This window comes from Trichomycterus rosablanca, chromosome 12 (assembly GCF_030014385.1).
Source record: "Trichomycterus rosablanca isolate fTriRos1 chromosome 12, fTriRos1.hap1, whole genome shotgun sequence".
NCBI classification, from domain to species: domain Eukaryota; kingdom Metazoa; phylum Chordata; class Actinopteri; order Siluriformes; family Trichomycteridae; genus Trichomycterus; species Trichomycterus rosablanca.
The window spans coordinates 10,730,259-10,783,464 of NC_085999.1; the positions used below are offsets into that span (position 1 = coordinate 10,730,259).

A 53,206-nucleotide genomic window follows, 5' to 3' on the forward strand; every position below is an offset into this window, starting at 1 on the left:
CCAAAATATGATATACAATTATTATTATTATTATTATTATTTGTTCTTGTTTTTTTAGGGTTTATCATTTATTTAAGCATGTTTATTGCTTTTTATTGGCCTATTTATCACATAAGATTAGATTAGATTAGATTCAACTTTATTGTCATTACACATGTACAAGTACAATGCAACGAAATGCAGTTTAGCATCTAACCAGAAGTGCAATAAGCAGAAAGTGCAGAATAAACAGTATTTATGATATACATTATTTACAGTGGGTAAATAGCAGTGGTATAAACAGGATCTATAAACTATACTATAAACAAGATATGTAGCTGAAAAACAATATACATATTAAGGTGCAGATTAATATTAAGGTGCTATGCAGGTTAAAGTGATTAAGGTGCTATGGACACGATCAAGCAATGAGTATGTAAAAACATAACATAACATAATAAACAGATGTATACAGTATATATGAGATTTATGTACAAATGAAATATGTACCATTGAAATACAAAGCGGAAAAAGGATAAAAATGATAATGTTTGTAGTGCGGGGGGTGGGGGGTTAACGGGGGACAGAGTTCAATATGGAGACAGCTCTGGGGAAAAAGCTGTTCCTCAATCTGGTAGTCCTTGTCCGGAGGCTCCTGAAGCGCCTGCCAGAGGGCAGAAGGGCAAATAGTCTGTGTGCAGGGTGGGAGGAGTCCTTAAGAATGCTGCGAGCTCGACGCAGACAGCGTTTCCTCTGGACGTCCTCAATGGATGGAAGTGGAGTCCCTGTGATGCGCTGGGCCGTTTTCACCACTCGTTGCAGTGCCTTGCGGTTCGCAACAGTGCAGTTCCCATACCAGACTGTGATACTGCTGGTCAGGATACTTCCTATTGCACAGTGGTAAAAGTTCACCAGGATGGCCGAGGATAGGTGGTGTTTCCTGAGTGTCCTCAGGAAGAAGAGGCGCTGGTGAGCCTTCTTGGCCAAGCTGGAGGTGTTGGTGGTCCAGGACAGGTCCTCCGAAATGTGGGTCCCCAAAAACTTGAAGCTGGAGACACGTTCAACAGCTATTCCGTCTATGTGGATGGGGTCGTGCGTGCCTCCTCCTTCCCTCCTGAAGTCCACGATGAGCTCTTTGGTTTTGTTGTTGTTGAAGAGCAGGTTGTTGTCCTCACACCATGTGGCCAGGTGCTGTACCTCCTCCCTGTAGGCTGTCTCATCGTTGTTACTGATGAGTCCAATCACCGTGGTGTCGTCAGCAAACTTAATGATGGAGTTGGATCCATGCACAGGCCTGCAGTCATGGGTGAAAAGGGAGTAGAGGAATGGGCTCAGCACACAGCCCTGTGGTACGCCTGTATTGAGTGAGATGGTGATGGAGTAGGTGTGTCCTGACCTAACATGCTGAGGTCTGTCGGTAAGAAAGTCCATAATCCAGTGGCAAAGGAAGGTGTTAATACCCAGATCTCCAAGTTTTGTGACTAACTTGGAGGGGATTACGGTATTAAATGCTGAGCTGAAGTCAACAAACAGCATTCGTGCGTATGTGTTGCTATTGTCCAGATGTGTAAGCACAGAGTGCAGCGCCATGGAGACTGCGTCCTCTGTACACCTATTGCTGCGGTATGCAAACTGATGTGGGTCCAGTGTGGGTGGGAGACAGTTCTTCAGGTGTGCCAGGACCAGTCGCTCGAAGCACTTCATAACAATGGGTGTGAGTGCTACAGGGCGGTAGTCATTCAGGCACGTCGGGCTGGAGTGTTTCGGCACTGGTACGATGGAGGTGGATTTGAAGCATGTAGGTACAGTTGCCTGGGTGAGGGACAGGTTGAAAATGTCTGTAAAAATTCCAGTCAGCTGCTCCGCACATGCTCTCAGCGCTCGCCCGGGAATGCCGTCTGGACCAGCAGCTTTGCGTGCGTTGATCTGGCTCAGTGCAGTGTAGACGTCTGTGGAGGAGAGTGAGAGGGGCTGGTGGTCTGCAGAGAGTCTGGTCTGGGTAGCCGTCTCCCTGTTGTCTCGGTCAAAGCGAGCATAAAAGTCATTTAGCTCGTTCAGGAAGGAGACATCTGTAGTTACCGGGATGGAGTTGCTGGGCTTGTAGTTGCTGATGACCTGGATGCCCTGCCACATGCGTCGGGGGTCGGAGTTGAAGTGTTCCTCAACCTTTAGCTTGTAGCAGTGCTTGGCCTTTTTGATGCCCCTCCTCAGGTTTGCCCTGGATGTGCTGTAGGCCTGTGCGTCACCTGTTCTGAAGGCGATGTTGCGGGCTTTCAGCAGAAGACGCACCTCCTTATTCATCCATGGCTTCTGATTTGGGTACGTGGTGATCTGTTTCTGTGTGGTAACACTGTCAGTGGTGGTTTTGATATAATCCAGCACAGAGGAGGTGTACGTGTCGATATCCGTGTGAGAGCCACAAGTAGCCTGTGAAGCAAACATACTCCAGTCCGTGTGTTGAAACCTGTCCTGAAGTACAGCGTCTGTCCCCGCTGGCCACACCTTGATGGTTGATGTTGATGGCTTCACACGTTGGATAAGTGTAGAGTACTTAGGAATGAGAAACAAAGAAAGATGGTCTGACTGTCCCAGGTGGGGGAGGGGGGTCGCAGTGTAAGCTCCAGAAATGTTTGTATAAACATGATCCAAAGTTTTGTTTCCTCTTGTATTGCAGGAAACATGCTGGTGAAATTTTGGCAGCGCTGTCTTTAAGTTTGAGTGATTAAAATCACCTGCAACTATAAATGTAGCCTCTGGGTGCGCAGTCTGCTGTTTGCTGATGGCTGAATAAAGTTCGTTTATAGCAAGCTTGGCATTAGCATCCGGGGGGATATAGGCTGCGGTTATAATAGTAGAAGTAAACTCCCTAGGCAGATAGAAAGGTCTACACTTAACCATGAGAAATTCTATGTTAGCCGAGCAGTGTTTCCCAACAGTGACAAAGTTCGTGCACCAAGCTTTGTTAATATAAATGCACAGTCATATCTATAAGTCACATAGGTATATAGGTGTTTATAAACATGCTATTATAAAACTGTTTTGTTTCAGATTTCATATATCTAAATTATTCTTTTACATGTTTACATTGACTGTAAGAATTTTTAAATGGTTGCAACCTGAAAGTACTTGACTTTGCGTAATAGAAAGTGCTTTATATTAATTGAGATATTGCAAAATATTGTTATATTTAAAATAATGTCAAAGGATGGCCAAAACCCCACGCTGGATTGGCATCCTGTCCAGGGTGTGTTACTGCCTCACACCCAGAAATTCTGTGAAAACAGGACTTATCACAAACCTGATCAGGGTATAAATGGTGCAAAAACATGAAAATGGAAGAAAATGGAATAACGACTTTATATATGAAATTACAGTTTTTTTTATATAATTTTTGTATTTTATTTATTTAATTGTCAGTACCACTTTCCACATTGGCCTCTCTGAGCTGCAGACAGTCGCCAGCCACATTTTTTTACCTGCCCGCAATGGAGTCTCTGAGAGAGCTGTATCGCCTTCGTCATCTCTGGACAGAAATATGCTAAGCTGTCCGGTTCATCCACTGATAGTGGTCGATAGCACATATGTTGTTATTATTAATGAAGTCTAGCTTAAATAATTAAATTATAAATTAAGACAATTAGGAATTATTTGCCTCAGCAAATCTTTGCACTGCAATATTACTGGTCCCTGGTTATACATAATGGAAATGTAGATGAGATTTATTTACAGCTGCTGGATAAAATGAGGAAGGCTTTTCAGTCTGCCATCACTGCACTAAACAAATTTCTTCCTGATCTTGTTGCTTAGCTACCAACTATTCCCTTATGTTTTTACTCTCTGTTGGGGGAAAAGCCTCAAAATATAAGGACAAAAACTCGTTTTTTTTACTAGCTAATACATACGTATTTTTACTTGTATTTTAAATGTGGGTTTCTTATTAAGGCTACATTTATAAATATTTATAAAGTAAGTAACAGAAAAAATATAATAATACTCTTACTAAAGAGAATGGAGTACTAAATCATCACATAACACTGAATGCAATAACCAACATTCAGCAGAGATGTACAGCCTAAATATGTCATCATTAACACTGTTGTTATAGTAATTAGTAATTAGGTCCAAACAACATAAAAATATCTCATCTCTGTAAATAAAATATAAGTGTCACATGCTGAAACAACTATCTATCTATCTATCTATCTATCTATCTATCTATCTATCTATCTATCTATCTATCTATCTATCTATCTATCTATCTATCTATCTTTCTATCTATCTATCTATCTATCTATCTATCTATCTATCTATCTATCTATCTATCTTTCTAGCTATCTATCTAGCTATCTATCTTTTAACGCCGTGTTTATTTTTGTGAGTTATATTCATGGCAGGATGTTGAAACAACTAATAAATTAAAATACTATATCTTAAGTAATATAGCACTTCTGAAATATGCTCAACTCAAAGTATGTTACATATAATATGAATACATGAGAGGAGAGATGTAAATTCTTGATTTTAGATTTTGTATACATTTTTAATGAGGGTCATAACCCCAGATGTGATTAAATGCATCAGTCCAATACATATGTATTATAAAAAAGTATTGAATTACAGGGGGTCTGAATACTGGTCACGGTGGCTTGGTGGGTAGCACTGTCGCCTCAGAGCAAGAAGGTCCTGGGTTCGATCCCCAAGCGGGGCGGTCGTTTTTTTTACTAGCTAATACATACGTATTTTTACTTGTATTTTAAATGTGGGTTTCTTATTAAGGCTACATTTATAAATATTTATAAAGTAAGTAACAGAAAAAATATAATAATACTCTTACTAAAGAGAATGGAGTACTAAATCATCACATAACACTGAATGCAATAACCAACATTCAGCAGAGATGTACAGCCTAAATATGTCATCATTAACACTGTTGTTATAGTAATTAGTAATTAGGTCCAAACAACATAAAAATATCTCATCTCTGTAAATAAAATATAAGTGTCACATGCTGAAACAACTATCTATCTATCTATCTATCTATCTATCTATCTATCTATCTATCTATCTATCTATCTATCTATCTATCTATCTATCTATCTTTCTATCTATCTATCTATCTATCTATCTATCTATCTATCTATCTATCTATCTATCTATCTATCTATCTATCTATCTATCTTTCTAGCTATCTATCTAGCTATCTATCTAGCTATCTATCTTTTAACGCCGTGTTTATTTTTGTGAGTTATATTCATGGCAGGATGTTGAAACAACTAATAAATTAAAATACTATATCTTAAGTAATATAGCACTTCTGAAATATGCTCAACTCAAAGTATGTTACATATAATATGAATACATGAGAGGAGAGATGTAAATTCTTGATTTTAGATTTTGTATACATTTTTAATGAGGGTCATAACCCCAGATGTGATTAAATGCATCAGTCCAATACATATGTATTATAAAAAAGTATTGAATTACAGGGGGTCTGAATACTGGTCACGGTGGCTTGGTGGGTAGCACTGTCGCCTCAGAGCAAGAAGGTCCTGGGTTCGATCCCCAAGCGGGGCGGTCCAGGTCCTTTCTGTGTGGAGTTTGCATGTTCTCCCCGTGTCTGCGTGGGTTTCCTCCCGGGGCTCCGGTTTCCTTCCACAGTCCAGAAAACATGCAGTCAGGTTAATTGGAGACACTGAATTGCCCTATAGGTGAATGGGTGTGTGTATGTGTGTGTGTGTGTGTGTGTGTGTGTGTGTGTGTGTCTGTATGTGTGTCTGCCCTGCGATGGACTGGCGCCCCGTCCAGGGTGTTACTGTGTGCCTTGCGCCCATTGAAAAGCTGGGATAGGCTCCAGCTACCCGCAATCTTGATTGGATAAGCGGTTAAGAAAGTGTGCGTGAGTGAGTGATATAGCACAAATATGTACATTCTTATTTTTCTTTACATGATTTTACATTTGTATACATCTTTTAATGAGTGTCATAACCCCAGACATGATTAAATGCACCAGTTCAATCCATATGTATTATTAAAAAGTAATGGGGTGTCTAAATACTTTGGTGAATAAGCGATTTCAGTGTTTGGTTAATAAATAATTTTTTCTAAAACATGTTTCACTTAGACAATGTGGTTAATTAATTGTAGAATAAAGAGTAAAATGGATATTACATCTAACCTAAATCAAATTCTCAACACAGGGGTCTGAATAATTCCTGAATCCACTGCATATACCCACATGAAAATGATATATAAATTGTGGTAAAATTTAGAGAGTACATTTGAGTCAGTTTTATCAAAAAGCGTCAAGGTTATCAAGAAACAAGAAGTATTTAAACCCAAACTAATTTCACTGTTATAAATTCAGTGTCTGTGCTCATTTACTGCATCCCTAGGGAAGAGTGTAATGAAAATGGAAAAGAAATGAATGAGGCATTCCCCAGGCTGCATAAGTAACTACACCACCTTGATTATTATTGAACGCTGGTAAACAGAGGGCTTTAGGCATCAGGTTTAAAAGGATCCTCTGGGTGGAATTATAAACATAGTGTATATGTGGTATGGATTTTATCTGACTGAAAAGAGTTTGTCTATCAGAAAGCAAATATCATATCAATATTACCTTCTGTTACTACAATTTACAAACTCACTCAATATTGTTATAGGGTAATTTATTAAAGGAATGATATTATTTGAAATTTAATGGTTATCAAAATTATTAAAGGTGTTCTAAGCTAATATAAAAACAATGGTTGTTTATTCACCAAAAAAAACTTTATTTGTTTGATAGATTGCAATGCATCTATTTAATGTAGTAATACCTAATATAACCCTGCCTGCAGATAATCCGTATAAGCTGCACACAACCCAAACAGATTAAAACAACAAAATAAACATTTGGCAGTAATAAATTAAAAAACAAAATCATCTGGACACGAGAAACTGAACAGCAATGCCTGGCCTCCAGCCTAACTCTTCAATATGCTGCTACATACTGAATATGATGATGAAATTACCTTCATTGTCACTGATTTTCCTGTTTATGCATTGAAATCTGAGTCACTGATCCCTGCAGGCAGATGTTTTAGGAATTAAATGTACGGTGGGCTTGATATTCATCAGTACACTGAGCTCCACAATAGTTCATGTTTGCATAATTAATTTAGAAAGTAAAGCTGTGAGCTGCCATTTCCCTGGCAGAGGAGCTGGGGTCTGTTTTGCAGATGACATTTATCGTAGCTAAAGTCAATCAAGGGCCCACATGCTTAACATAAAGTAAAATGCTTTATAGCCATGTTTTAGCATTTAGTTTTATATCACTTTTATATAAAGAATATACAATAACAAATGACTTTATTTAAGGTGTAGGTTGTATAGGTGCCCTATGAAATATCTGAGTCTGAGTTTGTCTGGTAAAGCCTCATTTTTAAGTTATGATTTTAAAATGCCTTTAAACTGCATGGATATAGAAAAGGTAACAAAACATTTTGTAAAAAATGGGTTCTCATTAATTAAAAACATGACATTAATAGAGGAAATAGAGAAAACTTCTGCCAATTTCACTATGAGCAGGTAGAAGGCAAATGCCTGCAAAAATTTCTAAAACTTCTAGTCTCTATTTGTGTGCCTTTGAATGCAATAACCAACATTCAATAGCAATGTACAGCCCAAAAATGTACAAAGTAACAATTAGGTCAAAACAACATAGAAAAATCTCATTTCTTTAAAAAAAAAGTGTCAGGTGCTGAAACAACAAATTAATTTGAATATTATTTCTTCAGTAATATAGCACTGCTGAAATATGTTAAAATTATTGTAGTGTGTTACATACAATATGAATGCACAAGATATGTAAATTATAATTTTTTTCTTGATTTATTTTTTTTCTTCTTCACCTGATTTTACATTTTGTACATGTTTTTTAATGAGGGTAATAACCCCTGACATTATTAAATGCATTACATATATTATGCAAAATGACAGTTACATCCAATTATATGTGTATATTTATATATATACACACACACACATACACACACACACACACACACACACACACACACACATGTATATATATATATATATATATACTGTATATATATATATATATATATATATATATATATATATATATATATATATATATTTATATATATTTATATATATAATGCAAAATGACAGTTACATTCATTCTAAAGGTCAAGGGGTTTGAATGATCCAGTGCATATATACAAATGAAAATGAATTATAGATATAGATACAGTTTAAATTGTAATTTTTTCAAAAAACATCAAAATCATCACGGAACAGTATTCAAACCTAAACTTTTGTCATATAAAGATCACACCAAGAGCACAATATACAGTGCTACTTTTCAATGGGCACAAGGCACACAGTAACACCCTGGACTGCATGTTTTTGGACTGTGGGAAGAAACCAGACCTCCCGGAGGAATCCCACGCAGGCACGGGGAGAACATGCAAACTCCACACAGAAAGGACCCGGACCACCTCGCCTGGGGATCTTCTTGCTGGTGAGGCGACAGTGCTACCCACTGAGCCACAGTGCTGCCCTGAGCCCAAAACACACAGACTGACAAGATTTTGTTTTCAAAGGAAGAAATTGTTTAAACGAAAGCTTTGGCAGGTCTTGAGAAGGGCTGTCCATGCAGTCCCAGAAATATAAAAAAATGGGGTCATAACATTTTCAAATACAAGGATCCAAATACATTTAAATATTATTCAACTCATGGTCATGGTACTTAACTCTCACTTACATAGAGACTTATGGTTAGCATGCGGCTGAGGTTTATCCAATTGAGAAAGTAACAGTGGCGTTTTGCATCAGTTACACTGAGAGAACACAGTGCCCCTAATTAAAGTATATTTTAGTGTTTTTGGTATAAGCAGGATGTTTGTCTAGTGATTCCAAATGAGTTTTTGCTGTGTGTACACAATATATATGAATTTACTCTATAAGACACACACACACACACACACACACACATCCCAAAAGCATTAACCTGATTTGTACTGTATACATATATGTTTTTTGTGTTACATAGGTGTGATACCTGTGAGAAGGTGGGTGTTGCTGCTGTTCCCACTGGACATCTGGATAAAGAGCTGAGGTGTCACTGTGTCTGACCATAAGAGACGGCAGGATGGAACAGGTGCAGGTGGTGGGGGGCTCTGGGCCTCAGCTCATGCTCCCCAAACTAATTAAGATCAGGGGCTTTGTGCAGCCATGCTTGGTTAGTCTAGAAGGCTGTAAGAGCTCAGTGTGCAAGGATTTAGCCAAGCGACCTAATAAACATTGCCCTACTCTTCCGAATCATGGTTCTTTTGTTAATTTTCATGGGAAATGGTCTTGTTTGCTGCTGCCTTAATGTCAAATTTGAGGACGTATAAGTGTATTCATTCCATATTACATTAGTGCATGTCTGTTCCTCTTTACTTGTCTGTTTATAAAAACATGTCACATGTGAAGCTTATGTATTATTTTTAAGTGACCACACAACAGTGTCTGGCTGTGCTGAGACAAAGGGTGGAGTTCAACTCCAGGCTAAGTGACAGGCAACACTTTACCATATTAATTAGTATTTATGTTTAAATACAAAGTATAAGTAAATAGACTATACAGCCCATATGAATTTCTAAGACAATAAATATTACAGTCCATCTGACCTATTTATTTATTTATTAGGATGTTAACGTCATGTTTTACACACTTTTGGTTACATGACAGGACAGGTAATCACTGATTACACAAAATTCATCAGTCTTTAATGTCAAACACAGCCATGGACAATTTTGTATCTCTGATTCACCTCACTTGCATGTCTTTAGACTGTGGGAGCTCCCGGAGGAAATCACGGGGAGAACATGCAAACACCACATGGAAAGGACCTGGACCGCTCCACCTGGGAATCGAACCCAGGATCTTCTTGCTGTGAGGCAACAGTGCTACCCACTGAGCCACCGGGTCACCCTCCATCTGTCTAAACCATCAATGAAAATGTTTATAATTTTTGAATTTTCTTGAATTTAATAAGCTGTTCATTAAAAATTTTAAACCTAAAAATTCTGCAAAAACTACTTAAAGATCAGGAAATGTTGACTGGCATGGACCTCCTTTATTGTTGACCTAAATGCCATGGAGCAATTATGGGGCACTTACAGTGCCTTGCAAAAGTATTCAGCCCCCTTGAACTTTTCAACCTTTTGCCACATTTCAGGCTTCAAACATAACGATATGAAATTGTAATTTTTTGTGAAGAATCAACAACAAGTGGGACACAATCGTAAAGTGGAACGAAATTTATTGGATATTTTAAACTTTTTTTAGAAATAAAAAACTGAAAAGTGGGGCGTGCAATATTATTCAGCCCCCTTGCGTTAATACTTTGTAGCGCCACCTTTTGCTGCGATTACAGCTGCAAGTCGCTTGGGGTATGTCTCTATCAGTTTTGCACATCGAGAGACAGAAATTTTTGCCCATTCTTTCTTGCAAAACAGCTCGAGCTCAGTGAGGTTGGATGGAGAGCGTTTGTGAACAGCAGTTTTCAGCTCTTTCCACAGATTCTCGATGGGATTCAGGTCTGGACTTTGACTTGGCCATTCTAACACCTGGATACGTTTATTTGTGAACCATTCCATTGTAGATTTTGCTTTATGTTTTGGATCATTGTCTTGTTGGAAGATAAATCTCCGTCCCAGTCTCAGGTCTTTTGCAGACTGCAACAGGTTTTCTTCCAGAATGGTCCTGTATTTGGCTCCATCCATCTTCCCATCAATTTTAACCATCTTCCCTGTCCCTGCTGAAGAAAAGCAGGCCCAAACCATGATGCTGCCACCACCATGTTTGACAGTGGGGATGGTGTGTTCAGGGTGATGAGCTGTGTTGCTTTTACGCCAAACATAACGTTTTGCATTGTGGCCAAAAAGTTCGATTTTGGTTTCATCTGACCAGAGCACCTTCTTCCACATGTTTGGTGTGTCTCCCAGGTGACTTTTTATAGATATCTTTGAGAAATGGCTTTCTTCTTGCCACTCTTCCATAAAGGCCAGATTTGTGCAGTGTACAACTGATTGTGTCCAATGGACAGAGTCTCCCACCTCAGCTGTAGATCTCTGCAGTTCATTCAGAGTGATCATGGGCCTCTTGGCTGCATCTCTGATCAGTCTTCTGCTTGTTTGAGCTGAAAGTTTAGAGGGATGGCCGGGTCTTGGTAGATTTGCAGTGGTCTGATACTCCTTCCATTTCAATATGATCGCTTGCACAGTGCTCCTTGAGATGTTTAAAGCTTGGGAAATCTTTTTGTATCCAAATCCGGCTTTAAACTTCTCCACAACAGTATCTCGGACCTGCCTGGTGTGTTCCTTGGTCTTCATGATGCTCTCTGCGCTTTAAACAGAACTCTGAGACTGTCACAGAGCAGGTGCATTTATACGGAGACTTGATTACACACAGGTGGATTCTATTTATCACCATCAGTCATTTAGGTCAACATTGGATCATTCAGAGATCCTCACTGAACTTCTGGAGTGAGTTTGCTGCACTGAAAGTAAAGGGGCTGAATAATATTGCACGCCCCACTTTTTAGTTTTTTATTTCTAAAAAAAGTTTAAAATATCCAATAAATTTCGTTCTACTTCACGATTGTGTCCCACTTGTTGTTGATTCTTCACAAAAAATTACAATTTCATATCGTTATGTTTGAAGCCTGAAATGTGGCAAAAGGTTGAAAAGTTCAAGGGGGCTGAATACTTTTGCAAGGCACTGTAAAAGATGAAGAAAACCTCAGATTAAGCAACATCATAAGATGTTCTTTCGAAGTTTGTTCCATCATGAATGTGTGCTTGTACAGAGAATAACATTGATGCCTGTCTTCCTTGAGTTCTAAATGGTACAAAATGGGGTTTAATAAGTTCTCTAAGATAAATTGGAGCTGGTCCATTTTTGGCTTTGTAGGCAAGCAGAGTTTTACACTGAATGTAGACATTGAAGAAAAAAGCTAAAAATAATAATTTTCAGTAGTGGTATCCCTTTTACCCCCTACTGTGTGTATGTAAAACTATCAATAATAATATTGGGTAGGAAAACATTTTTATGTTTAATAAGTAAAAGTAGTTAAAAATAAGCCACATCACCTCACCTCTACTGCATATGTCACAATGACTGAAACCCCTGTATTTAATATTTCATACATGCTGCCTTTGCCAATAAAACATTAAGTCTTATCTTATTACAATAAATAATAAGCCTGGAGAATAAAGAGCAAGTTGTTCTCTCCTGTGAACTTTTCTTTTCAGCTCATCTCACAGCTTTTCAGTGAGGTTCAGGTCAGGGGATAACAGAAGCTTGATTCTGTGGACATTTAACAAGTTTTATGTGGATTTAAAAATATAAAAAGGAGTATTGGGAAAACATTTTTAGGTGTTACTAAACTGAAATCTATCATTCCCAAATGAAGACAACATGGGGGTTATGTCTTGCAAACAATTCATTACAAACTAATAACGACATAATAGACATGTTGTGTTTTGCCCAAATCCTAGCAGTGTATCTAATAATTCTTTTACAGCTATGTACATGGCTAATGATATATTATAGATAGTTTTTGGTTTATATACAATACATTTTACAGAACAACACAAAGACTCTGAAGAGCTACACTTCAACAACTGAGCAGTTATGATCTGTTGTGGGTGGCCATACATGTTGGGAAGCCAGTCACCTGCTCACTTAAGCACCGTGATTAAAATGATCACAGGTAGAACAAGTCAGGACATCACAACATTAGGACCACGTTTACTTAGGGCTTGTGCTTTTAACAATTACACAAATTGACTATCTCAATACCAGTCATCTAAAGGATAATCCTCACTTACCAGATGGCATGCTAAACACATAAAAAAAGCCTGGAGAAAACGTTTTTCAGTAATTGGTTACCTTTACTGCAGATAGATTATGTGTAGTTTTACTTGTGATAACAAGAAAAGAAAATTAACAGAAATTATAACATTGCAGGAAAAATGTTATGTGATTTGTAAAAAAACTGGACATACATGGTATACTTCATTATTAGTATTAGTAGGAGGAGGAGCAGTGCATTATTATTATTAATATTATTATTAGTAGTAGTAGTAGGAAAAGGAACTGCATTATTATTAATATTATTATTTGTAGTAGTAGTAGTAGTAGGAGCAGTACATTATTATTAGTAGTAGTAGGAGCAGTACATTATTATTATTAGTAGTAGTAGTACAGTAGTAGTACATCATTATTAGTAATAGTAGTAGTACATTATTAGTAGTAGTAGTAGTAACAGTAGTAGTACATTATTGTTGTTGTTGGTATCATTAGTAGTAGTAGTAGTAATAGTAGTAGTAGTAGTAGCAGTAGTAGTAGTAGTAGTAGTACATTATTATTATTAGTAGTAGTAGTAGCAGCAGCAGTAGTAGTAGTAGTACATTATTATTTGTAGTAGCAATAGTAGTAGTAGTACATTATTATTATTAGTAGTAGTAGTAGTAGTAGCAGCAGCAGTAGTAGTAGCAGTAGTAGTAGTAGTAGTAGTACATTATTAGTAGCAGTAGCAGTAGTAGTAGTAGTAGTAGTAGTAAAAGTAGCAGTAGTAGTAGCAGTAGTAGTAGTAGTAGTAGTAGTAGTAGTAGTACATTATTATTATTATTAGTAGTAGTAGTAGTAGTAGTAGTAATACATTATTATTAGTAGTAGTAATAGTAGCAGTAGTAGTAGCAGCAGTAGTAGTAGCAGTAGTAGTAGTAGTAGTAGTACATTATTATTATTATTGGTAGTAGTAGTAATAATACATTATTATTAGTAGTAGTAATAGTAGCAGTAGTAGTAGCAGCAGTAGTTGTAGCAGTTGTAGTAGTAGTAGTAGTACATTATTATTATTATTATTAGTAGTAGTAGTAGTAGTAGTAGTAATACATTATTAGTAGTAGTAGTAATAGTAGCAGTAGTAGCAGCAGCAGCAGCAGTAGTAGTAATAGTAGTACATTATTATTAGTAGTAGTAATAGTAGCAGTAGTAGTAGCAGTAGTAATAGTAGTAGTACATTATTAGTAGTAGTAGTAATAGTAGTAGTAGTAGTAGCAGCAGCAGTAGTGGTAGCAGTAGTACTAATAATAGTTGTGTTGTTGTTGAAGAACAGTGAACATAGTAGAAAAAGAAGAAAAGTAATACTTGTACATTAGTAGTAGTAGGAGCAGTACATTATTATTAGTAGTAGTAGGAGCAGTACATTATTATAAGTAGTTGTAGTAGTAGTAGTAGTACATTATTATTAGTAATAGTAGTAGTACATTATTATTATTAGTAGTAGTAATAGTAGTAGTCAATAATTATTTTTATTATTAGTAGTAGTAGTACATTATTATTATTATTATTAGTAGTAGTAGTAGTAGTAATACATTATTATTAGTAGTAGTAATAGTAGCAGTAGTAGTAGCAGCAGTAGTAGTAGCAGTAGTAGTAGTAGTAGTAGTACATTATTATTAGTAGTAGTAGTAGTAGTAGTTGTAGTAGTAATACATTATTAGTAGTAGTAGTAATAGTAGCAGTAGTAGTAGCAGCAGTAGTAGTAGCAGTAGTAGTAGTAGTAGTAGTAGTAGTACATTATTATTATTATTAGTAGTAGTAGTAGTAGTAGTAGTAGTAGTAATACATTATTAGCAGTAGTAGTATCAGCAGCAGCAGTAGTAGTAGTAGTAGTACATTATTATTAGTAGTAGTAATAGTAGCAGTAGTAGTAGCAGTAGTAATAGTATTAGTACATTATTAGTAGTAGTAGTAATAGTAGTAGTAGTAGTAGCAGCAGCAGTAGTAGTAGCAGTAGTACTAATAATAGTTGTGTTGTTGTTGAAGAACAGTGAACATAGTAGAAAAAGAAGAAAAGTAATACTTGTACATTAGTAGTAGTAGGAGCAGTACATTATTATTAGTAGTAGTAGGAGCAGTACATTATTATTATTATTATTAGTAGTAGTAGTACATCATTATTAGTAATAGTAGTAGTACATTATTATTATTAGTAGTAGTAATAGTAGTAGTACATTATTGTTGTTGTTGGTATCATTAGTAGTAGTAGTAGTAATAGTAGTAGTAGCAGTAGTAGTAGTAGTAGTAGTACATTATTAGTAGTAGTAGTAGTAGTAGCAGCAGCAGTAGTAGTAGTAGTAGTACATTATTATTATTAGTAGTAATAGTAGTAGTAGTAGTAGTAGTACATTATTATTGTTAGTAGTAGTAGTAGTAGCAGCAGCAGTAGTAGTAGCAGTAGTAGTAGTAGTAGTATATTATTAGTAGTAGTAGTAGTAGTAGCAGTAGCAGTAGTAGTAGTAGTGGTAGTAGTAGTAGTACATTATTATTATTAGTAGTAGCAAAAGTAGCAGTAGTAGTAGCAGTAGTAGTAGTAGTAGTAGTAGTAGTACATTATTATTATTATTATTAGTAGTAGTAGTAGTAGTAGTAATACATTATTAGTAGTAGTAGTAATAGTAGCAGTAGTAGTAGCAGCAGTAGTAGCAGTAGTAGTAGTAGTAGTACATTATTATTATTATTAGTAGTAGTAGTAGTAGTAATACATTATTAATAGTAGTAGTAGTAGTAATAGTAGCAGTAGTAGTAGCAGCAGCAGCAGTAGAAGTAGTAGTAGTAGTAGTAGTACATTATTAGTAGTAGTAGTAAAAGTAGCAGTAAAAGTAGCAGTAGTAGTAGCAGTAGTAGTAGTAGTAGTAGTAGTAGTAGTACATTATTATTATTAGTAGTAGTAGTAGTAGTAGTAGTAGTAGTAATACATTATTAGTAGTAGTAGTAATAGTAGCAGTAGTAGTAGCAGCAGTAGTAGTAGCAGTTGTAGTAGTAGTAGTAGTACATTATTATTATTAGTAGTAATAGTAGCAGTAGTAGTAGCAGCAGCAGCAGTAGTAGTAGTAGTAGTACATTATTATTAGTAGTAGTAATAGTAGCAGTAGTAGTAGCAGTAGTGATAGTAGTAGTACATTATTAGTAGTAGTAATAATAGTAGTAGTAGTATTAGCAGCTGCAGTAGTAGTAGCAGTAGTACTAATAATAGTTGTGTTGTTGTTGAAGAACAGTGAACATAGTAGGAAAAGAAGAAAAGTAATACTTGTAATAAAAGTTGCGGCAGGAATAGTAGGAGTAGTATTAGTAGTAATAGTAGCATTAGTAATAGTAGTAGTAGAACTAGAAGAGGCAGAAAAAGATGCTATTGTTGTAAAGTAATGCTAGTGGATAGTCATAGTTATAAAGAATTACTACTGCTGGTAGCAGTATTTGTATTAGTATTCATAGCAACAGAAGTAGTAGTAAGTAAAAGTAATGATAGTAGTGATAATAGTAGTAGATGTAGGCATTGTATCAGTAGTAGTAGTAGTTGTAGTGGTAAGTACAGTAGTAGTAGTAATAGTAATATTAGTACAGTAGTACAGTCATAGTAATAGTAATAATAGTACAGTCAAAATAATTTATTTATTTATTCTGTGATTGTAATATACTGGGTCTAAAATATATATAAAATGTAAATATACATACTAAAAATATATAAAATATACAGCTTGTTTTTATTATAATAATGTAGAAAGCTCTGTACTATTATTAAGCTTTTTGTTTTCTAATTCCAATGCCAGCAAATTTGTATTGATGCAATCCAATGTAATCCAACATCCACAAAAAACAGGTCAGCTATGCTGCTAGAACACTATCCACAGTCAACCACTTAGAAAATGACACTTAGTGTCTAGAATACGTTTTCTTTGTGCATGTGATTAGCTATAAACTTTAGTTTAATTGTGCTGATGTTGGAGTGGGTGTTCTTTTTGTGGATGAGCCAGTCTGAAGTTACTTGACTCTAGACAGTGTTACCCATGTTTTTTTTTTTTTGTTTTTTTTTTCGGATAAAAGTATTTGTTTTTGCCTTTACATACACACACAACTTTAAAAACATCTAAGACTTTGGCTAGTATTTTTAACTGACAGCTTTACACATCCAAAGTTTACCAACAATTACGGTGGATTTGTGTCGGCAGTAACAGGTATTAACTGAAACCCTAGTGAACGGTGAAAATGCAGGGTGTCGAGTTTCCCCTTTCTGCCTTAATTACCTTGCTTTTGCTTCAGGAAGCTGCTGAGGGCTGATATAGCCCTGGGAAAACAGGCATTAACATAGATGAGCAAGCCCGAAGGGGAGCTAGTATAAATACCTGCACGCGCCATACATGTGTCACACTTGTGACCTCATGAAGGCTTCACGGCGGAGGTGACCACAGAGACACAGCAACAAAGGGACAGAGACAAACACAGTAGGTCATGAGCTGCCAGGCCTTCGGGAGCACTGACTCATTTAGCAGTCTGAGCGGAGACTCAGCTGCTCTGCCTCTGCTCATGCACCACGCTGGAACTGCAGACTGCCTGCCCATCACCAACCACACCACCAACATGGTGCCTTCAGGTAACCCCTCAGCTTTCCAGCACAGTTAGTGTTGCTTATTATTCAACAAAGATACAGGGGCCAGTAACAAATAAAACTTTTAAACTAGATTTTGTTTTACAGTTATACAGTTACAACAAAAAAAATAACATATGCATTGTCATATTTGCAAATTATCATTTACTGTGGTAAACTAAGTGGCTTGATTACAAACATGAAATTTACTGGTGTCAGGTAATGCAACTACACATTGACAGATTATTACAAACACATTCTGGCATCTACATTGCATAACACAAATTAATACATACATTTTTCTATTTTTTAATTGCGTATTTTTTACACATGGCCAAACTGCATCAACTGTAGCATCTTGAGGTGTCTGACAAGGTAACCAGGCCTCAGATATAACTTTTGCTCATTCACAAATATGCACATTAATGGTCATGTGGGGGCCGTTTTTTACATTCTTTTCATAATTATAGAAAGTGGTGTAGTAGGTAGCACTGTCACCTCACAGCAAGAAGTGCCAGTGTTTGATTCCCTTGCCGGACGGACAGGGTCCTTTCTGTGTGGAGTTTGTATGTTCTCCTTGTGTTTGTGTGGGTTTTCTCCTGGTGCCCAAAAAATTACAAAAAGTGTGTTTGTATGTGTGCCTACCCTTTGTCCAATTAATTGAAGCCACTGCAACCCTGGACAGGATGAAGCAGTGGTAAAACTGACAATGATTGAATAGTTGTAAAGAATAATGTTTTTAAAAAACATTTTAAATTGGCCTGTTTTAATGTAATTTTAGGAAGCATTTAGTGCATTGTTGTGATAAGGTTGTGATAATCTTAAGTTATTTATGTAATTATTAAACAAAACAAAGATAATAACTGTTTTCTGCAAATTCATGGAGATATTTTTCTGGATCTTAATATAACTATATATAATTTTTTTTTGTTGTTTTTTTTTTTTTGGATAATGACATTTAATTTCATAAGTTGCTTTATCTTTAAGGGATAATTCTTTATCAGGGTCCCAGTGGGTCTGGTTCACCCAGAAACACTTGGCACAAGGCAGGAATACTCAGGACACAGCGCCAATCAGTTGCATGGCCTCTGAGTTTTGAGAGTTTCTTAAATTCCCTGATTATTTTTTGGATATTGAGATGTCAGGATTATAATGACATTTTTTATGACCAAATTACGATTTTTAACAGTTTTAACTGCACGAATGGTTAGATGGTCGTACAACCTTGTTAGACTTTGGGATGAAAAATACCTTCTTTATTGCATAAAATTTGTGCTTACTTAAAGAAGGTAATGAATCTCTTTCTAAACTAATAGATTTGAATGTGATTATCATTTTATTAATCCACAAGCAATGGATCTCTCTGACACATGCAATCCTTCACCATGGATTAATGACTGAAGGATTCAATTAGTAACACCGTTTTAGTTTGTGTGCTGTTGGCAGAGTGGTTGGCATTATACTTAACTGTAATCCACTTACTTATTGCTTAATGAATTGTAGCATTGTCACAGCACTCTTCCTCAGTGAGAGACCAGCTTCTGTGTCGTCCTACTGTAGATTTTAAAGCAGAAAAAATAGATAACTTTAGTTTTCCCAAAGGGCACATAGGACAGATAGAAAGTGGAAGATGTGACTGGGGCTTTGTGTGGGATATTACTGTTTCCCTATAGCTCTAATATATCCATTGTAACTGCTTACAGAATCTGTTCTCATGCTATTATCACTTTCATTCTCAATCTCACAAGTCATGACCTTTCTACTGACCACACATAGTTTGCTTATTTTTATAGTCTACTGTTTTATTATCCTACCATTCTTTCATTCGTTTACTGAACTTGTTTTAGGCCCACTGTGATGATGCTTAAACATAAGTGCATCATCTTAACAACTTAACAGCATCATTGATAAAATTCAATCTATACTTACGGAGAACTTTATTAGGTACATCTGCTATGTTCAGTATATTTATTAAACATTTTATAAGCTACTGTGGGTACAAAATTACTGAATGTTTGTACAAGGAGATTCACTCGAAAAAGGCCCCAAATATTCTGTTGTAACATCCCGTTACATCCCGTTAGGATGAAGCAATCTGAACCAAAAAAATATATACCTTAACGTATGTGTAATCGATTGCATTACATGCGATGTTGCAAGTGATCTCAATTTTCTGCCGGACACATTTCGACGCGGCGCTCCATGTTCCTGAATGTTTCCAGTTTCCGTACCATCTTCTGAATAAGAGAGTACATCACAAACAACATATTTCTTCCTAAATTCACTCTGACATCACTTAAACAAACTGGTGACTCAACAGGTTCGCACCATAAAGATGCGCGGCTAAATACTCTACACCACCATCCTGATGAGAAGTTGAGTGACTGAGTGAAGGGGTACGGGGTACAAGGAAGTTGCAAAGGGAGGTTAAACATCGCAACGGCTGTCTGGCTCCTACCTCATCGCTCCGACGCAAGGGCATCCCGGCTTGTTCAAAGCTCCATATACTGAGGAGCACATTGCATGTTGTTTCATTCAGATTGCTTTGTCGTAGCGAGAGTATTACAGAATATTCAGGGCCTCTTTTGAGTGAATCTCCCATGTCATTTAATTTAATAAAAGATGTAATAATGTGTTAGTGGGTGTTGTATTGTATGAGTGTACCAGATGCAGCAGTTTTGTTGTGATTTTGAAACACCTCATTGACAATGCTGGAAGGGGAATAGTGCTCCATCCAAAAATATATAGGCAGCAGTCCTGTTATGACACTAAAACACTGTGTTTCTGTTTCTGTGACAGGGTTGTCAATACATTGCATAGTAATGGAAATGCGTTTTTTTCTGTACCTTAGTTAGAATGGCAGTAATTTCATTATGCAGTAAACATTATGCAGATGTGTGTCCATTTAAACAGCTATTCTTTTTACTTATAGAACTGAATAAACTGTTTTAGAGCCAGACATGTTGTTGTTTTGACATGTTGATGGCTACATTGGCAATTCTTCTTTGAATCAGACTTACATGAGAGATGACCCGGATAAAACTTTCCCAAGAACCTCAGAATATGAAATGATGTTCCTCACCCTCTCATTGTTTATCATGATGAATCCCAGCACTTATGCACAATTGCTTAATTGTATAAAGCTTCTCATCTATCTCATCCCACACAAATTAAATGCTCACTTAACTCACTTTAAATTCAGGTAGGGTTCCCTGCACATGTTAAGGAGGGCTGCTTAGCTAATAATGTACTGATGCTGACTGTCATTCTGATAGCTCTGTGTCTACCTTTGGTGAGGAGATAAAAGGAATAAACAGTAGAACAGTAGACGGTAATGCTTTTTCTGATGATTACAGATGGTTGGCTAAAATAAACAGAATTCTATTCTGTCTGCATGTACGTTTTGTAATCAATTTCTTTGATCAAAATCGATGTATTGCACAAAAAATCCTCTAGTTAGTTTTAGATTAGTTTAACAAAATTAACTGGCTGCATATATTTAACCACTATGACTACAAATAAACACTTTCTATGCTTTGATAGAAGTATTGTAAATTTTTCTTGTACTTTGCTATCAAAAACAGTGTGATGGTGACTTTAAGCAAAAACACTGCTAGGTTTTAGATAGTTAGACATTATAGGTCTTGTAACAGCATTTTATTTCTTTCTTTCTTTTATTCATACAGGAAAATTTAAAGCAACGTCAAAATATGCCACATTTATACTGGCCTGGCTCAGTTAACAATGACAAAAACATTTAAACATAGAAAACAGTAAAAACACACAACAAATTGAGGGGGGGGGGGTAAAATTGGGTTAAAATCTGAATTTTAACTAGGCCTCTTCAAAACTTTGCTTGCTTGCATTTTATGGTAAGGTTCAAGATAAATATTTTATTGTACAAGGTTGGCTACAATTTGATTTGGATGTGTTCACTTAAATTGGCTCACCAATTATATATAAATGCAAGCTATGAGATGAACCCAAACTGCAGGACGCTTAACCAAGGCAAAATAATACTGTGGTTACAGAATCACAAAATAAAAGAGGATAGAAAATCTAATTATTATTAATTATAAGTAAAAAAGAAGCAAAAGAAAACCAAAACATGATCCAAAGCCTGAAGTGGAGAGAGATGATAGAAAAGAGTTTGGGGAAAGAACAGAATGCATCCTTGTCTAAGTCCTTTGCCAACATGAAACCAATCTGTTTGGCTATTTTCTGGCATGACTGTGGCTTGTTAATCAGTGTAGAGATTCCTCATTAGAATGATATGACATGCTCAGGTATTACTATCATCCTGAGGACATTCTAAAGGTTTCTGTGGTCGTCACAGTTGAATACTTTGCTACAATCAGTGAAGCACATCTTGACCTTCTTTTTAAATACGGCATACATTTGTGATAATATCATTTTTTCTCTGCTTTCTCTTCCAATGTATGACTCTAGTCTACATAATCTGTGTTGAATAATCTTCTGATGTGTGATATGAGGGAGCTTGTATGATAGTTTGCACACTCCTTCATGTCTCCCAACCTCCCCATTGAGTGGTTTTCAGATTTGTTGGCATAACTTGGTCATCACTGGCTTTTTTTAGTGGTGATTTCAAGGTTTGTCTGACTTTATTTTTAAGTACTGAAGAGTCGACAAAAAAATCTTGGCAACTGATGTCTTGTTTGTAGATTTGTATTTCTTCCATCATTGATTGATTATTGTTTGGACAGTTATGGCCTGTCTGTGGACATCCCTTAACGCAGTGGTCCCCAAACACCGGGCCATTGAATACCGGGCTGCACAGAAAGAATAAATAATTAGAGATTGCTACAAGAGCAATTACTTTTTCAAAACTCTTCTGGTGTTATTGTCCCCAATCACCACTAGGTGGAAGCAGCATCTCGTTGCAGATTCACACAGAGTTTCCATTCTGTAGTTCTTCTATTTTAAATCCTCTCGCCCCCGTCGGTCCGTGAAATTATATCTTATATCCGTGGTGCTAAAAAGTTTGGGGAGCGCTGCCTTAATGTATTAACTTAAATGTAAAATTTATTATTTGTTTTTATATTCAATGTTTTTACTGATGTTGTTGCAGTTCTAGTCCCTGTCCTTCCTTTCAGCTATCTAGAATTTACAGTTCAGTTCCCTAAAAATATATTTCTCTTTTTTAATTTTGGCCTCTCTTCTCTTTATTGCAGTCTTTACTGTATCATTGGTCATCCAATAAGACTTCTTTCTTCTTTTTATTCTTCCCAGATTTTTAGCTGATTCTTTTTGAATGCTATTTAATCTGCAGCATCTCTGGTTCTTTGTCAATAATATCTAGCACTAAAATTGGTTCCTGGTGTTTTATTTAAAGAGTCTAAGTCTGATTTTCTGAGAATTTCAGAAAATCACTCTAATTTTCTATTGCAATTTGTTTTTTTGCATGTCAATCTTAGCAAATCCAGACGGTTTTGACCTAGCTGCATAATACAAGCTGCACTCACAGGAATGCTCAGCTCTGTCTCAGTAACAAGTTCAGTGCCTTCTGACCTGAGTGTCCCATTTTCTGGCACAGTCGTTCTGTTATTCCTTTCCATTTGGCTTTCCTGATACAGAAGTGGTTTACCATTGCATTCCTCCGTGCAACTGAACTGATGGCACTGCCATTGCCATCTTTGTGATCTGAATCTTGTAGTCTGGCACCTTTTATAAAACCAGTCTGCCATGGGAGACTCTGAGAGGAGATACGATTACAGGCAGCATAGCTCTCTGCTTTCTTAAAGCATGCAAGCCTTCTCAGCAAGACCCCCTAGCTTGAAGGTTTGTTGAGTTTATTGAGTTAAGTAATTAATAATCTATACCAAAGGCTTTCTGGCATAAATTAAGCTTAAAATACTTAAATATTGATCTTATGCTATTGATAAATAATGAGTTTAATCATGTGTGTGCAAGAAGCTTGGGGTTTTGAACACCTTCAATGCAAATACATCAGTTAGGTGCAGTAGCGAACCGTCACTCCTAAAACTTTAGCCCTTTTACCTCAGTTCTCTTATTCTTTCAGATAAGCAGAACAGACTGTTAAAGTAATTCTCTTTGTCTACATTATATTTACTCAGTGAATATAAGAGCAGCCATAAAAACAGCCATAACTACAGGTCTGTGTGTCACTTCACTATACTGAAACTTCTGTACTGAAACAATCACTATTAACAGTTCTATAGTAAACCCGTGTCCGCACAGCGGGCGGAGCTTGTCGTAATGTCAGTGATAACAAAGCACGCCCATTTAAAGGGAACATTGGTTATTGGACAATTCTACTGTTATTTAAAATTGGTCTCTCATTAAACTGAATTGCTTTGGGGGCGGCACGGTGACTCAATGGGTAGCACTGTCGCCTCACAGCAAGACGGTCCGGGTCTTTTCTGTGCGGAGTTTGCATGTTCTCCCTGTGTCTGCGTGTCCGGTCTCCGTCCATAATCCAAAAACATGCAGTCAAGTTAAATGGAGACACTGAATTGCCCTATAGGTGAATGGGTGTGTGTGTGTGTGTCTGCCCTGTGATGGACTGGCACCCTGTCCAGGGTGTTACTGTGTGCCTTGCGCCCATTGAAAAGCTGGGATATGCTCCAGCACTCCCAACAACCCTATTTGGATAAGCGGTAAAGATAGTGAGTGAGTGAGTGAATTGCTTTGGCCCACTGAGAATAAACGGCTGACCTGATGTTTTTATAACTGCCAACAGAGGGCAGCCTTCTTTAATCTCTTCACATTCCGACACAAATTCAGTAGGCAGGTATGAAGAATTTACTTACTTAGATTTGTATTTAATTGTTAAATTATGAGTAGATAAAATAACATGATAAAACAACTGATACTGATTTAGGTATGATACACTCATACCTGAACAACACACACTACCTTGTCATTAAAACATTAGTGTCATTTCAGTGCTGGTCCACCACCCAAACCCCATTTGGTCAGGTTCTTCGGGGGTCCCTTTTGATTGATTAATGGGGTAAATAAGGCTGACAAAGTGTACAAAGCAACAGATCTACAGGCTATAGTTATATACCCAGAAAGTTTATCTGTATGGTAGGTGTATCATATAAAATCTTTAATGAATGTTCATAACCTAAAAGGAGTACCTAATAAAGTTCTGGAACGTATCTGTACTCTGTTTTGCTAGAGATTATTAAATCTAATTAAATGGCCTTTTAAGCCCAGGCAGAATTCCCAAAGCATATCTGGCTCTCTTCTTATCATCTTGTTCTGTGATAAAGCTGATAAAGAAAGAGCTGATGAGATTTACAAGCATGTCCTGTCCTCCTGTCTACAGTTCCGTCGGGTTTGCCTCTTGTCCAGTCATCCAAGCGACCTCACATGCATCTGTCCACTTCTGCCCTGAGCAACGCTTCAGCCGGCCTGCACTACTCCATGCCCCCGTGTCACTATAGCAACCAGCAGACCACCTACGGCATGATGGCAGGTGTGTGTTGGTCACCTTACTGCTCAGCAATGTCAGTGTGATATTCAAAAGTCCTTATGATTCATTACTTTAAATGTTATCTATCAGTGCTGCAGCGTGTGTGTGTGTGTGTGTGTGTGTGTGTGTGTGTGTGTGTGTGTGTGTGAGAGAGAGAGAGAAAGAGAGAGAGAGAGATGGTTTGATGATGACAACATACTTTTTTGTCCTCAGCACAGGAAATGCTCTCAGCCAGCATCTCTCAGACGCGCATCCTGCAGACCTGCACTATGCCACATAATATGGTCAATGGAGCCAACTCACTCCAAGGTACAGCTTACAGTGCCACACCTACATCAAGTTCTTATACATGCAAAGCTTTGTTTGAGCTGACCAAATAAACCTTTTTAGTGGCACAGGAGTGAATCAGGTCGTTTTGATGCCCCACAGCTTCCACCCAAGGAGGATGGGGTTCCCTGCTGAGTCTGATTCCTCTCAGGGTTTCTTCCTGTAATTTTAAGAGAGATTTTCCTTGCCACTGTCGTCCTGGGTTTGCTCAGCAGAGGTTTTTGGTCTGTCAGTGCTGGATTCTGTAAAACAGACAATTGTTAAAAGCGCTATACAAATACATTTAACTTAACTTGACTTGACAGCTTCAAGATCCCAGGTTCAAACTGTTACCTCCATTCACTGTTTGTTATATTATTACCATATCAGCTCAGGTTTCTTTAGCATTTCAACACATCCTGTTTTTCTCTTCTCACTTCTTTTTATTATAGCACTGTGTGTCACTTTATTTCACCTAAGTGCCCTCAAGTTGGCAGCACAAACAGCTATTTTTGTCCATGTTACTCTAAATGACCTATAAGTGTGACTAGGTATGAAATGTGTAACGAGCAAAGCAAACTACTGTACATAACAAAGGTCGAGCCCTGCATCTGTTGAATTTGAAGAATAAACCCAATTTCAGGATACCTAACCAAGGCGAAACAAGAAAGAGACACGGGAATGACTAGTAATAACAAAATACAAAATGGCCAAAAAAATAAAATAGCAATAGAAAACCGAAGCCATACTCTTTGTCAAAAGTGGACAAACAGTAGAAACCTTGATCAGCATAAAATAGTTACTAAATGGCTGACTGTATAAATGTATAAATAATATTTAGAGATTTAGATTGAGCATGTACATAGACTTCCCCCCTATTGTCTGTGTAGAGAAATTAAAACAATACTCAAGTAGGTATTCATTCATAAATTAATTCATTCATTTATTTATTTATCATCATTCTAATTAAGATCACAGTCTCTCAGGCCTAAAAACACCTAACGCCAATCAGAAATACCCCCAGGATAAAATACCAGTTTATTGCAGGGCATCGCATACTCATTCCTTTCACCTACAACTAGTGGCAATTTAGAGTAGCCAAGCCACCTTTTTCATGTCTTTATAATCAGACCCATGTGAATACAGTGTCCTGAGTCCCTGGGCCCAATCCCATCTCAGCAAGTGTGCTGTGAGCAGATGAGTCCATGTTCCATGTTTCAGAGGAAATTAAGGCCACATTCACATTATATTATATAACATTACTATACTATTACTATTATTATTATAACACACTACTACAGCAACAGAACCTGAGGGTACATATAGAGGTGTTATTTCAGTTAACATTGTAAGGCTGGTATAGATTATAAGTAACAGCTGTAAAATATAAATTAGTAAAGTAAATTATGAAGTGAATTATAAAGTGAACCACAGTGCAAATATAAGAAAATGTAAGGAAATAGAAGAAAATGTGCAGATTAATGTGCATCACTGCTTATGTGTGAAGGTACCACTGTCACAAAGGTGTATATTGATTTTTTGAAAAACACATGCTGTCATCATTGTGATGTCTTTTTTCCTGGGAACTCCATGATTATTTAAGCAAGACAACAAGAGTGCCTGTGATTGACTGGCCTGCTTGCAGTCCAATTTTGTAACCTATTGAAAATGTATGGCACATCATGAACAGACGATCTCTGTTGAGCATTTGAAGTCTTGTATCAAGCAAGAATGGGCAAAAAATTCACATGCAAAACTGCAACCATCAGTATCCTCAGTCCCCAGATGTATAAAAAAGTGTAATTATTTGGAAATGTAATGTAACAGTGAGCATGTTGCAGGCATAAAATTCTAAATTAGCTTACATTTGCCATATATAATTAAGTTGGTGAGTGAAAACCAACTGAAAATCAGTAATTTTGGAAATCTTTGTAAGATTTAACAAATGAGAGATTAGTGCTTTTATTTTATTGCACATAATGTCCCAACTTTTCCAGAAGTGTTGTATGTACGAAATTAAATGTAGAAGGTAAGAAATTAAATATATTACATTATTATAGTACATGGTTATTAATTTATCAGTAATTGACTGTTTATAGTCAACGCTTTCTGTTTATTTAGCAAGGGTAGAAGAAAAGTTGATGTTATGCTTGTGTCCTGTGTTAAAAGCTTGAAAACTTGAGGTTATCTTTTTTAATTCAATATTAAATAAATATAATATACATATAGCTTATTCATATAGCTTAAACATAAACATAACCTAATCATTTAAGACAATAAACGTGTTCATACTGTGTAATATTGGTTCACAACCTTCCACATACTGTACTAACATTTGGGATTTTTCTTTAAAATTGAATCTGTAAAAAAGTAAATGAAGTCCCACGTGATGCTTTAACCTATTTGCCAAGGTTTTGTTTTCTTTTGGTACTGAAAGTTTTATCAAAAATGCCTAATTATTTTCCCACAGGTATTAATTGGATGAATTTTATTGTAAACTGCAGTATACGCATTCAGCCACAAGGAGGAGACACAATCCTTTCCTTTTGTTCTAACTTGAAGTAATTCCTTTAAGTGATCTCACATTTGCAATAGATTGACTGTGGCGTTATATTCAATCATGTTAAGCATCACTTACCAACCTAATTTTCTCATCAGATGTTAGATGATGCATCATACTCATAATACTATTTTTAATAGCTCTTTTAACTTTTCTTTTGTCTCTGATTTTTAACTCCACAGGTGCCTTGGCTCCATGTTTATACAAGTTTCCTGAGCATGGTCTGGCTGGAGGCTCATGCACTCTATCTCACAGTTTCCCTACACTGCCTCAAGCCTTGTTCACAGATGAGCCCATACTGGGGGATATCAAACAGGAGCTGCGCAGAAAGAGCCGGGCCCCAGAAGAGCCGCCTGACACAGACTCACCTCAGATCCGGGAGCTGGAGAAATTTGCCAATGACTTTAAGCTGAGAAGAATCAAACTGGGTTTGTATGAACATTTTAATGCTAGAGATGTTAAATTAGGTACTGGTAAAGACTAAGTTGTAATCTATGATAATTACAAAAATCCTATGATGTTTAAAGACAAAATTCTTCTTCTTCCTCTGGCTTTATCCCGTTTGGTTGCGGGGTCGGGTCTCGGCGCATCATGATCCGCATTGATTTGGCAAAATGTTTACGCCGGATGCCCTTCCTGACACAACCCCTACCTATTTATCCAGGCTTGGGACTACAATGCACTGGTTTGTGCATCTAGCGGCTAGGTATCTATAGGACAATTCAGTGTTTCCAGTTAGCCTGGTGGCATGTTTTTGGACTGTGGGAGGAAAACGGAGCACCCGAAGGAAACCCACGTGGACACGGGGAGAACATGCAAACTCCGCACAGAAAGGACCCGGACCGAGCACCTGGGGATCGAACCCAGGACCTTCTTGCTGTGAGGCGACAGTGCTACACACCAAGCCACGGTGCCACCCATGTTTAAAGACAAAATATAAATAAAATATTTTTTTTAATGTAATCTACGCTTTTTTCTTCATCTTCAGTGCTGAAATAAGGGGTGATATAGGAAGAAAAAAACATATATACCAGCTGGGGTGGGAGTGTGATTCTAAGGATTAATAAAAGATGACTAATATGTCATCACTCATATTATGTAAGGCTTTAATGTAAAATCGAGCATGTAAAAAAACTAGTACCTCTTACTCAAAGTAAGATCTAAAATGTGTAACAACTTGTCTCCATGTTTTCAAGTCTAAAACAATGACTTGAAAACATGGACAAAAATGAACGAAAAGACAAAATACCAACTCTTCTGTTTTATTACAGGTTACACTCAGACTAATGTTGGAGAGGCGCTAGCAGCTGTTCATGGCTCTGAGTTTAGTCAGACCACAATCTGTCGCTTTGAGAATCTGCAACTCAGTTTCAAAAATGCTTGCAAACTCAAATCTATCCTGGCCAAGTGGCTGGAGGAGGCCGAGCAGGCTGGTGGTAAGTCATTAAAAGCATTTAAAGCAACATCAACACAAAAAGACGGGTGTCAAACACCACTGCATGACAGAACATCAAAAATAGTTTTAAAATAGCTTAATTAGGCCAAAATTAGGCTTTTGGATTTACCTTTTTCACTACTAGACCCCAAATATATGCAGAATATGAATTGAAGTGCCTGTGCTCATAAAACCACTATATGTTTTGTAGTGGCAGAAACATTTTGATTGATATTAAAAGCAGTTAATTAATGTAGAGACAATGAACATACAACCAAATATTAGTTGTAATGTTTATTTATATGAATCATTGAATAATTCAGTCTGAGAAAAAAACATTTGCAGAAAAGCAGACACTGTAACTTCTCTACTTTAAAATGTCATATGCTAATTACAGTTTTGTTTCTTTACTAGAATAAAATATTGTATTTACACAAATCTCGGTATATCACAGATATACAATAAATAGCAATATTTAATAGAGTATTATTGTTTAATACTGTTTCTGAAATTACCCTTGCTTCACAGCTTTATTTAATGAGAAAATGGGACTACAAGAACGCAAACGGAAGCGAAGAACCACTATCAGGTATCATAAATACTTCATGTAACTGAACTCTACAAAGATCTCTCACATTGTTTCAGAACACTATTCAGAACTATTGCAATTTTGATACACGTTTTCAAGTCTAGGGGCAAAGGAAGCACTGGAAAGGAATTTTGTGGAGAAGAGTAAGCCATCATCACAGGAGATAGTGCGCATGGCAGAGGGACTGCACTTAGAGAAGGAAGTGGTACGGGTTTGGTTCTGCAACCGCAGGCAAAGGGAGAAGAGAGTCAAAACAAGTCTGCACCACAGCTCGTTTCTGTCCAAAGAAACTTCTCTCTGTAGGTAAAAGTGCTAGATGATTGATTGATGTGTGTTGAAAAGCAGCTATGCTCAGGCCTTTTCCTCCTGACACCACTGAAACGACTGGTTTGGTTTTATAGGGATGTAACTAATATTACGTTTTATATAATATTTTAATACTGATATTGTGAAATGTGAAGCTTACTATGATATGATGGACCAGCAGGAGTATACACTGATCAGCCATAACATTAAAACCACCTCCTTGTTTCTACACTCACTGTCCATTTTATCAGCTCTACTTACCATATAGAAGCGCTTTGTAGTTCTACAATTACTGACTGTAGTCCATCTGTTTCTCTGCATGCTTTGTTAGCCCCCTTTCATGCTGTTCTTCAATGGTCAGGACCACCACAGAGTAGGTATTATTTAGGTGGTGGATCATTCTCAGCACTCCAGTGACACTGACATGGTGTTAGTGTGTGTTGTGCTGGTATGAGTGGATAAGATACAGCAGCGCTGCTGGAGTTTTTAAACACCTCACTACACAAAACATCCAGCCAACAGCGCCCCATGGGCAGCGTCCTATGACCTCTGATGAAGGTCTAGAAGATGACCAACTCAAACAGCAGCAATAGATGAGCGATTGTCTCTGACTTTACATCTACAAGGTGAACCAACTAGGTAGGAGTGTCTAATAGACAGTGGACAGTGTGTGGACACGGTATTTAAAAACTCCAGCAGCGCTGCTGTGCCAGATCCACTCATACCAGCACAACACACACTAACACACCACCACCATGTCATTGTCACTGGAGTGCTGAGAATGATCCACCACCTAAGTAATACCTGCTCTGTGGTGGTCCTGTGGGTGTCCTGACCTTTAAAGAACAGGGTGAAAGCAGGCTAAGAAAAGTATGTAGAGAAACAGATGGACTACAGTCGATTGTAGAATTACAAAGTGCTTCTATATGGTAAGTGAAGCTGATAAAATGGACAGTGAGTGTAGAAACAAGAAGGTGGTTACAATGTTATGGATGATCGGTGTATACGGTAGCATAGAGCAGCCTTGGTCCATGCTTTTTTACTGTTTTATATAACAGAAAACCACATTTTCTAACAGCCCAACTAATAGAGAAAAGAAAGCAAATTAAAAGCATTAATTAAAATTAAACAAAAACTTAATTTCATAATATTAGCTCATTATACTGGAGACAATGATTACTGCCTTATACAGCAGTAACTTTTTTTTATTTTTTTATAATTATCTATTTTTTCCCCACTTTTTCCCCCCAACTTTTATCCCCATTCTAATCGTTTCCAATTACCCTGATTGAGTCCTCTACACTGATTAGACCCTTTTGCCGCTGACTGAGGATGCCACTCAACTGACTTGCGCCCCCTCCGGCACGCAGTCAGTACAGCCTGCATTTTTCACCTGCCCTGTGCAGGCGCTGTCAGTCAACCAGCAGGGGCCGCAGTTGTACCAGTTATGAGGACCTATGCTCCGACTCTACCTCTAAGCCCCTGAACAACAGCCAAACGTTGTTCATACTGCCGCCCAACCCAGTCGGAAAGGTAGAGCTGGGTTTCGATACGATGCATCTAGAAACCCAACTCTGGTGAGCAAGCATACTTTACCGCAGTAACTTAAAAGTACATATGGTAGAATTTTGGCAGTAGGGTAAAAGGTAAACTAAAGCAGCTACTACTACAGTACTTCTTTAACCAGAGGTGATAATCAAACCTAGATTGCGGAATATCTGCAGCATCACTGTTAACTACTGAGCAGTGCCAAAGTATTCAAAGTATTTTTTTCACTTTCCAGCCAAACCCACCATCATTAAGACCAAATTCTATAATTATTTTATGATTCTTATCTAGCGTTACAATTTCTTTGGCTTTTTTATGGCTTTATAAGCACCTGGGGAAAAAAAATTTATTGGTTAAATAATTTATTCTCTTTCTCTCTTGAGCTCTTTTTAATAATGTATTCATTTTTGCTCAGTTGTAATAAAACTGATGAATGTAGCAAATTTTTGGGAAACCCATTCCTTCCTAATCTTTGAATGTATGGAAGATACTAATTCAAGTTTATTAATACAAAATGAATAATTATCTTACTGTAACTTGGCCTGCCATTGTATTTCCACACTGTTTTAATCTTTTATTTGTATGTATTTATGAGAGTAGAAATCATTTGGATATAGTAAGTTATTTAAATTCATATATTCAGGACAGAATTTTGCAATAAAGCTTTTAATATATTGAATAAATCTGCACAGTACCATGGTATTGTAAGATATTGATCTAAATTCATTCACATTTGTTCTTATTTCTTATTTCCCCAACATCCAAAATAAAAAAATAGTGAAGAACAGTTGATGATATTTCTTGTATAACTGCAAAATTTCATGACAGTAGTTACAAGTTATTATTCATATCTATCACACTATCAAGTCCAACAACCATCAATTCTAAGCATGAGAGGCTCACATACAGTGTACAGAGAAGTCATGAAAAGGGGGTTGGAATGTGTCCCAAGTGTGGGAGCCAGACATTAACTGTTCCAGGTGTGTAAAATGTGATGCAGAACAAGCATCTTCACTGTCCCAGCAGGGTTTTATTGTGCAATATTTATTGTAACTTCGAATAATCCTGAGTCTAACAACATGTAAGAAACAACTATGACAAGTCCAATCATAAGGATCTACACTGTTATCAGCTTTCTGTCACTGTTTGTACCTACTAAACATAACTTATCTAAATTAGATGTTTAAATTCATACATTCTGTGTAATGAAATGCATAACACATTAGTGATGGGGTAATTTGTGTTCATACATTCTATGCAGTATAATAAAAATAAAAAAAGCTGTGAAAACCACACTTTTGCACAACTTCCAAAGCTATTTATCTTCAAATGATTAATAAGCTCTACTGTTTCTGCAGTGTGAAATTATTTCAGAATTAATGGGTTTTGCAGCGATTCAATTAAGGAAGGTCATTCCACAAAAACTCATTAGAACCTCATGTAAAAATTATGTTTTCTTATCATTAAGAGCAATCAATTCTAATTTAATGCAATTAAAATTGGTCTAAAAGGGCAATTTGGCACTTAAAGGCACTTACAGTCAGAGGTCATAAGTATTCATACACGTGTTATTTAATATACTTTTAGTATATATATCTACTTTAAATGTACATGCATTTTTGACTACTCAAAAAAGTCGTATGAAATTATAGGCATCAACAATTTTATCGGAGAGATAAACTTAATAATTAGGGTGAAAAATATACAAAAACCACAAATCAACGACATTTGTTTGATGCAACGCCAGTGTTGGGAATTACAGCTTTAAGACAAGTATGTATAGTAATATATTAGCTTTTTGCAGCATTGTGGTTCAGTTTTAGCTCATTTTTGGCAAACAATTATACATTTTCTAATTATACATGGTTCTGTCTAATGGACTTGATAAATTTCCCCCACTTTTTACAATTCAGTCATGAATAACACATGCTCAGGCGCTTCTTTTCACCTGCCAGTGGTGAGGTCTCACAGAGAGCAGTATCACATGTATAGAGCCACACACTGCCACTCATGATCAGCCGCCCCCTGTGCAGGCACTTTAGCAGTAGAAGCAGTACTGGCAGTACCAGAAATAAAAAATCCTCTTTTAGCCACTGTTACTCCCCTACAGACACATAGCCTCAGTTGGTCATGTGTCTGTGTAGGCACCCGGCTGGCTGATAGCAGAGCTGAGATATAAGCTCGAGAGATCTCAGCACTGGTGGGCCAACGCATTTTGTTGCTGCGCCACACACTATATATAAATATTATTGTGTAAGAAGATTGGCTAGCATCTACAAGCACCTTCACCTTCTTTACCCTATGTTGAGCTTTTTGGCCTTATCTTAGATTTTTTTTGTCCTATAGGATGTAATTTTTCTTTAATATGTCCTTGTACATCACTCTAGTCATGAATACTTCAATGATGTGTATTGCTCAACTACACTTGCAGAGAAGCAGCCCCAGATCATGATGCTTTCTACTTTATACTTCACTGGTACAGTGTTCTTTTGATTATACACTCGACTCTTCGTTCTCCAACCATAATAAGCTAAAGTGTTTAATTGTTGTTTAAATTACCATTGTTCTGATTTGTCTAATTGCTAGTATACAAATTTAAGGTAATCATCACTGTGCATCTCTTTCCTTCAGTATTTTTGTGGGGTGTATGCACAGGGAGTGATGATAAAAGAATGCCACTCTTTATGACTTGTTCCATGTGTAACTGTTGTTCCTGTTTAGTCATCCTGCAAATGGAGTGCTTGCTGAAATCACATTTTTCTTCCTTATTATAATTCTGAGAGCACATTTTGAATCATAAGGCACTTGTCATAATAAATTGTGGTTCCATGAATATTCCACTTGCAAATTATTAAATAAATTGTACTGACCGAGATGTTTAAGACGTTTGTTATTCTTTTTATTCAAGTGTTTTTTCACAATTTTAGTTTTTTAGAATGTTCAAGAAGCTTATTCACGTTCACCATGATTGTTACTTGTGTAAAATCTTAACAGCCATTGGCAGCATCTCTAATAATAAAAGCAAGTGCAATTTGCACTAAAACATTATGTACCATTAATATCTAAAACTTTAGTTATGTGACCCAGGGGCGTAACTACTGGAGGGGCAGGGGGGGCAGGCGCACTGGGGCCCATGGCAGGGGGGGCCTCCACGACATGAACTCAACCCCCCCACCGCACTGCCCCCCCATTGGCTGCACTCGCCAGATCGTTATTATTATATTACAATATTTTTGTTAAGTAAAATATTAAAATAACTAAAAGACAGTGAAATATCAGAATATAAGTAATCAAAATATACAGTGAGTGCACAGCAAGGGATTTTGGGAATCTGTGTAATCTGCTTAACGACACCAGAAGGCACGCCGCATAAACTTCGGAGTGAGTACCTGATCAGCTATGTGTTGCACTGGGGCCCATGAGCTGCTAGTTACGCCACTGATGTGACCATTACATATTTGACATTTATATTTAGTATTGTGCTCAAAACCTTTTTTCTTTATAAATTTTTAATCATATATTTGATAATGCTTAAAAAAACACATTTGTTTATATTCAAAATTATATTTTTTTTATTTAAAGCTAATTATATTTAATTAGCTTATAAAGAAATATATTAAATAACGAAAACATAAAGAGTTGAATAATTTTCTAATAATTTTCTAACGGATAAAATCTGCAAAATGATAAGCACAAAATACACAAAACAATGTGAGATTTTTTATTATTTTTTTCTTTTTATTATTCAAAAACCAATGAATTTGTGAAACTGCACATACATAAATTTTACATACATGACAACAAATTAATCTAAACTATAAAAAAACAAATTATAAAAAAGGACAATGAGGGGTTTTTAATGCTTTAATATATTGCTTCTTCTTGAAGAAACTCTGCACTAGAACAAAAAAGCTTTTTATTGAAGTAGAATGAGTAAATAGACACAGTGATTTGAATATAAACGTCCTGCTAGTGAATTATTCACTTAATAAAATAAGAAATACGGTAGTAATTTCATTCCTGCACCAGCCAGGTTTACAGCTTCATTCCGTTATCCAGAGACAAAGCTCTAATTTGACCATGACAGGGGAATTCTCAGCTCTGTCACAGACCATCAGCGTAATTAGTCTGCTTATGTGTATAATAGCTGAAGCCCAGTGCAGAAAATACTAAACCACATAATTAACCATAGCTGACACGGCTTTATCTCTCCAGCTCTTATGTGGCTGCATTCAATTAAAGTCCTCTTAGTTAAGCTAATCTAAAAATAATTGAGGTACTACTGCTGACAGAATCACTTGTACCTGATAATGCAGCCTTATGTTAATTACAATATGTTGGATGTCAATTGCTAATGTATTACCTGTTGCTCCAAATTGCTCAAGAGACGAGAGTCAAAAAAATGTATGAATGGCAAATGCTTACCAAAGCCCACATCAGACTTAGAAATGGCATCATAAAGGAAAACATAAGCTTTATCTTACTTGTAATGTTCCAAATACAGAACCATAAAAGGGGGAAAGAACTAAAATTGAGCAATACATTACACAGTAAAGTACATATGCAAAACAATGAGCTAGCACTGTTAGAAAAACAGGCTGTTGTAGAATGGGAGAAATGCCACAGGAATCTAAATCTGCATGAATCAACATTAATATTGGGGCTGATACTGAAAGCTTTTATATACAAACTGGATTCAAGTTGGGGGGGGACACGGTGGTTCGGTGTGTAGCAGTCATTTCACAGCAAGAAGGTCCTGGGTCCTTTCTGTGTGGAGTCTGCATGTTCTTCCTGTGTCTGCGTGGGTTTCCTCCCACAGTCCAAAGACATGCAGTCAGGTTAACTGGAGCTGCTAAAATTGCCCCATGTGTGAGTACACACTGATTCAGTTTTCCAGTATAATAGGAAATATGTATGTCCAGTGTTTTTTGTTGTTATTTTGCAAGATGTGATGACCTGTGATGAGTGCAAAATATTATTACTATTTACATAAAGTTTGTCCAGACTACTTGCATGTGTTGTCATTTGCACAGGTATACTTAGTAAAGTGCAAATCTATCACGACACATGCAATTTTTTATTGATATGTGATTTTAAATTAGAAGACGACACATATTTAGAGGTGAGAGCTCATGGACTAAAAAGCCAATGTGTGATAGGAAATACATTGTTCTCTAAGAGCCCTTTTTTATGAGTGTTTCATATTGTTTGGCAAGTCTGTACAATCTTTCCTTCACAAGTCAGTTTCTTCACTCAGCCTCAACCCTGTGCTCTGTAGATCTGTACAGTTAAGTACTAATGGTCCGCTGTTTCACCATACAGTAAAGGCAAAGTGTGTGTGCTTGAGGAGAAGCCCTTCGTTGGTGTTGAGAGCACAGGTACGGAGTGCAAAGTTTAATCCATTCCGAGAGCTTTTAGCTGCCTCTCAATGTCCTCATCTGAAATGGTGGCTCTTTTGTTCTTTGATGTACTGGCCAGACTCTTTCCAGCTGAAGGGGCTCTTGCCATCTGCACAAAACCATTTAGCACAATTAAATTGGTTTAACAACTGTAGGCAACTACACAGCTGTTTTTTCTGACATACAGTTTAATGACTTGCATTAGATAAACACATAAGGAAGAATACACAATCACAGAACTAAAGCAGGCAGACGCAAAGAAGTAGTAATATAAAAACATTTCACTTTAGGCACCACATGAATTGAACATACAAGAGGGCCAGTCGGCAAATCTAAAGCAAAGCCAGAGGCCACACATATGCTCAAACTTACTGCTTCACATAGGTTGTGCATTATAGGAGGCAGACTGAAACCAAGAAACAGTTGAAGTGAATGACTAGTGAATGTCTTTTACCTTTCCAGAGATTTCAATGCCAATCTCATCTAGCACCTGGTTTACAATGTCTTGAGATTCCTCTTCATCACCCGACTCATTGAAGATTTCATCCAATGTATCATTTACTGCAGATATGAAAAGAATTCACAAACAACTTACTAATAAAAAAAAAACAAGACATACATATTATCAAATAAAAATAATAATAAATAAATAAATAAAAGGGTTACTGCATGAATTCATAAATCATTCATAAAGTTAATAATTAATAATTGTTAAAAAAACGTTTAAAAAAAGTCATACATACAAGAATGTAGTTATATGTAGCAGATATAGTAGTAGTAACAGTAGTAGTAACATTTTTAGTTACACGAGTCTACATTTAAAAAATAAATATAATGTATATAAACAATAAATCTGATTTATTTTATATATAATATATATCTTTTAACTATTTCTAACATTATTAATTAATTAAGTAATGCATTTAATATTTCATTTATTTTGTCATTTACTTTATTTTATTTACTTTATTTTATTTACTTTATTTAGTATGTTTTATTTACTTTATTTTATTTACTTTATTTAGTATGTTTTATTTACTTTATTTGGGGTAGTTGGTTGTTGTGCATAAGTGGTGGTGCATAAGAAAAAAGAAAAATTGATCAGAATATTTTAAATGTAATTGGAACTATAAAAATTAATATTATTTATTTATTTAACAAATAAAATGTGTATAACAAATATGACACTGAGACAAAAACAAAATGATAAAAAAACAGAAACTAAAAAACTAAAATGAGCCAAAAATGCTGCATATTTTCATTGGTGAGATGTTAGATAACTATAGAATGGGTGGATAATTTATAGTACTGAACAATACTGTACATGGGTAATATTACTGGATTGAATATTTCTTTTGTGTTACATTTTTATAGTTTTGTGGCTACACAATAAAAAATATTAAAAATATTAGTCTGGTAAAGAGGTGGTAAAGAATTAAAGGTGTCTCAAAAAAGTATGTAAGCAATTGCTTTTAACCAGACTTAAACTGATTACATGAGACTTACGCATATCTTCACTCATCCCCATTTTTAGGTTTTCTTTCTGAAAGTCCTGCATCGTGTGCAAAGTCTTTTTCGGATCCATTCTTTTATTGACAGCCTGCATAGTCTGAAATAACACTTAGTATAATCGCTTATTATTTGACAAAAGCTGACGAAACAGTAAAGTCATAAACCAAATCCAGCAGGTATACATTAATTCTGGATGCAACTCAGCAGATGTAAAACCAGGGCACAGTGAGAGCACTGAGAGTCTTTTAATGGACCCTTGGGATTCAGCAACACGGCAGTGCAGAGAAAAAAGGAAATCCAATTTGATTATAGAGAATTATTTACACAAATCACCTCTGTCACAGCCTCATTACACACAATGGGCATGACAGCAGCTTCTTCCGACAGCCTACACTACAACACTACAGCTCCCAGGATACATAATTCCTGACACAGGAAAGATACAATGTGTTCTTGTGTATTCCACTGTGTGGATGTTAGCATGGACTGGTTTGACTATAAATTGAAATAAAGTAGCACAATGCAAGCCAGATACAACATTCAATTATACTCCCTGGATGGGATGCCAATCCAACACAGGGCAACAATAAAAGAACACTAAAACAACAAGTGAAACTTTTCACTGAGTGACCAGAGGTGAGATCTGGAGGGTCATCCTATCTGAAATTGCTTTCACTGTGCACCAATCCATGCCCCATCCCAACCCCCCATTCTCCCCAAAGGCTACACCACCCAAGTACTCTACATATAATTATGCTAAACTTTTTTCTTAACATCATTTTGTTCTCTTAATGTGACACACAAAGGAACAAAGTTATCCTATTAACACACTGCTTATAAAGCCAAATCACAAAATTCTTACCTTGGCCGTGGTGGACATAGCTCCAGCCATCTTTATCTGAGAGTTCATGACCTTGGTCTGTGTGGACATGGAGGTCACCTTGGAGCTCACAGCATAGGTTCGGTTCTTTTGCTTCCTTAGCTCAACCAACTGCTTAGCCAGGATCTTGCAGGCATCTCTGTTTCCAGTCTTGGCCATTTTCTTGATTTCCATTTCCTGTTCAAAGCAAACAGATTTATACTAATATTGTAAGTATGTTGTAACATCAAGATGTGTAAAAAATGATCTGAAAATATCTAATATAATATCTGAGTTTGCATAAAAAATACACAATTCTTCAAGAATCAATTGATGTAAATATATGTTGACTGAGTTAATACTGATGTAGCATTTATAATCAATATTGACATCCATTTCCTTCAGGATCAAGTGTCTGTCTATCTATCTATCTATCTATCTATCTATCTATCTATCTATCTATCTATCTATCTATCTATCTATCTATATATATATATATATATATATATCCATCTATATATCCATCTATCTGTCCGTCCGTCCGTCCATCCATCCATCCATCCATCCATCCATCCATCCATCTATCTATCTATCTCATCTAGTCTATGCCAGATTCAACATTTTATCTTTATCAAATTGATGGTGTTGCAAAGGTAAGTGCTTAACATTAAAAGGAGCAATGACTAAACATTAAAAGATAGATTGATAAACCTTTATTAATCCTGAGGAAAATTGTTTAAGGGGGTGTGGCCCGTATGTGGATCGAACCCACGACCTTGGCGTTGTTAGCACCTCGCTCTAACCAACTGAGCTAACCAGCCAGTACAAAAGAACTTATTTCCTTATTTATTTTACATTGATTAGTTAAACACTGGTATGAAGTCCTTTAGTCTTTTGTTATCATTACTTGTACATCCCTGATAATGGAATGCAGTGGACATTATCACCACCAAAAATTCTACATTTCCAGTTTACACAGCCTCAGACTAACTATAAATCTGGCCAGTGGTAGTGGGCTAGAATCCACTACCCAAGCACTCTATGTATTTCCTTATTAACTTTACTGTATTGTAAGCTCATTCTAAAACTGACAATAGTGAAATACTAATAAATTAAGCCTAGTCCTTCATGAGCAAAAATGGGCCACTATTCCAAAAATGTGTCACAATGAAACAAGTGCAAACTACATATCAATACCCATCCAACCACAGAGAGAGCTGCTGAATTTGCACCACTGATTAAATCCCTCAATGCATTCCCACTTCATCATAACAACTGTACGACTGTGCCACATTATGTCCCATCATGACAGATGACTCACTGGTCTTGTGCCTCATCCCGTCACAACCACAAAATGACCGAAAAAGAGATTTTTATTGTTGAAACATGCTCATGAAAATCAGATGCTGTCATCATGATTATTAATATTGTATGATGGGGTGAAACAGAAACTGTGAAACACGGCTTGTTAGGAATGTTTTATAGCTGTGTCAACCACAAGAGCCTGAATCTTGTCTGTTAGTGGAGCAACAGTAATAGACTGATGTCTTGAGCATTGCGGTATTCTGTCTAGAGACAGACAGCAGATCTACTATCATAAAGAATAGTGAAGTAAGCCCTGACAGCTTTGTGTTGAACCTGCAAATGGAAAATCTGTTTTTTAGTGCTTATTTAGGGCTAGAACATCAATTAGTGGGTGTGGAGAATACTTTATAAACAGACATCTCAACAATTTCACTACTGGCTCTTTTTGTTAAAATTCCTATGTCCTACAACAAAATACAATTACTTATAATATAAATGAACCCTAATGAAAAATTTTAAATATTTTTTAAAATGTGCTCTATATAATATACATTTAACACAAATATCTTTAGATATTTCTTTTTAAATATGAAAATTCAAGGAAAATTACAGTTTTTCTCAATTGCTTTGGTGCATTTATCTGATCAGAATTAAAATTCTCATAACTGTTAGTTCAACCTCCACAAGATTTTGTCATTTGTGCACATCATAGTAGTCATTCCTTCCAACAAATTGCAAATGCTTTTGGACATGCATCAATTGCTTTCATACAATTCTCTGCTGTTTTATAACATTATCATTTGCTTATGTCATGTCAGACAAAATGAACTATACTTATGAATGCTGAATAGTCATTCCCTATGAAACTAATAGTCCTCATTTCATTGCTTGAATCATTACATACAAAAATGCAACTAACTAGTTGTCAAAATCAGTATGTTGTATGTTCCAGAGTGTCTTGTACTCATTTACCTCACAAAATACAGTAATGTGTAACTTAACTGTAGATTTCAAATGGGTGTGCTAATAGTGTATAGTGCTGTCTTGAGCATTTTCAGGTAGTCACCATGATCTGACTTTTTTGCCTTGGAAAACACAGAGTGAACTGTTATAATGAAAACATGACAAAGCCATTTGACTATCTTGTTCATAAACAATGGTGTCAGGACTTTTTATTTTGATGACACTGACACTTTCATTGACATGAATACTTGCTTTTGAATAAACTATGGAATAAACTATCCATTTTGAGCAAGTGACACGCTTTTGCAGGTTATCAACTAGGTTTTGCAGTTTGTATTAATTGTTTTGAGAAATGCACTTACTGTTGTGCAAATGTTAATAGTGATGTGAGAAATGCACCAAAGCGACTGAGAAAAACTGTGACTACTGGGGTAGTATCTGTAATTGGATGGATGGATGGATGGATGGATGGATGGATGGATGGATGGATGGATGGATGGATGGATAGATAGATAGATAGATAGATAGATAGATAGATAGATAGATAGATAGATAGATAGATAGATAGATAGATAGACTAACAGAAAGACAGAGAGACAGATAGCCTTTGTCCCCATTTATTTTCAAACCCATTTACCATTTGCTTCTCTTGTCTTTCCAGAGCTGCACGGTCTCTGCTGATTTGTCTTTGCGTGCCTCTCAGCTCCTTTGTCTGGTCTTTGATTATATCTGTGTCAGAAACGGATGAGGAGAAAAGTGTAAAGAAAGTTTCAGAAATTCAATTACAGTTGACTGAGCTGAAACTGAGCCCTTCCCTAATCCATAATCCATGCACAGCCCTAACTAAATGGACAAAAGTATTGGGACACCCCGTGTACTTACTGATTTCATGTGTTTCAGCCATAACAATTGCTAGCAGAGGTATTAAATCAATCTCACCAAGGTTTAACAAGCTCTCAGCCTTACTGAACAGCTTTGGAATGAAATGGAACCTCAATTGAAGCTTTTTTGACCAACAACAGTGCCCAGCTATACAAGTGCTCTTTTGACCCAATGGAAACAAATTCCAACAGACATCACAGATTCCGTAGTCTTGTGAGAAGCCATCTCACTCCTATTTCTATACGGGCTTCCAATGTCTTGGCTGGAACAGCCACACAAACCCCATACTCCACCCCCCAATTTTTATACAATCCATAAAAATGATCAATATGAAAGATTCAGATAAAGTTAAAATCATCTTCTGTAGGAAATTAACCAAATTATCTAGTTCAATTAGTGCTTTCAAATAACGTTTAGAAGGAGAGATTAAAAGTCAAACACATACTTTAAGAATAAGTGTTTGTCTCTTCTGCAGTTTTTATTTGAAAATTATAATAACAATTAGTAATAGCCATGTAAGAACACATTACTGTGTAATTAAACATTATTACTTTTTAATAAGTTGCTTCAAGCCAGCAACACAGCTGTTCGTGTAAGCTGGAATTTGTCTCTGTCTAAGCTGTCTACCGTTTCCATAAACATACATGAATACATGATTGGCATAAAGCCACAAATGTGAACATCAAAATTTGCTTTAAAATTACCATGACAAAACTAAGACTGGCTTGGATATTGAATGTCATTGCAGTGTAAGCCATTACAAACAGTTTTTCTTAACAATTTACAGTTTACAATTCACAATTCACTGGTGGAGGCTGTCGTTCCCAGTACACACATCCTGACTAATGTATACTCACTAATGTATAGCACATTCAATTAATAATTTAATCACATGCATAACAGTCTGATTGCATACAGAATTATAAAAGCAGAAAATTCCAGCATTATAAAATTAAAAATAATTTAAACATAATCGACTAAATACTTGATTTAAATTGATTTATTTAGAATAATTATATTATTTGTAAAAGATACATCATTTCTCATACAACAATATTTAGCTGTTTAGCAAAGTTCAAGATTAAAAGAAAATTAATAAAATAATAGATAAATCCTTGAACATCATGAGGTAATCTATGCAACAAGAATAGATTAGATTTTAGATTTTATCAATTGTATGTATGCTATCATATACCCTTCATTCTAAAAATGTAAATAAAAAATAAATTCTTTAATAAAGAACTTAAAACAATTTTTGAAATGTAGCAAAAAGACAGATAATGGAAGGGCCCATTGAAATGGTACAGACTGCAAAAACTGTTTTTTTTATCCATTTCATGTTTCATTTCATTACTTAAACCATAATCCAAAACCAACGCATAGTTAAAAAATTTTTATATTTAAAATAAATAAGTAAATAAATAAAACCAAGCACTAGAATGGAGAAATCTCTATATATTGTAAAAGTGGTACACAAAGTATTATTTAATTAATTTAATGAATAATAAAATAGTTCAGAACACTTTCTATGTTAAAACGTTCTATGTTAAACAAGTGTATATAAACTTTAAATATAAAGTTTAATAAAACCAAGAACTAAAATGGAAAAATCATCTTTATGAATTGTAAAAGTGGTACAAAAAGTATTATTTAATTAATTCAATAAATAATAAAATAGTTCAAAATACTTTCTATGTTCAACAGGTGTTTATAAACTTGAAATATAAAGTTTAATAAAACCAAGCACTAGAATGGAGAAATAATCTCTATGAATTGTAATTAACAAATACAAAAAGTATTTTTAATTAATTTGATAAATAATTAAAGTCCAAAATACTTTCTATGTTTAACAGGTGTACATAAACTTTGAATATAAAGTTTTTTAGCATTGATCATCCAAGAATGATTACGTAAGCGCTAACTACTTTCATAAGCTACGTAAAAGGTGACGTATTCCGAAACGTATCAGAGGGAGGGTCGTCGTCCATGTAAGAAGACTAACCAACTGTGCCATCTCAAAGTACCATAGACAACGGGTTGGCGCGCTGGCACTTTACTAATACTACATTGACACTACATTGACCTCAATGCACGGATGCTGGAACTTGGATGGGAGAAACCTACTGCACAGTAATGACAAAGTAATAAGACCATGTAGGTAACATGTAAGTAATGACATGATTTTACTGTATTCATATGTAATAACACCTTTTTGGCACAATCAGTAGTTATTATAGTTGTTACAGGTAGTCTATACTTCAAGTGAATGATGGTAGAGTGATGAAGATATACATTTGCTATAGTTTAGGAAACTAGTATCATTTTAATTATTAGGATTTTTGGGGGGAAAATTAGGATTTCTTCTGTGAATGCTAAAAACTGTAACTGTATATTAGACAATTGGTGTTGGTTCTGCTAGAGGCATTAAATGCAAGTCTGATTATTTGTATATTTTACCCATTCGTTTTGTTTTGTTGTATTGATTTGTTTACATAATTTGGATTTTTAATTTTTAGGATACACTTAATGTGACTAAGGCAAATTTAAGAAATACACATTTAAATTAAAGCATGCTGAAAGTATAATGTACAATGACTAGCCTGTTCAATTTAAATTGAACAAATGCATTAAAACTACTTTGTTCCTAAACTGGCTTAATAAATGTAATGAATATCTGCATTTTCATTGTTAAACTACTACTACTAATGACTACCCAAGGAAACCTATAATAAGTCTTAGTAAGATTTTACAATATAAAGAAAAATGAAGGATAAAAATGCTGTCCACTGGTGTAGGCTAGTGCAGTAAAATCGATTTTCAATAAAATTGCTGAATTTTCAATAAAATTCAGAAATTATGTAAGCAGGAACCAAGCACATTGATTGGCCCCACTGAGCATCAAAGGCAGGATCCCAATGACTACATGGATTTTGATTTAAGAAAGGGTGATAATAGTAATATATTTTTAAAACTATATTACAATATGCATGTTTGTAAATATTGTAGGTTTGCTCTGTATTTCTATAACTGATTAACTACGTTGCTACTTCGAGCTGATTGGATGTAAAAATGTTAGGATGTAAAAATGTTAGGATGTAAAAATGTCCTGCTTTTTATACTTTTCACATTGTATAATAAACAATAAGTAATATATGATATATATATATATATATATACAGTATATATATATATATATATATATAGGTAAGCAAAATATCATAAACAGGCAAAAATTTATTGAAAACGTACTTTTTATTTACATTTGCTATATACAGCATAGGAGAATATACAATATATTTCTGAAATATGGAAATATCATTAGGAAAAGACTACATATGATTCTGGATAGTGGAAAAAAATTTTCTTTTAATGGCAGTAATGCAAAGCCATTATTAAACTTAATAATATTAAGTTAATATTATAAACATTATTAAAAAATTCTTTTTGCCAGATACCGACCATACCAGTATGGATGCTCTACCATACTTTACATTGTACTTTACACTGTTACAGCGGACCCTTAAAGGTATCATTTACATTGTGCTTCACACAAATCCATTAAGGTATAAATACTATGGTAAAACTGGATTAATAACCTTTTGTTGTTGTTCAGGGGTACATATTTTGTAATATAATAATGCCATTAAGTCTAGATTCATAACTCATAACATATAATTCTGTTTATAGTGGCTCATAGATGTGATGGTTCAAATCTGGGTTACATCTTGTGTATGTGGTACTTGAAAGGATTTTGCAACCATTAAAAAAAAACCCTGCCACCAATCCATGAGCGTCTTGTGGTGAACAATATTTTTTTTCTGATGTTGTTTGTCCAAGTTTGCATATATAATTGTGTTCCATTTGCACTGTTCTGTCATTTTTTAAGTTTCTGACTGACACATTATGTTTTAGATACCCAATTCAGTCTCCGTCCAACTCCAATATGTGACAAGAGCTAATAGAGCTGTTTGTATGAGAGATGAGAGCTGTATAAGAGTGACATATATTATTGTTATTCATTTTTTCTGTGTTTGTAGTGTTTTTATTTAAAAATAACAGTAAACAAAAGTAAAAATATCTATTTTTTAATTAATAACATTACCTAACTGTATTAATTAGGTGCTGAACAAATTAAAACCATCTTATATGTTATATTCTTCAAAAACACCCATATTTTGCTTTGATAAGTCTTGCCAACTCTTGCCATTCTCTTACTTGGCTTTATCATCATAGCTTTTTCATCAATGTGGCAGGAGAGCTTACACATGCTAATGTTTACACATTTAAAACTCTAAACTGAGTATACACAACCGTTTAATCTAGTGACCACTGCTCTCCCAGTTGACTGATTATTGAGTAATGTAAACTATTTTCTAATAACAGTATTCATGCAAACAAAAAGAACAAACAATTTTAAAGAATTACAATAGCTTTGTTAGAAAAGACTTAAATTATGGCTTTAATTATTATTATAATTATTATTGTTTTTTGTTGTTGTTATTCGTGGAAGTAGTATTAGTAGTTGTAGTAGTAGCAGCTGTAGTATTATTATTAATACTAGTAGTGTTGTAATATTAATAAAATTGATGCTGTTATAATTGTTGTAGTAGAATATTATTTGCAGCAGTGTCATAATATAAATAAAAAGTAAATAATATAAAAAGTAATAATAATAAAGTATTATTTCAATGTTAACAGTAGCATCGATTTTATTAATTAGTTAACACTGTTATTTCTTTTTATTATTAATGTTATTGTTAGTCCAGTAGCAGTACATGTTATTAATGTGAGTAGTAGTAGCAGTATTTGTTGTTATAATAGTAGTGTCCTTAAATATATCATCATGAAGCAATTACAATGTTACAATAGTTATCGTTTACATAGATTGTTACTTACGAAATAATAACTGGTATAATTTGTTCAGAAGTTATAACACATACACACATAACACAAGTACACACATATTTTCCACGGTTATAAGGTTTTAATGAAAAATAATTGTGTATAAAAGCACAAAGTATGAATTAACCGCATCAAAACAAAAAGTAACTTACCGTCAACAGTCTTCTTCTTAAAGAGAGATGCCATGACAATGAATTATACTTTTAAATACAGGGACTATTGTAATAAAGCCCGGAATCTTCCTCCACCGGTCAGTCTATCTATTTAAACCTGGAGTTTCTTGTTTCACATGCGGTCTGAGTTTCCCCTCACATCAACACCTCACACTGCACTGATTCAACCCGGCTCTGACGTCATCACGCTCTCAAGCCTCACGCTCTTTCTGTCGCGCGCTCTAGAGGGCGATACATACACTATTACATACACTATAACACACACACACACACACACACACACACACACACACAGAGCAATTTTAATGTGCGTTCTTCTCACACATATACTGTACCTACATTGAATGTTGCTTGTGTGATGACGCTGTATGTCACAATATAATGTTTGTATACACTTTTATTATGGGTCTGTTCGAAAACCTAGTGAGCTGCCTTGCTGTCTTACTGCCTACGTAGGCAGCTGCCTAAGTAAGAGGGTTCTAATAAGTCATCGACTTATAAGTCATGTTATTCAAATGCACTACTTAGACAGCGATTTAATCAGATTTCGCTTACTAAGCTAACACAGTTAGCCTCAGGCCATTCAAACCAATGGGATGAGAAGAAGAATATATACATATACAGTTGTACGGTACAATTCAATTCTTTCTTCTCATATCCCTGCTTGTTTGGAACCTGGGGTCAGAGCGCAGGGTCAGCCATCTTACGGCGCCCCTGGAGCAGACAGGGTTAAGGGTCTTGCTCAAGGACCCAACAGTGGCTGCATAGCAGAGCCTGGATTTGAACCGCCAATCTTCCGGTTGATAGCCCAGTGGCACAACACGCTAGCATGTCAACTAACATCTCCCTCCTTGTACTGAAAACGGTTAAATTCGCTGACAAGCCTGAATTATCAAATAAATGACAATTCAATTCAATGATAATTTATTTACGTTTGAAAATAACTCCGCCAAATTTGTCATTTTTTGTGAAAGAAGTTGTGCCGCACTGAATGCTGGTATTGCCTTCACCACTAAGGCAGCATCGGATCCTCCCTCATTATTCTGTCAAAATACCATTCAAATTTAAGGTGCCTTAGTAGACAGCATTTTAAGCCATCTAAGAATTCGAACAGCCTCCTTCTCGGGAGCGCACGTACGATGACGTAAAATGCTGTCTATGTAGAGAGATCACTAGGCTTTCGAACACACCCTATATCTCCTTGCTTTCTATTGACTATGTAATGTATTTCCCGTATGTGTATAACATATTTAATCTTGCTGATCTAACATAAAACTGCACTGAAGTACCTCTGCCTCACTGAAGGGGGTGCATGAGCCTGTTTGTATTGAATGAGTATGAACTGAATGAACACGGAGGTTGCAGAGTTTCCACTGCACCACTGTCCAGAGGTGGTGTGCTTTACACCAGGGTTTTTTCAAACTTTTTTTCAAGCGAGCCACATTTTGTCCATGATTTTTTACGTGACCCAGGCAAGACAATTACCTTACTCTGTCTATACAAGATGTAACATAAAGCCTCCACAAGGGGGCCTTACCCTTACCAAGGGTTTGAAAAACCCTGCTTAACACCACTTCAGCCAATGCTTGACATTAAGCATGAAGACCATAGGCTAAAGATGATTCTATGCATGCATAGACTGCCATAAAAACCAAATCCATGAAGTTTTTATAAATATTATTCCTGCTACTGTTGCTTCCAAAAGGTCATTGGAAATTGGCTCTGGACCCACCACTACCCTGATTGGTATAATGCGGTTAATGAAAATAAATACATCTATGAATTTAAACCAATGAGATTTTATTCTTTTATTTGCATTTGCATTGTGATAAAGTGTTGCTTTTGTCTAATCTGATCAGAATGTTTTCTTCTGTGTTGACTGTTCAGCTGTTCCCTCAACTCAAACAGAGATCTGAAATGGAAAAGACAGGCACACAAAATGAGGTTATGGGATTACTCAACCACAGCAAAAGACCGGAAGCCAAGAAGATGAGTGAAGCTGCACAGGGTGACTTTGGAAGGGCCAGCGTAGCCTGTGTGTTGCCTCCAGCAGTTTTTTCTCTCTGAGGAGGAGCTGGTCATCCTAAAGCAATTTTCTTTTAAGGTTATTAGGAAGATGTTTTCATACAATCAGCAGTGTTGGCAACAGGGACTGGCACTAAACGTTTTCATAATGATAATATGCCCACTGGTGATCAGTCTGCCCCCAAGCACACAGACCGTCTCTACACGACAATAATGAGACAAAAGCACAATTTTATTTGCCACTGAAGGGTGTCTTCAAAGTATATTAAAAATCTACATCACATACAGAAGCCAACACGTTCGCTGCATTTCAGAAATCCCACAGAGGCACTTCTGAAACATTTATCTCTCCTTCTCTGTTCATGGGATTGCCCAAGGCTAATAGACATGCAAGTGTTAATGAGATAACTATGCAGCCAGAGAGTCAGATAAGACATTTCAACTGTGAAATTAGATCTTTGTGGTGTTATGGAGCTGTAAGTATGGTAATTGGAAAACTTAAATTTTTTTGGTCCAAACTAAAAAGAACCTCATTTGGTGAATGGGTGGTCATTTTGATGTTTTTGTTCTGTAATATCATGGTAACGTCATAGTATTTTATAAGATAAGATATAAGATGTGTAGTATTGCAAACAGATATTTGGGACTTGTTACTCTCTGAAACTTAACTACAGGGAGGTAGTGCTATTATTTTTAAATATCTTTTACTACTATTTTTATATGTTTTTAAATATTTTGATAATGGTGGTAAACTGTGCTGTCTAACATGCTGGTCCAAAGTCTTCCAGAGTTGTTCAGCTTGGTTTAGAACTAGTGACGTTAAAAGCAATAACATGATTATAAGGTCATCATTTAGAGACCTGTGGATGGGGCCAAAAGACCTGAAGCATAGAAAAAATCTAATAAATTGATCAGTTGATTGATTGAAATAATTGTATTAATTGCAGACAGTTCTCTCTAAAAAGGAACAAGCAGACCCAAAGGATGTCAGCTTTCACCATCTTTGCCCCAGCAATGGCCCTTTTTAAAAAAAAATTACTTTGAATTTGGGTAACTGAAACTCTCAGCACTCCTGTACATGACAGAGCATGTTAGACTATTAACTGCTTATTTGTGTCATGTGCTACACCAACATTTATGGTGTATGCTTTTTCTAAGTGTTTTTATAAATTAGTCTCTTAGCAACCAAGATGCATATGAAATCCAAATCCATCTAAATGCAAACAACATTAACAGATCACAATGACCAACGCTGATAGAATTACCTTTTAAAATTATTAAAATGGGTCACAAAAATGCCTATACCAACCTTTGCCAATAAAATCAATCAAAAATGCATGAGCCCATTTGTATTAAATCAGTATAAATAAAATGAACACGGAGGGTGCAGAGTCTCCACTGCTCTACAGTCCAGAGGTGGTGTGCTTTACACCACTTCAGCCAATGCTTGGCATTAAGCATAAAGACCATAGACTAATAATGATCCTAGTATCTAGTATACTGTATGTTATAATTCATTCATCCACTCATTGCCTGTTTTACCACCATTTTATCCTGGTCAGTGTCACGGTGGGTCTGATTTATTAGACAGGAAACACCACAGGCCAGTCCATCACAGGGCATATGTTATAATTATGTTATAATGTATAATAATATGTGAAGTATGAGACAAAGTACAAGACCTGACAGCCTTTAAACAAGGACACAGGAATCTGGGTCCTATCATGCTGATTTAGTGGCTACATTCATGCAGTGATTAATGAGTTGTGCTTGAGTGCTCTGTGTCAGAGACAGGGAGCTAATATATCGAGTGACTGCCTTTACTCCATCTGCCCCTGGGAAGAATAAGGCTCAGGAGTGTCCTTACTATGCCACACTGGAACACCCAGGATCCATCAGTAATGAGAGATTAACACCCTCGTTTGAGCTACAGTTTTACACACACACACACACACACACACCTACACATTTATGTTTGTGAGGGATTACCTTCAATTACTCAGTAATTAATCAAGTTGGTACTAATACGTCTAACACATGGATAATGTTACCACAATTAGTAAGAATGCGGCAAAATTCAATGTTTTCTTTAATGACAGTTCTCTATCCAGCGGCAATCTTTGCCCTCTTTTCCCCCAGTTTGAATATGTTCAGGTAGTTCAGGACAGGTAAGGTAGGGCATCTGAAGTGGGATACAAATTTGTAATTGCCAGCTCTTCACTTGAATTTTAGTAACCACAGCCCCCGGGTTAGAGAAAAGCCAGAATTATTCAAGTATAGCAAATGAATAGTATTTGCATGGGGAATTAGAATCATTAAAGTTAGAAGGGCAAAGGGAGGAGAAGTCCTTCATTGAGGGACATTTGGAGAATTCCACAGACATAGCTAGTGTCTGGCGGCCTGCATTAACCAGTATGTGTCCTCAGCATAAACCATGGAAATACACTAAGAATGAGCATACGGAAAAGAATGAACTTTGCTAAAGTATCTCTTTATAATTATCTTTATTGCTTTACAGTATAAAATATTCATTATCATCATAAAAAGAATGAACAGTACAGGTTCAATAGTCAATTTATGTTTGTTAATTAAAATACATGTTCCAAATCAGTCCTTAATTAAACACATGAAGCAAATTAGATCTTACTTGTAAGAGAAAAAATACCTATTCCTCAATCAGTTTAACACTTATTGTAGCTGAGAGCTTTTTGTTTGACCATCTATATTTTTTTGTATCCCAAAGCCAGATACATTTTATTGTTTTCATATGAGGTCTTTGAATTTTTAACAGGTCATTTATTGAAGGCATACAAGGCATGCAGCTTATTTCATTGTTAACACACTGTCAAACTGATGACATTTAGGGGACAACAGTGGAGTCTTCTTAATTATCTGATGTTAATGCATGAGTCCATCATTTAAGATCGTCCTGATATAGTGGAAAATTCATTTAAATTGGTAAAACATGGAGGTGGGCAAGTAACACAAAAAGCTTTTGTGACTGAAAAACTCCATGGTGGTTATATCAGCTAAAATGAGCTTCCTTTTAAGATTGGCACATGCAATTAAAACATAAAAACAGTGTCGGTATGATGGTATAATTGCTGAAACAGAGGTATAATTAAATGGATTAAAAAGACTTATTCATGGGGACATGCTTGTTAATAATTATAAATATATTTATATAGCTATTTATTCTGGAAATGGGATTTTAATTCTAAAGACATATTGAGTCAACGCTTGACATTTGGACTCGATTAAAACTCAATAGATGTCAAAATACATAAATGCCTTAAATCATTGTAGGGTGGATGAGCACATGATTGCTTCTTTTGGGAGGATGTGTTTTCTCATATCCTTGCTAAATTGCACTGCTTTGAAAGCAGTCGCCTGAACTGCAGTACTAAATCTATAAATAAAGTGTCATTTCATGCAGGCAATGCAATAAAATTGGGGAACGATGTATTTTTCAAAAACTGACTGGGTCAATCATGCTTTTGACTGACT

General features: G+C 35.9%; 2 protein-coding genes across 3 annotated transcripts; one reads left to right on the plus strand and one right to left on the minus strand.

Annotated features, from left to right (window-relative positions):
• The first annotated feature begins 17,337 nt into the window (after window positions 1-17,337).
• On the plus strand, window positions 17,338-30,132 carry pou1f1 (POU class 1 homeobox 1). Of its 2 annotated transcripts, none has more exons than XM_063006345.1 (6): window positions 17,338-17,479; window positions 24,789-24,938; window positions 27,984-28,229; window positions 29,073-29,237; window positions 29,765-29,825; window positions 29,925-30,132. In XM_063006345.1, exons 1-6 carry the CDS (start codon window positions 17,338-17,340, stop codon window positions 30,130-30,132), a joined length of 972 nt encoding a protein of 323 aa, XP_062862415.1. The 2 variants fall into 2 exon arrangements, with proteins under 2 accessions (XP_062862415.1, XP_062862416.1); XM_063006346.1 differs by having other exon boundaries at window positions 17,338-17,471; window positions 24,859-24,938.
• Window positions 30,133-36,928: 6,796 nt separating this feature from the next.
• Window positions 36,929-47,734, minus strand: chmp2ba (charged multivesicular body protein 2Ba). The gene is made up of 6 exons (XM_063006496.1): window positions 47,654-47,734; window positions 42,355-42,446; window positions 39,453-39,647; window positions 38,585-38,687; window positions 37,533-37,639; window positions 36,929-37,187 (listed from the first exon to the last, which is right to left on the minus strand). Exons 1-6 carry the CDS (start codon window positions 47,685-47,687, stop codon window positions 37,074-37,076), a joined length of 645 nt encoding a protein of 214 aa, XP_062862566.1. The 5' UTR covers window positions 47,688-47,734; the 3' UTR covers window positions 36,929-37,073.
• Between the last annotated feature and the right edge of the window lie 5,472 nt (window positions 47,735-53,206).

Bases quoted from the DNA above. Each gene is read 5' to 3' on its own strand.
- chmp2ba (XM_063006496.1), bottom strand. From the start codon at position 47,687: ATGGCATCTCTCTTTAAGAAGAAGACTGTTGACG. The intron at 39,648-42,354 runs GTAAATGGGTTT...TGCTTTGAACAG, and splicing joins AAAGACAAGAGAAGCAAATG to GAAATGGAAATCAAGAAAAT. The intron at 37,640-38,584 runs GTAAGTCTCATG...TCATATCTGCAG, and splicing joins GGGGATGAGTGAAGATATGC to TAAATGATACATTGGATGAA.
- pou1f1 (XM_063006345.1), top strand. From the start codon at position 17,338: ATGAGCTGCCAGGCCTTCGGGAGCACTGACTCATTTAGCAGTCTGAGC. The intron at 28,230-29,072 runs GTTTGTATGAAC...GTTTTATTACAG, and splicing joins GCTGAGAAGAATCAAACTGG to GTTACACTCAGACTAATGTT. The intron at 29,238-29,764 runs GTAAGTCATTAA...CTTGCTTCACAG, and splicing joins GGAGGCCGAGCAGGCTGGTG to CTTTATTTAATGAGAAAATG.